General features: G+C 46.5%; 2 protein-coding genes across 5 annotated transcripts in view; both read left to right on the top strand.

Annotated features, from left to right (window-relative positions):
• The window catches only part of col5a3a (collagen, type V, alpha 3a), a 75,864-nt gene extending 54,410 nt beyond the window's left edge, over positions 1-21,454 (top strand). For all 3 annotated transcript variants that reach the window (XM_035397546.1, XM_035397548.1, XM_035397547.1), the window contains 24 exons: positions 1-3; positions 95-148; positions 1,059-1,166; positions 1,621-1,674; positions 3,353-3,406; positions 4,508-4,561; positions 6,363-6,416; positions 6,513-6,620; positions 7,532-7,585; positions 8,101-8,154; positions 8,249-8,302; positions 10,157-10,210; positions 10,543-10,650; positions 10,806-10,859; positions 11,310-11,363; positions 11,515-11,622; positions 12,990-13,043; positions 13,644-13,679; positions 14,150-14,203; positions 14,473-14,785; positions 15,840-15,952; positions 16,345-16,413; positions 18,379-18,612; positions 19,332-21,454. The exon at positions 1-3 is cut by the window's left edge and continues 51 nt beyond it. In XM_035397546.1, the coding sequence (XP_035253437.1) occupies positions 1-3; positions 95-148; positions 1,059-1,166; positions 1,621-1,674; positions 3,353-3,406; positions 4,508-4,561; positions 6,363-6,416; positions 6,513-6,620; positions 7,532-7,585; positions 8,101-8,154; positions 8,249-8,302; positions 10,157-10,210; positions 10,543-10,650; positions 10,806-10,859; positions 11,310-11,363; positions 11,515-11,622; positions 12,990-13,043; positions 13,644-13,679; positions 14,150-14,203; positions 14,473-14,785; positions 15,840-15,952; positions 16,345-16,413; positions 18,379-18,612; positions 19,332-19,478 (2,049 nt within the window). In that variant the 3' untranslated portion in view covers positions 19,479-21,454. The remainder of the gene's footprint in view (positions 4-94; positions 149-1,058; positions 1,167-1,620; positions 1,675-3,352; positions 3,407-4,507; positions 4,562-6,362; positions 6,417-6,512; positions 6,621-7,531; positions 7,586-8,100; positions 8,155-8,248; positions 8,303-10,156; positions 10,211-10,542; positions 10,651-10,805; positions 10,860-11,309; positions 11,364-11,514; positions 11,623-12,989; positions 13,044-13,643; positions 13,680-14,149; positions 14,204-14,472; positions 14,786-15,839; positions 15,953-16,344; positions 16,414-18,378; positions 18,613-19,331) is intronic.
• Positions 21,455-27,369: 5,915 nt separating this feature from the next.
• olfm2a (olfactomedin 2a) lies at positions 27,370-63,478 on the top strand. Of its 2 annotated transcripts, none has more exons than XM_035397588.1 (6): positions 27,370-28,003; positions 52,228-52,377; positions 54,581-54,736; positions 57,313-57,532; positions 57,978-58,084; positions 60,790-61,464. In XM_035397588.1, the coding sequence occupies exons 1-6, from the start codon at positions 27,947-27,949 to the stop codon at positions 61,462-61,464; spliced, it is 1,365 nt and encodes a 454-aa protein (XP_035253479.1). In that variant the 5' UTR covers positions 27,370-27,946. The 2 variants fall into 2 exon arrangements, with proteins under 2 accessions (XP_035253479.1, XP_035253478.1); XM_035397587.1 differs by lacking the exon at positions 27,370-28,003 and adding an exon at positions 41,757-41,900 and having other exon boundaries at positions 60,790-63,478.
• The last annotated feature ends 7,290 nt before the right edge of the window (positions 63,479-70,768 follow it).

Genomic DNA, 70,768 nt, shown 5'->3' with positions numbered 1-70,768 from the left:
CTTGTGAGTTACGCTCATGTTTAACATCTGTACTGTTTCGGGGCGGTGAGACCCAGTTTAGATCTAACTCTCCCCCCTTCTGCGTCTGTTCCAGGGACCCCCAGGACCACATGGGAGTCAGGGACCTGTTGGCCAGCCCGGAATACCTGTATGTTTCTCTTCTCACCTTGTTTCTCTCTCTATTGTTTGTGTGCTCTGAGAAGGGGGCATGTTCAGCTCTTCGTTCATTGATAACGGAAATGACCTTTGTGTGTTTCTGGGTATATTAATGGTGTGTGTGTGTGACTTTGTGGGTGTGTGTGTTTCAGGGTGTGTTAATGGTATGTGGGTTCCAGGGTGTGTTATAGGTATGTTTGTGTGAGTTTCAGGGTGTGTTAATGACGTGTGTGTGTGTGTTTCAGGATGTGTAAATGGTGTGTGTGTGTGTTTCAGGATGTGTTAATGATGTGTGTGTATGTGTTTCAGGATGTGTTAATGATGTGTGTGTTCCAGGATGTGTTAATGGTTTGTGTTTCAGGATGTGTTAATAGTGTGTGTTTCAGGATGTGTTAATAGTGTGTGTGTTTCAGGATGTGTTAAAGGTGTGTGTGTTTCAGGATGTGTTAATGGTTTGTGTTTCAGGATGTGTTAATAGTGTGTGTTTCAGGATGTGTTAATAGTGTGTGTGTTTCAGGATGTGTTAAAGGTGTGTGTGTTTCAGGATGTGTTAATGGTGTGTGTTTCAGGATGTGTTAATGGTGTGTTTGTTTCAGGATGTGTTAATAGTGTGTGTGTGCTTCAGGATGTGTTAATGGTTTGTGTTTCAGGGTGTGTTAATGGTGTGTGGTGTGTGTTTCAGGATGTGTTAATGGTGTGTTTGTTTCAGGATGTGTTAATGGTGTGTGTGTTTCAGGATGTGTTAATAGTGTGTGTGTTTCAGGATGTGTTAATAGTGTGTGTGTGCTTCAGGATGTGTTAATGGTGTGTGTGTGCTTCAGGATGTGTTAATAGTGTGTGTGTTTCAGGATGTGTTAATGGTGTGTGTGTGCTTCAGGATGTGTTAATGGTTTGTGTTTCAGGGTGTGGACGGGGAACCTGGGCCACGGGGGCAGCAGGGGATGTACGGTCAGAAGGGGGATGAAGGACTGCGTGGCTTTAAAGGAGCGACTGGCCCCATAGGGCTGCAGGTACAGCAACACTGACAGCGGCCTGAAATTAAACTCCTGTAACCCCAGCACCTCCATACCTAATGCCGTCCTGTGCCTGTATTTAATGCATGCAGTACAGTATCTGTTGAGTGGATTTGCTGTGACTGCTTCCTATGCGTATCTGCTTCCCATGTGCGACTACTTCCTGTGTACGACTACTTCCTGTGCTTGACTGCTTCCTGTGTATCACTACTTCCTGTGTGTAACTGCTTCCTGTATGTAGCTACTTCCTGTGTGTGACTGCTTCTTGTTTGTGAGCGCTTCTTGTGTGTGACTGCTTCCTGTATGTAACTACTTCCTGTGTGTAACTGCTGCCTGTGTGTGACTGCTTCCTGTATGTAACTGCTTCCTATGTGTGACTGCTTCCCGTGTATGACTGTATTCTGCGTATGACTCATTCCTGTATATGACTGCTTCCTGTGTGTGGTTGCAGGGCATGCCAGGACCACCAGGAGAGAAGGGAGAGAGCGGACATGTCGGCCTTATGGTGAGCCTCATGTCGGATGGTCAACTCCACATTGCAATTACAATTTAAAGTTTGGCACTTTGCAAAATAGTACAGCATGAGGAAGAAACGTTCTGCACCGGCAGAGTCAATGATTAAGCTCATGAAGTGCCATGAAAACAGTAAGTGCATTGGCATTCAGACACTGTCAGTGACATTCTTGAGGGAGCAATTGAAAGAATGGAAAAATTGTATTTTCTATATCGTCACATGATAATACAAACTCCCAGAGTATGATACAGGCTGTCACCCCGATGAGATGGTTCAGGAGGAGAATGAGAGACAAATTACCCTGATTATGTAGTTTAGAACCAGGGTGTCCAATCTCGCCTGAAAAGGGCCAATGTGGATGCAGATTTTTTGTTTTAGACAACTGATTCAACTATTCATGGTCTTCAGGCAAGCCCTTGATAAAGTGAAAGAGGCGTCTTAGGGCTGGGCTACAACAGAAACCTACACCCACCCCCGCCCTTTTCAGATAAGATGGAGAGAGAGTTTAGAGAAAGTCTGCTCCACTTTAATGTGAAGAGTATACAACGTGCACGGGCATCATGCTCTTGGTGACTTGCCGTTATCTTTTTGCGGTTTCAAAATCAATCTGAAATGCATGTTCAGGGACCTCTTCAATCAAGGAAGTCAGCAAGTCTACGTGACATTTCTGTCTTTTTATCTTTAAAGTGAGTGTATACAGCCATTTCCAGTGTTTTCTATCCATTACTACCACACTAAATATAAGGAAAACATATACATTAAACAAAATTGGGTGCATTTTTTTCCATCAGCTGAGAAAATTCAGTTACCCTGCTGTTGTCATAGAAACATTGCAAAAAATTAAGCCTCATGAAAATGAATTTAGTGATTAAGTAGGGCACCGTTTCTACGGATGACTGGAAGCAGTGGAAACTCTGATTATTATTATTAACCGGAACGTCCATTAATTAAGGGAAAGAGGGCCAAAGGAAAGCAGGAGGGGATGATGTCTGATTAGTCCATAATGATATCTGTGTTACTATCTATCAGGGTTTTTTTCCCCCGCCCTCTAATCTGGCCTGGCTGTGCGTGTGTGGAATGTTAATGTGGAGGTCCAGGGAAGGTCAATAGATGCTCACAAATTCAGTTGCGAAAAATCAGAAAACCTGGCCAAAGGCAGAAGAAAGCAAAATGGTGGTGTACAGACCCCCTCACTGTGCCCCCATTATGCACTGGAGTGTAGATCGTAGATCGGTGTTGCCTGGGGGGGGGTGGGGGGGGCACATGGGGTGTTCGGTGTTAATCAGACTGTGACTGGATTGAGCCCATTGAAAATGCTGTCAGCCAAGAACCAAATCCAGACAAGACTTTTCCTCTCTTCAGCCATTGGTGGAAAGATTAGATAAAGCGCGATCCTCTGGGGTGTGTGAGTGGCTCGGCTTTCATTACAACTCAGAGACAAACAAACAAAAATATGCAGGGCAACTGTCTCCATGGCAATCAGACAGATGGCTTGAATAATAATAATTTCATAGGTGCAGGCGTGTGTGTGTGTGTGTGTGCATGCGCGCGCGCACGTGCGTGTGTTCATGCGTGCGTGCATGCGTGTGTGTGTTGGTCTATGTGTCTGTGTGTGCATGCGTACATATGTGTCAAGATAACAGCAGTAAACTCCTGTTTTTCTTCACAGGGTCCTCCAGGTCAGCATGGCCCCAGGGGTCCCCAGGGACCCATCGGTGGAGAGGTGGGTCCCCGTGTCTGTCTGTCGCTCCCCGTCCATGCGTCCGTCCGACCCTCAGTGTTATTTTACCCATACTCGGGGCTGTGTTTGAAGACCTTGGCTTGAAAACACATCTGTTGCTGCCAAAAAGCATATCATATATCACAAGTAATTAATAATTACACGCATGCATTGCCGCTAATCAACGATGGAGTTAATAGGTCTGCGTGTGCAACGTGCAGAGGACTAGCGTTATCTGGTCGGGTTTGTTATTTCATTAAAGAGCAGTCACAGAGGCCTGTGCTCTAATCAAGCGGGATTTATAAAATGAAGCACATGCAGTACAATAAGTGAGTGCCTTCACAGAGGCTACAAGGAGCAGTACTACAGAGAAAAATAAGAGACATGGTTTGCTAACAGTGTGATAACTAGTGTGGTGATAACAGTGTGATAACTAGTGTGATATCTGGCTAGTTAGGGTTTTGATGTCCCGCCAGTTAAACAAACTATCCTCTCCAACAGCCTTGAAGGCCACTCAAATTTCACCATTGCTAGGCAATTGCTTATTCAACCAAGCTACGGTTGATTGAGTACACAGCCAGCATCTTTTACCGCTCATGCATTGACACATAGACACATTGACACATAGAAACTTTGTCAGCTGGTACCACACAAGGCCAAAAATAATACCTTTTTTGTTATTTGTGTAATCAGCGGTGCAAATCTGACTGGGATCACTTCCAGTTCAGTGCGGTTAGACAGTTAAGGCCCCCCCCCCCCCCCCACACACACACACACACGGAAACAGTGCAGTTATCTGTCTTCCAGTGTTTATTCAGCAAGAAGTAGATTACCCGATAATGCCGCTGACAATATATATGCTGTTAAGTGCAGAGTAGTGATAAGCAATCTCTAAATTACCGATGGTTTGTGGCAGCATGCCATTTCTAGGCTAAACAATACTAAGACAATCGGCGCCGGTAGACATTGAAATTGCCTAAACTGGCTAAGGCTCGACTGTGGATAGCATTACTGCAGTGTAGTAACCCACAGGTGTTACACGGCCTCCAGTGTTCCTCCACACAGAGCAGAAAATAACGTCTGTCTCTGGTTCTGGGTCTGCAGGGACCACAAGGATTGCCTGGCGGAGTGGGTCAGCCTGGACCCGTAGGGGAGAAGGTAGGTCCACTCTGACGTGCTGGAAGCCCAGCCGCGATCAACCTGGGCCTCTGCCGGGTTCTGGTGCTCAGTTTGTGGTGGTTTGTATGGAGATTACTGGGTGGTGTGTGTGTGTGTGTGTGTGTGTGTGGAGGTTGCTCTGCAGAGTCAATGGTCGGGTGGAGGTTACTGGACAGAGTGGAGTTGTGGGTGGAGGTTACTGGGTGGTGTGAGTGAATGTCATTGGGTGGTGTGGGTGGAGGTTACTCAGTAGTGTGGAGTTATGGGTGGAGGTTACTGGGTGGTGTAGATAGAAGTTGCTGGGTTGTGTGTGTAGAGGTACTGGATGCAGGGGGTGGATGTTGCTGAGTGCTGTGGGTGGATGTTGCTGAGTGCTGTGGGTATAGGTTGCTGGGGGCTGTAGGTGGATGTTGCTGAGTGCTGTGGGTGGATGTTGCTGGGGGCTGTAGGTGGATGTTGCTGGGTGTGTGGGTGGATGTTGCTGGGTGCTGTGGGTTGAGGTTGCTGAGTGTTGTGGGTGGAGGTTGCTGGGTGTGTGGGTGGAGGTTGCTGGGTGCTGTGGGTGGATGTTGCTGGGTGCTGTGGCTGGATGTTGCTGAGTGCTGTGAGAGGATGTTGCTGGGTGCTGTGGGTGGATGTTGCTGGGGACTGTGGGTGGAGGTTACTGGGGGCTGTGGGTATAGGTTGCTGGGGGCTGTGGGTGGAGGTTGCTGAGTGATGTGGGTGGATGTTGCTGGGTGCTGTGGGTGGATGTTGCTGGGTGCTGTGGGTAGATGTTGCTGAGTGCTGTGGGTGGATGTTGCTGAGTGCTGTGGGTGGATGTTGCTGGGTGCTGTGGGTGGATGTTGCTGAGTGTGTGGGTGGAGGTTGCTGGGTGCTGTGGGTGGATGTTGCTGAGTGTGTGGGTGGAGGTTGCTGGGTGCTGTGGGTGGATGTTGCTGGGTGCTGTGGGTGGATGTTGCTGGGTGCTGTGGGTGGATGTTGCTGGGTGCTGTGGGTGGATGTTGCTGAGTGTGTGGGTGGAGGTTGCTGGGTGCTGTGGGTGGATGTTGCTGGGTGCTGTGGGTGGATGTTGCTGAGTGCTGTGGGTGGATGTTGCTGGGTGCTGTGGGTGGATGTTGCTGAGTGTGTGGGTGGAGGTTGCTGGGTGCTGTGGGTGGATGTTGCTGGGTGCTGTGGGTGGATGTTGCTGAGTGCTGTGGGTGGATGTTGCTGGGTGCTGTGGGTGGATGTTGCTGAGTGTGTGGGTGGAGGTTGCTGGGTGCTGTGGGTGGATGTTGCTGGGTGCTGTGGCTGGATGTTGCTGGGTGCTGTGGGTGGATGTTGCTGGGTGCTGTGGGTGGATGTTGCTGGGTGCTGTGGGTGGATGTTGCTGAGTGTGTGGGTGGAGGTTGCTGGGTGCTGTGGGTGGATGTTGCTGGGTGCTGTGGCTGGATGTTGCTGGGTGCTGTGGGTGGATGTTGCTGGGTGTTGTGGGTGGATGTTGCTGGGTGCTGTGGGTGGAGGTTGCTGGGTGCTGTGGGTGGATGTTGCTGGGTGTGTGGCTGGATGTTGCTGGGTGTGTGGGTTGAGGTTGCCGGGTGTGTGGGTGGAGGTTGCTGGGTGTTGTGGGTGGATGTTGCTGGGTGCTGTGGGTGGAGGTTGCTGGGTGCTGTGGGTGGATGTTGCTGGGTGTGTGGCTGGATGTTGCTGGGTGTGTGGGTTGAGGTTGCTGGGTGCTGTGGGTGGATGTTGCTGGGTGCTGTGGGCGGAGGTTGCTGGGTGCTGGCGTGATTGACCCTGTGCGGTTCTTCTCTCCTAGGGGGAGGACGGAGAGGCAGGGAGCCCAGGACAGGTCGGAGAGGCCGGCCCTCCGGTGAGCCGTCGTCTCTCTCTCCTCATCCTCAGTCTTCGTCGCGGGGTCCACTCCGTCGGGCGCCTGAATCTCACCGCCGGTCTCCTGTGTTTTTAGGGTGAGAAAGGAGAGCTGGGTGAGAAGGGTGACTCGGGACTCCCAGGAGCAGCGGGGCCCCCAGGTGCTAAGGGACCCGCTGGGGAGGACGGTGCCAAAGGCAACCCTGTGAGTGACAGCTGGAGATCCGCTTCCTCTGCTTCTTTCTCTCTCCCTCCTATTCCATTCAGTTCTATTTTCTCTTTCCCTCCCTCCCTCCCTCTTGTTCAGTTCAGTTCTATTTTCTCTCTCCATCTCTCCCTCCCATTCAGTTCAGTTATATTTTCTCTCTCTCTCCCTTTTCTCTCTTCTCTCCTTTATACTCCTCCCCTTCTTTTATCCATTTCTGTCCTTTTCTCCTTCTCTCCTTCTCTCTTACCCCCTGTTCTCTCACCGTGTACGTGACTCTGACACACAGTGCAGTTCCCAGAGAATAAGCAAACATTGAGCTTTCCATGCATAAATTATGGAGCATGAGGACTTGTGTGTGTGTGTGTGTACTTATGCTTGCAGGATGTCTATGTGTACATCTCCCATCTAGACCTCAAAAACTTGTCTGGTAGGATCAGCTGCAAATTCTCAAAGTCACCTTCAGCTTCAAGTCCCTTTATGCACGATGAATACAAACAGTTAAATTGAGCAGCAGAGCTACAGCAGCAGAATAATAATGCTAATTTAGTTTTTATTCATATTCCAGATGACGGGGACATTAAACACACTGAAATGTACTGTAATCAATAAACCACAATGCAATAAAAAGCGCATATAATCAACAATCAACATTTCTGGCAACAGAAGGAACATAACAAGACAAGAAATACGGAGTGCTGTTTGCAGTAAAGCTGAAAAGACTGAGATCTATCACCAAGTGATTTAAACTTAATAAAGATAATAAGTTAATCTTCCACAAACATGCATACACTCACACTTACACATGCATTTCTCTCCCTCTCTCACTTTGTTTTTTGTCAATCTCTCTCTCTCTCTCCCCCTCTCTCTCTCTCTCTCTCTCTCTCCCCCTCTCCACCACTTCGTCTCAGGGACCTATTGGGTTTCCAGGAGATCCTGGACCCCCCGGAGAGGCAGGAATAAATGTGAGTATGTTTTACACTGTGCATCTCTACACTGCACTGTTTTACACTGTGCATCTCTACACTGCACTGGTTTACACTGTGCATCTCTACACTGCACTGTTTTACACTGCACATCTCTACACTGCCCTGTTTTACACTGCACATCTCTACACTGCACTGTTTTACACTGCGCACATCTCTACACTGCACTGTTTTACACTGTGCATCTCTACACTGCACTGTTTCACACTGCATATCTCTACACTGCACTGTTTTACACTGTGCATCTCTACACTGCCCTGTTTTACACTGTGCATCTCTACACTGCACTGTTTTACACTGCGCATCTCTACACTGCACTGTTTTACACTGTGCATCTCTACACTGCACTGTTTTACACTGTATATCTCTACACTGCATGGTTTTACTCTGCACATCTCTACACTGCACTATTTTACACTGTATATCTCTACACTGCATGGTTTGACCCTGGACTTTTCTACAATGCACTGTTTTATACTTTCTGGTTCTTATAGGGAGTAGATGGAGGAGCAGGAGAGAAAGGAGATGCTGGTGATCCTGGAAAATCGGTAAGTGTGTTTCTATGGTGATGTGCAACACTGCAGGAAGTGCTGTGTCAGTTACCGTGGAGATGATTAATGTCGTATCTGCTGTTCTTGGCAGGGGCCACCAGGAGCCTCAGGCGAGCCGGGCCCCCCAGGGGCCCCCGGAAGGAGGGTGAGTGTGGCCAAAGCATTAACTGCATATTTACTCCCTCACTGAACTGTAACGCAACATATCCACACTAGCAATACATAATTAGTCTCCTAGGAAAACATGCCAAGGCTTGTTATCTTTAAATAAATAAAAATTACTTATTGTGGGTTTGGATTCCAACCGCAGAACACTTCATCGCCGTCTTCCACTTTGGAGGTATTGGGGGCACCATACTTTGTCGTAGTGTTGCGTATAACTCGAGCTGCGTCGTATCAGTTTGCCGGAAAAACTAGAACCTTTAGTGTGTTTAAAAAGATTTTCCCCATTAACTAACATGCAAACCGCTCAGAATTCCAGCTGAATCCTAAATACACTGCTAGTTTATTCAGAAAAAAGAGGTCAGTCTTCTCCGTAACCTTCCGTTATCAGCTTGGATAATTTATCAAGCTAGGTAACTATTTGGGTGGTAAAATTAAACAATAGTTAGCGAACATCACTTGCTAGCTACTGTACATGCAGTGAGGAATGCTACTGCTAGCAAATGTTGTCAAGCATCTTGTTCTGATCTCTGTTTTTGTCACACGTACAAGCTAATGGTACATTATATGCTTTCCATGCTTAGTTTTCAAAAAAGGAAAAGCTAAAATTTCTACGTATCTTAGTCAGCTAGCAGTTTAGCGCTAGCTCAGTGCTTATAGGTTCTCAAATGAAATTGCTTCCTTGTTGTAATAGCTCCCTATCTAGCTACTTAGCTAGCCAACAGTATACAGATGGTGTACTTACCGTGGTTTTCTAAAATAAAAAATTTCACATGCAAAATAACGAAAAATAAGTTCACTTTCAGTTGGAAAATGTGAAGTTTTTGCACATTATCCATATGGTATTGTGGAAATATGTTCTTTTTTTTTTTTTTTAGAGATTATTTAGCATTTTTTAAAAATGAAAATGGGGGTTTTAATAGTTATGAGAACTGGTGTCAGACTTCAGTCCCGAAGGCCCGCGGTGTAGGCTGCCCTTCGCTGTGCTTTAGCCTAATGGCCTTATTGAGAGGAACCATGCAGACACTGTTGCCCTGCAGGCCTCCAGGTTGACGCCCCCTGGTGGAGGTTTGTAGAATGGTAAATGGTAAATGGACTGCATTTATATAGCGCTTTTATCCAAAGCGCTTTACAATTGATGCCTCTCATTCGCCAGAGCAGTTAGGGGTTAGGTGTCTTGCTCAAGGACACTTCGACACGCCCAGGGCGGGGTTTGAACCGGCAACCCTCCAACTGCCAGACAATCGGTCTTACCTCCTGAGCTATGTCGCCCCAGAAGATGCTGGACTGACGAGCTCCATTCATTTCCAGTGGCTCAGTCAGGGGCAATATAATATCGGTTTGAACTGTGCGATAAGTGTGAGCGAGGGGTGGCTCTTGTGATGAATCTATTGTCTCTGCCCCCCCCCCCTTGTCCCCCATCCCCCAGCTCATTTTTTTTATGTCACCAACCCTCTTGCGTTTAAATATGGTTTCTGTCCGATCTTGTCCAAGTTTTTTTTATTTGCACAAAAGTAACTAGCTGTCAAGACTACCTTGCCTGTGCTGTGTATTTACGGAAATCAGGTATTGGATGGATCAATTCATAAGTATCATGTTTTTGGTGTCATTTCATGCAACTGCTCACAAGCAGACTATTATTGACAACACCCGATTTACGTCTACACGCAGTCTGGATTCTGACAAATGTCTGCACTGGTGATTTATCATGTATAGCTATACGTAGATTTGATCATTAAATTCTGACAGAACCCATCTACCATTTGCGATAAGCTGGAGGGGACATAATAAATATATCTAATAAATCTTTCTCTCCCTGTCCCCCCCACCCCCCCAGGGTCATCTAGGGGCTGCTGGAAAAGAAGGGAAGGCAGGTGCAAAGGGAGCAAAGGTGAGTTGGTGTAGAGGGTGGAGGTTTATGGTGAAGTTGGGGTGGGGGCGGAGGGGGCGGGGGTGAGGATGGACAGAATGTGGGGGGGGGGGGCGGGGGTGAGGATGGAGAGGGAGTTGGGGTGTGGGGGCAGGGCTGTGGATGGAGAAGGAGTTGGGGTGGGGGGGACGGAGGTGAGGATAGAGAGGGAGTTGGGGTGGGGGGACGGAGGTGGGGATAGAGAGGGAGTTGGGGGGGGGGGGGGGGCGGGGGTGAGGATGCAGAGGGAGTTGTGAGGATCCATGAGGTAGGGTCCTGCCGCTCATCCTGTCCTTCCCCCTCCCCGGCTGCAGGGGGCGTCGGGCACAGAGGGGCTGATGGGGAAGACCGGGCCAGTGGGACCCCAGGGGCAGCCCGGCAAGGCCGGTCCCCAGGGACTGCGTGGAATTCCTGGACCTGCGGTGAGTCTCTCTCTCTCACTCTCTTGCATACACACACACACACACACACACACACACACTTCGCTTAATTGCAAGTTGAGGAGTAATGTTGATTGAATACAGGCGTGTGTTACTCTCAGACCACCTGAGTTCCTCTGTCTCTGTGTCATTCTCAGGGGGAACAAGGCTTGAACGGCCCCCCTGGGCAGACTGGACCTCCGGGACCCATGGTGAGCCCCCCCCCCACCCCATCCCCCCCCCCAGCCCCCATCTCTCCCTCCACATCTCTCAAAACTAGTGATGGAAGAGTAGAACCCCACAGTGCGTGTAGCCGCTACAATGAGCTGCCAATCACTGACTTGCCTGAACAAATCAAAAGGCCAGCCTCACTGTAGCGACACACAACGATTGGCTCAAACCAGTGAGTCATCGATATCATATTGTAACTCCACCCATTTTTTGTCTGCATGTCATCATCACGAAAAAAACACACAGGCGCACATTATCCTGACTAACTGCTCCTAGCCTCCTCCCAGACACGGGCTCTCGGGGCGCATGGACATAGTCAGACCACACAGAACCTGCAGGGAGGACTTTTAACTGGTTTGGGACCGGCGATTGGTCAGCGGGAGCATGTGACCCTCCGGTCGTCCTGTTTGACCTCTGTGTGACCCTTGCAGGGACCTCCGGGTCTGCCGGGACTGAAAGGGGACCCCGGGCGAAAGGGAGACAAGGTCAGTCTCACCTTTACCTCAGACCCCTTTAACCACCGCTACCTTTACCTTCACACTAAACGCATGCCTTAGAAATGTGTAACATCTCTCTCTCTCTCTCTCTCTCTCTCTCCCTCCCTCCCTCCCTCCCTCCCTCTCTCTCTCTCTCCAGGGTCATGGTGGTTTGATTGGTCTGATCGGCCCCCCGGGGGAGATGGGTGAGAAGGGTGACAGGGGCCTGCCAGGGAACCAGGGCCTGCAGGGGCCCAAGGGCGATGAGGTAGGAGCACTTTCACACTGTACTGAACGCATTGCACGCATTACAATACACTGCATTACACTACATTACACTAGACATTACACTCCACACATACACTCCATTACACTGCATTATACTGGACATCATGCATTACATTACACTAGACATTACACTGCACACATACCTTACATTACACTAGACATTACACTGCACACATACACTACATTACACTAGACATTACACTCCACACATACACTACATTACACTAGACATTACACTCCACACATACACTGCATTACACTACATTACACTAGACATTACACTCCACACATACACTCCATTATACTGGACATCATGCATTACATTACACTAGACATTACACTCCACACATACATTACATTACACTAGACATTACACTCCACACATACATTACATTACACTAGACATTACACTGCACACATACCTTACATTACACTAGACATTACACTGCACACATACACTACATTACACTAGACATTACACTCCACACATACACTACATTACACTAGACATTACACTCCACACATACATTACATTACACTAGACATTACACTCCACACATACATTACGTTACACTGGACATTACACTGCACACATACCTTACATTACACTAGACATTACACTGCACACATACACTACATTACACTAGACATTACACTCCACACATACACTGGACATTACACTGCACACATACCTTACATTACACTAGACATTACACTGCACACATACACTACATTACACTAGACATTACACTCCACACATACACTACATTACACTAGACATTACACTGCACACATACACTAAGTTACACTAGACATTACACTCCACACATACACTACATTACACTAGACATTACACTCCACACGCTACAGTGTACACTAGAGACTCAGTACCCTCTATGCCAGCGCTACTGAACTCAACAAGGTCCTGCAAGCTGTAGTGTCTGCAGGTATTTGGCACACCCATGTAGCACACCACCTAACTTCATTAATGAGCTTACTTCCTGAACCAAGGAGGTAAAATAATGGAGTAGCTCTGCTCTATATGCTATACTCTCGTTCACATACTGTATATGCACACACTTTCTCTTATACACACACACACACACACACACACACAGATGTGTAGGTGGCAGTGTAGTATAATGGGTAAGGAACTGGTCTTGTAACCCGATTCCCAGGTAGGACACTGCTGTTGTACCCTTGAGCAAAGTACTTAACCTGCACTGCTTCAGTGCAAATCCAGCTGTATAAATGGATGCTATGTAAAAGTTGTGTAAGTCGCTCTGGATAAGAGCGTCTGATAAATGCCTGTATTGTAATGTATGTCTCTTGTCTCTTGTGTTTCAGGGTTTAACTGGTCTTGCTGGTCCCAATGGCCCTCCTGGACCTCCAGGTCTATCTGTGAGTGTTCGGAGTGTTACCCTCTCCACATCCAACCCCTGCCCTCTCCATCCAAACCTCCACCTTCCCCCACCTGTCTACATTCATCCCCATTTCCACCCACCGCCCTCATCCACACTCATCCACATCTCCACCTCAAATCATCCCCACCTCCACCCTACCCTCCCCCAGCTCCACCCAAACCTCTCCACCTCCCCCCATCTCCAATCATCCCCAACTCCACCCTACCCCCTCATCTACACTCATCCACATCTCCACCTCCAATCATCCCCACCTCCACCCTACCCTCCCCCAGCTCCACCAAACCTTCTACACCTCCCCCTCATCTCCACTCATCCACATCTCCACCTCCAATCACCCCCACCTCCACCCTACTCTACTCACCTTTCCCATATATACTCATCCTCTACCCTACCCTCCCCCCACTTCCAGCCAGCCCTCTCCCCCTTCCCCAGTTTGTGCCAGCTGTTTCAGATTTCTGTATTAGTTACACCATTAAAAGTGTGAAAATGTGAATATAGTCCTAAATGATGAGAAGACAAGTGCCTTTTTTAATTGCCCTCTTCCCCTCTCTCCCTCCTTCTCTTCTTTCTGTCTCAGGGTATGGTTGGCCAGAAAGGATCAAAAGGGAATCAGGTGGGTGGAGTCTGCTTTCTGTATGCACTGGGTGTGCACAGTGGGGTTTGAGTAGATGTGCATGACTGAGTGAAGTTTGTGTGGATGTGCTTGACTGCTGTTTGTGTAGATGTGGGTGACTGAGTGATGTTTGTGTAGATGTGTGTGCCTGAGTGAGATTTGTGTAGATGTGAGATAGATGTGGATGATTAGGTGAGATTTGTATCGACGTGGGTGATTAGGTGAGGTCTGTGTAGATGTGGGTTACAGATGTTTGTGTAGATGTGCGTAACTGAGTGATGTTCGTCTAAATGTGGGTTACCGAGTGAGGTTTGTGTGGATGTGAGTACCTGAGTGAGGTTGTAGATGTGAGTACCTGAGTGAGGTTTGTGTGGATGTGAGTACCTGAGTGAGGTTTGTGTGGATGTGAGTACCTAAGTGAGGTTGTAGATGTGAGTACCTGATTGACAGCATTTTGCTCTTTTCTGAAGGGGCCCATTGGTCCCCGAGGAGATACAGGACCTGCTGGCCACCCAGGACCTCCGGTGAGTCTCCCAATGCCACTGCTGTTTCTCTCTCTCTCTCTCTCTATCCCTGTCTCTCTCTCTCCCTCTCTCTCTCTCTCCCTCTCTCTCCCTCTCTCTCCCTCTCTCTCTCTCTCCCTCTCTTTCACTCTCTCTCTCCCTCTCTCTCCCTCTCTCTCTCTCTCTCTCTCTCTCTCTCTCTCTCTCTCTCTCTCCCCCTCCCTCTCTCTCTCTCTCTCTCTGTTTTGCATTCCCTCATGTCTCTTTTCTTCCCTCTCTCCGGGCCGCAGGGTCCCCCCGCCTCGGGGATCGAGCCGCTCTCCCTGCCGCAGGGACGGAGGAAGAGGCGGAGGCACTCCCAGGTGGACGGGGCCGGCATGGAGGAGGACCAGGAGGAGGAGGAGGGGGAGGAGGAGGAGGAGGGGGAGGAATACGTGCAGGGAGACCAGGCTCTGGAAGACCCCGAGGGGATGGAGGAGGTGTTCGCCTCCCTCACCTCCATGAAGACGGAGGTTGAGATCATGAGGAAGCCCGTGGGCACCTACGAGAGCCCCGCCCGCACCTGCAAGGAGCTCTTCATGTGCCATCCGGACTACAGAGACGGTCAGGAAGAGAGCAGTCGATCTCACCATAGAGTACAGAATGACACACAGATTCACTGTCCCTCAAATTGAAATCATGCTGCAAGTCTCCTTCAATCGTTCAATTTTGTGCTTTCTTTGACAGGACAGATTTGTTTTACTGCACAGATTCAGCGACCAGGCAGTGAAAGTATAGCAACAGGAGACACCTGTGAATGTTTTTTTGTTTTTTTCTAGCGGGAAGCATACGCATTTTTAAACATTACTTACGTTATGGTAAATGACCTCACCTTGCTCAAGGGTACCATGACAACGCCCCAGATGGGAGTTGACCCAATCCCCTTTAAGTTGTAAGCCCGGTAGCCAAGCCATTATGCCGCAGGACCTAGCTAGCAAGTTCCTGTCAATCTAAAGGCGTTTCATTGACAGTTTTGGCTGTCACTCTTTTCTTCTTTCTTCTTTTCGCATTGCTTGGCAATGGCCGCATCAAGCTAATGTTGCCAAGCAACATATAATACGATTCTTGCTAAAAGTGTAAGGGATTGATCCACCTTACCTTATGTGGGTTGTGATGGAAGTGGCCATAAAAGGTGAATGGGAAATATTTTAAAAATTGCAGTCATGTTTAATTTATGTCTTTGATGTTTCCCTCAACGTAATGCCATATATATCACCATAGACCACTGCATGACTATCAGATGCCAAAGATATTTACATACTACCATAGATATCCCCATACCTACATGCACCCCCAACATTATAATAAACATACTGTAGAAGCAAACAACACTTTACCCAGATATTCTTTATTATGACTTCAGTTCATATCCTCTCTCAGACACTGAATAATCACCAAAACTGCTGAACACTGGACAGTCCTTATCTCCTTGACAACCTCAGCATCAGCATACGCTCGCTCAAAACTGTCTTTGATATGCATTACAGTGTCACTATATAAATTACATGTACACCCACAGACATTCTATACAACTGTAGAATGTCCTCTTAGATATTTGCATATCGTCATTGATGTGAGAGTGAGAGTGTCATCGTGTTCGTGATGTGTCATCATGCAGGCGAGTACTGGATCGACCCAAACCAGGGCTGCCACAGGGACTCTTTCAAGGTGTTCTGCAACTTCACAGCTGAAGGCGATACCTGCCTCTTCCCTGACAAAAAGATAGAATCAGTGAGTCATCACTTACACACCTGGACACAGCAGCCCCACTGATCACCTCTTACACACCTGGACACAGCACCCCCACTGATCACCTCTTACACACCTGAACACGTCTGTCCCACTGATCACCTGTTACACACCTGACCACATCAGTCCCACTGATCACCTATTACACACCTGAACACATCAGTCCCACTGATCACCTGTTATACACCTGAACGCATCAGTCCCACTGTTCACCTCTTACACACCTGAACACATCAGTCCCACAGATCACCTGTTACACACCTGAACACATCAGTCCCATTGATCACCTATTGCACACCTGAAAACCTCACCTGGGCACTTCCTCCTGATAGTGCGTGCAGAGGTAACAAACGTTTTCTCTCTCTACAATGCAGGTGAAGCTGGCTGCCTGGAACCGGGAGAAGCCAGGCACCTGGTTCAGCAAGTTCCGCAAAGGCAAACAGGTAGAATATATCAGCGCACACTGCAAATGTACACAAGCATAACAGAAACCCTTTTCCCTGTACTGCACTTGTGCATCCGTCAGTAGAGGGTCTGGGTTTTCAACAGGGATCCCTGGGGGAATGGAATGATTTGGGGAAATGCTTCAAAAATATAATGATTTTGAACTTATGATGGGGGTGCATTGGATGCGGTAGAGCCTGGGTGGGGGTCCCTGGATCTGAAAAGATTGATAACCCCCTGGTATAAGGTTATGTAAATTAGGTCAGGGTTTCATTGTGATAAAAATGTTCATTAGGTCAGGGTTGCATTAGGCTAGAAGTGTGCATTAGGGTCAGGGTTGCATTGTGGTGGAAGTGTGCATTAGGGTCAGGGTTGCATTGTGGTGAAAGGGTGCATTAGGGTCAGGGTTGCATTGTGGTGGAAGTGTGCATTAGGGTCGGGGTTGCATTGTGGTCAAAGTGTGCATTAGGGTCAGGGTTGCATTGTGGTAAAAGTGTGCATTAGGGGCAGGGTTGCATTGTGGTGGAAGTGTGCATTAGGGTCAGGGTTGCATTGTGGTAAAAGTGTGCATTAGGGTCAGGGTTGCATTGTGCTAGAAATGTGTATTAGGGTCAGGGTTGCATTGTGGTGAAAGTGTGCATTAGGGTCAGGGTTGCATTGTGGTGAAAGTGTGCATTAGGGTCAGGGTTGCATTGTGGTCAAAGTGTGCATTAGGGTCAGGGTTGCATTGTGGTAAAAGTGTGCATTAGGGGCAGGGTTGCATTGTGGTGGAAGTGTGCATTAGGGTCAGGGTTGCATTGTGGTGAAAGGGTGCATTAGGGTCAGGGTTGCATTGTGGTGAAAGGGTGCATTAGGGTCAGGGTTGCATTGTGGTGAAAGTGTGCATTAGGGTCAGGGTTGCATTGTGGTAGAAGTGTGCATTAGGGTCAGGGTTGCATTGTGGTGAAAGGGTGCATTAGGGTCAGGGTTGCATTGTGGTGGAAGTGTGCATTAGGGTCAGGGTTGCATTGTGGTAAAAGGGTGCATTGGGGTCAGGGTTGCATTGTGGTGAAAGTGTGCATTAGGGTCAGGGTTGCATTGTGGTGAAAGGGTGCATTAGGGTCAGGGTTGCATTGTGGTGAAAGTGTGCATTAGGGTCAGGGTTGCATTGTGGTGAAAGGGTGCATTAGGGTCGGGGTTGCATTGTGGTCAAAGTGTGCATTAGGGTCAGGGTTGCATTGTGGTGAAAGTGTGCATTAGGGTCAGGGTTGCATTGTGGTCAAAGGGTGCATTAGGGTCAGGGTTGCATTGTGGTCAAAGTGTGCATTAGGGTCGGGGTTGCATTGTGGTGGAAGTGTGCATTAGGGTCAGGGTTGCATTGTGGTGAAAGTGTGCATTAGGGTCGGGGTTGCATTGTGGTGAAAGTGTGCATTAGGGTCAGGGTTGCATTGTGGTGAAAGTGTGCATTAGGGTCAGGGTTGCATTGTGGTCAAAGGGTGCATTAGGGTCAGGGTTGCATTGTGGTAAAAGGGTGCATTAGGGTCAGGGTTGCATTGTGGTAAAAGTGTGCATTAGGTTCAGGGTTGCATTGTGGTGGAAGTGTGCATTAGGGTCAGGGTTGCATTGTGGTAAAAGTGTGCATTAGGGTCAGGGTTGCATTGTGGTCAAAGTGTGCATTAGGGTCAGGGTTGCATTGTGGTGGAAGTGTGCATTAGGGTCAGGGTTGCATTGTGGTGAAAGGGTGCATTAGGGTCAGGGTTGCATTGTGGTGGAAGTGTGCATTAGGGTCAGGGTTGCATTGTGGTAGAAGTGTGCATTAGGGTCAGGGTTGCATTGTGGTAAAAGTGTGCATTAGGGGCAGGGTTGCATTGTGGTGAAAGGGTGCATTAGGGTCAGGGTTGCATTGTGGTGGAAGTGTGCATTAGGGTCAGGGTTGCCGTGTAGTGAGGCTCTAAGCTGAGTCTCTCTCCCTCCGCCTGGCGCAGTTCTCCTACGTCGACGCGGACGGGAAGCCCGTGCCGGTGGTGCAGCTGACCTTCCTCAAGCTCCTGAGCGCCATGGGGAAGCAGACCTTCGCCTACTCCTGCCAGAACTCCGCGGGCTGGTACGACAGCGCCACCCGCAGCCACCAGCGCGCCCTGCGCCTGCGGGGCAGCAACGACGAGGAGCTGTCGCAGGCCAAGACCCCCTTTTTACAGGCGCTGTACGACGGCTGCCAGGTGAGTCCCCCCCCCCCCCGTGTGTCCCTCCGTCCCCCCCCACAACCCGAAACACAGGTCCTCTGTAATGCAGGGTTTAAAATCTTACAATGTGATACAGGGTCTAAAATCTTTCAATGAGCGTATCTGACCTGGGTCAAATACGTATCTGTTTTGGATTCAGATGCCTTTCTTACGCTTTACTGATCTTGTCTGGTGTATTGGAACCAGTGAAGTACTCTCAAAAAGTGCAAACCCCGCCTTCTGGTCATATTGGCAGGCTCAGTTCCACCAGGCAAGATCAATAGAGCGCAGAAAAGCATTTGAATCCAAAACAAATACGTATTTGACTCAGGTCTGGTGTGTATTTCCCCATCACTTTAAGTTAAAAAATCAAAACAAGTTATGAACAACCTCTATAAGAACTACAATATTAGAAGTCACCGATAAACCTGTTGTCCCCTCCCCCCCCGAAATTGTGGTAGTCAGGTGTAGTTGGACGGAAAATCTAGTGGATAGGCAGACTGGCACAGGTAGATAGGCAATCGCGTAGACTGGTGGGCAGGGCAGGGAGATGGTTCAACTGGCGCTGACTGGAATGTGTGACCCAGTTCTGACCCAGTTCTGACCCGGTTCTGACCCGGTTCTGACCCGGTTCTGACCCAGTTCTGACCCGGTTCTGACCCAGTTCTGACCCGGTTCTGACCCGGTTCTGACCCGGGTTTTGCGCGTCTCCGCAGTCTCGGAAGGGCCAGGAGCGGACGGTGCTGGAGGTGGACTCCCCCAGGGCAGACGTGCTCCCGATCGTGGACGTGGCCGTCGCAGACTTCGGAAGCAGCAACCAGAAATTTGGCTTCCAGGTCGGCCCCGTCTGTTTCAACGGTTAACGTCCAGCAGGGAAACATCTGCACCAAACAAAAGCAAAAGAAAAATGACTCATCATTTTGCCACAAGAAATATTTATATGTATTTTTTGAATCTGTGGTGGGTTTGTGGTATTTTTATTGACTTTTTGAACATCCAATGGGAGGCAAGGTCCCATGACAAATTGAACTGCGGTCATTGGAGGATGCCAGCCAGAAAGAAGAGGAACATGTTGCAAAAGGGAAATATTCAGACGGACACATTTCACTTCTGTTTAGCGCCATGTTTTAATTACTTCCACTCTTCCTGTTCACACACAGTTTACTGTGTAAAATACATTAGAATAAACACGGACAAATCCAATCAGACGCTGGTTGCCACTCCCAGCTGTGGGAGGAGTCAGTGTGTCACCAGTGGGAGGAGCCAATGTGCCATCAGTGGGAGGAGTCACAGTCACCAGTGGGTGGAGTCAGAGTGTCAACTGTGGGAGGAGTCAGTACCAGTTACGGGAAGCATCTCTCACCTGTAGGAGAAGGATTGTTTGCTATTGTGGGAGATGACTAGAGTGCCTTTTCACGCTTTGACCGTAACTTCACAAAAACCGGACAGAGCAGGAAGGGTTCGGTCAGGAACCCACAAACTCCTTTAGGTGCTTTACATGTTGCTGCTGCAAGTTCCCTCGTGCAACCTACCCTTTTCGGAATACATTTTCTCATACCTTAAATCATGCCAAGTTCGGAAATTGGTAGTTTTTTTGTGGAACATTTAAAACAAATTAATTTTACAGAATAGGAGTTTGTTCTTAGAGTTATTCTACTTTATCAAGTGTACCAAAATACTAAGAGGGAAGAGCATTGATTTTTTTTTACCAAATATGGGCCCCAGTATTTTATGAAAATATAACAATTTTGTTTGCAGAGTGCATTAAATATATTTATTCTGTTACCTCATAATATTGGTCCTCTTGAACATTATCTTTAAGTGTGTTTTCTTTAACAGAAACATAAGGCAATGCATTGCACAGTAATTAAGAATATTGTGGCATACAGTTTGTGATTGCTCTGTGGTCCTTTTAGCATTCCATGTCATGTGATCTGCTCTTGAGAGTAATTAGGCCCTTTTAACCCCACCCCGTCAGCTCGTTGTGGGGTGTGGCCAGTCAGTTGCCTGCGTCGTCATGGTGACGCCATACGGGCCAAAGGTGGGGGCCTCCTCTAGAGTCCCCTTTTTCATCTCTGGCTCCCGTTTTCAAAAAGAGTAACCTGTTCTCCGGAGTGCCAGATCTTTTTTCCAGGATCAAGTTGTACTGTACTCTAACCTTGTGCGTGTTTTTGTCGTCATTTTTTTGTTTTGTACTTTTGCGTGCGTCTTTACTCAGTGATGGTGCTAAGAAAAACATTCTCAAATTTTTTGTTTCATTTACATTTTTTTTTTTTTTTTTTGTATCTGTTTGGGGGAGACAAGATGGGGCAGGAGGGGCAGTGCTGTGGAAATGGTGCATACCACCCCAGGTAATGCTGGGAAGCAAACTATCAGATTTTAAAAGAGTAGGTTTTTTTTTTTTTTTTTACACTACATACACACTAAGATAACTACCATTTAATACATGACTGTACAATCACTATGTGACAGGCTATAACCACTATTATGCGCAGGATAGGCTATAACCACTATTAAACTTGTGATAGGCTCTAATCGCTATTGCAGAAAGGCTATAATACATTTTGCACATATGACAGGTTATAATCACTATTGCACATATGACAGGTTATAATTAGAAATGACGGTTTTGGATGATTCTTTCCACCCTTCCCTCCCACCTGCCACTGTCCTCTCCACCCAAGTGTACAGAGTAAGTTTTACTAATTTTATATACTGTACAGTTATTCTTTAAGAACAAGTAAACATATTTCTTGCCTGAATGGAAAAAAAATGTATTTGTGAAAAGTGAAGATTGAATGAAATAAAATATTCTTGAATAAAGTACACATCTACTCAAGTCTTATTCTTGGGAGTTTTCCTTAAGTTGGAAGAGGAGGCAGCCCTCAGTCTTAATCTCCCAGAAGTCCATGTAGACAAACCTCATTGACCTCGTTCTTACAAAGCCCACGTGTTGCTGCTGTAGTCATCTTCAACACGCTCACCCTGTTCCTGGCTGAATCTCAGTCTCCGTCTCTCCTGTCGTATTGACTGTCTGTGCCTTTATTTTTTGGCAGCCATGGCTTTTTGTCCCTCTCCCTCTCTTGCTCCCCCTTTCTCTCTCCCTCCTCTCTCTCTCTCTCTCTCTCTCTCTCTCTCTCGCTCCCCCTCCCTCTCTCTCCCTCTATGCTCTTCCTCCTCTTCCTGTGCAATAGGTAGAGGATTACTTCAAAAGAAGCTTTTTTGATGCAATATCACACACTGCTTGCTGAGGAGCTTGCCTGTCGCTTACAGTACCTGCTTGCCTACGTCTTGATGTGTGTGTGTGTGTGTGTGTGTGTGTGTGTGTGTGTGTGTGTGTGTGTGTGTGTGTGTGTGTGTGTGTGTGTGTGTGTGTGTGTGTGTGTGTGTGTGTGTGTGTGTGTGAGAGAGTGAGAGATGTGTGTGTGTGTGTGTGTGAGAGAGAGAGTGAGAGATGTGTGTGTGTGTGTGTGTGTGTGTGTGTGTGTGAGAGAGAGAGAGAGTGAGAGATGTGTGTGTGTGTGTGTGTGTGTGTGTGTGAGAGAGAGAGAGAGTGAGAGATGTGTGTGTGTGTGTGTGTGTGAGACAGTATGTGTGAGAGTGTGTTGTTATTACACTAGCAGGGTATATACCTGTAAGCTGTGCCCAATGTTGAATGGAACTTTAAGACAGGCATTATATTTTCCACCCAGACATAACATATACACCTGTAGATTGGCAATGTAGCTTTGAGCCTGGTATAATATTTACACCTGCCGTACCACCTGCACATACTTCCCTTTTCTGTTATGCCTTGAGTGGGTGATGACAAGGTTCTGACATGAAGTTAACCTGTTAATTTAACACTCCAGAGCACAGCTGCTTTTTGAACAGCACAGACAATTCAACAGGAATGTAACTGAATATGTATCATTTAACATAATGAAAACCACAACTTGGTGATAAACTTTGCAATTTGTGGAAAAGCTTTTATAATAAGAACTATAATAGCTGTGTGTGTGTGTGCACACCACTCTTCACATCCCCACATCAGTTGTTTGTGAATGAGGAAAATCCATTTTTAAATACCAAATCATGTATAACGTTTTTTCAGCAAACCATTAGAAGCTATTTTTGATGTAGTGCTTTGATTTGACTTGAAGTACAGCATCTGCAAGTGAAAATCTTTAGAGGATAATTTTCAGTGGTTGGAAACCACATCACAAATAACAGTAAGAATGTTTTGCATACCAGCTGGTAAATAAATTAAACGGGCATACTCAAAAATGTTGAAAATTAACCCACGATGGCCTTTTTCTGCGCTGTGCGTATCTCTTTGCACGTTTGTCGGTACATGTCTACACACGAGTGGTATGCATGTGTACGGTACATGCGTGTATGTGAGCTTGTACTGTATGTAAGAGTATATTCACTTTAATAATTCCAAAAAACTTTGAAAGGTACCTCTCAGTTGGCACACACAAAGCTCCCCAGTACTTTTACTTACAGATGTACGCACACACACACACTCTCACACACACACACACGCGCACACACTTGCATACATACACATATATACTGTACATAGCCGTGTAAGAGCACACAATCGAAATGCAAACGCACTCGGTCAGGCACACTGCAGACAGTTGCACTCGCGCATACGTGCACACATGCACACGTGCACAGGCGCACACGTGCACAGGCACACACTGGGGCCACGCATGCTTCATCCGTCATTTGGACATCAAAAGGCTTTTTCTGGGAAAGTCCCAGGGTGCACCTCGAGAGATGAAAGCTCAGTGATCGTGGCAGTTATGAGATGAGCAGAGCTTCAGTATTATTCAGCTTTACAGTGCTTATAACTGAGCAGAGCTTCAGTACTATTCAGCTTTACAGTATTAATAACTGAGCAGAGCTTCAGTATTATTCAGCTTTACAGTATTAATAACTGAGCAGAGCTTCAGTATTATTCAGCTTTACAGTGCTTATAACTGAGCAGAGCTTCAGTACTATTCAGCTTTACAGTATTAATAACTGAGCAGAGCTTCAGTATTATTCAGCTTTACAGTATTAATAACTGAGCAGAGCTTCAGTACTATTCAGCTTTACAGTATTAATAACTGAGCAGAGCTTCAGTATTATTCAGCTTTACAGTGCTTATAACTGAGCAGAGCTTCAGTATTATTGAGCTTTACAGTGCTTATAACTGAGCAGAGCTTCAGTACTATTCAGCTTTACAGTATTAATAACTGAGCAGAGCTTCAGTATTATTCAGCTTTACAGTGCTTATAACTGAGCAGAGCTTCAGTATTATTGAGCTTTACAGTGCTTATAACTGAGCAGAGCTTCAGTACTATTCAGCTTTACAGTATTAATAACTGAGCAGAGCTTCAGTATTATTCAGCTTTACAGTATTAATAACTGAGCAGGGCTTCAGTACTATTCAGCTTTACAGTATTAATAACTGAGCAGGGCTTTGGAGTAATTCAGCTTTACAGTATTAATAACTGAGCAGGGCTTTGGAGTTATAGAGTTTGTGCTGTTTAAAAAAACCCAGCAGGGCTTTAGTTTTATTACATTTTTCAGGGTTTTTAATGCTGAACTCTTGAATTTCAGCATTACAGCGTGTCTGTGTAATTGTCGTGGGATCTTGTGTGTTTGTGGAATGGAGGGGTTCTTTTAAACATTTTTTTTCAACAGCTGCTCATTAACACAAACCAACAGAGGTGAGGGAAGGAGACAGAGAAGGAGAGAGAGAGAGAACGAAATAGAGAGAAAGGGAAAGGTGGGTGGTTTCGTGCGGCTTTTTTGATTTATGAGATGTTTGTCTGCACTCAGGGGTTTGTCTAGTCACAAGGTTAGACTGTTTCAATAATGCCAGCAGAGCCAAAAAATCAGACAATAACTCCTCAGAAATGCTGAGTCTGTCCTGAACCTCATACTGACCCACCCTCGTGCACACACACACACACACTCTCTCTCTCTCTCTCTCTCTCTCTCTCTCTCTCTCCAGCAGGCACACACACACACACACACCACACTCTCTCTCTCTCTCACAGGCGCACTCTCTCTCTCACTTTCTCCAACAGGCACTCTCTCTCTCTCTCTCTCTCTTTCTCTCTCTCTCCAGCAGGCACACACACTCTCTCTCTCTCTCACACACACACACATAGGCACTCTTTCTTTCTCTCAAACAGGCACACACACACACACACACATAGGCACTCTTTCTCTCTATCAAACAGGCACACACACACACCACATTATGCTACCACAGTGTCTCTTTTCTGCTGGTAGTCAGCAGTGTGGAGTATGCAGCGGAAATGGAGTAAAGGACAGTGTGGAGAATTTAAATTGAGTTGAGTAGAGGACTGTGTGAAATATTTAAATCTGCATTGACTAGGCTCGACCTGCTATTAATTGAGCAATGCATTTTTATTTTATTTTATTACTGATCATTATTACCTGTGGCTGAAGTCCAATAAAGCAGAGAATAATTGGTCATTGAGTCAAAGAGCTGTAGTCGTTACCCATTATGAGCCAACAATAGACGTTCCTATTAAATTTTCTGTAAGGTGATCATTCTCGTGTCCTTATCCCACCAAGTCATTCTGAGCTCAACTCGTAAAACTCGCCTGAGAGAATTCTCTGACAGAAAGATCCTTATAGCCTGTCTGCACATTTTCCTCCGACCTCCAGCAAAAAAAAAAAACTCCTCCTCTGTCAGCGATACTCCCGCGCATGTTAATGAGCTCCTGCGCGTGTTAATGAGCTCCCGCGCGTGTTAATGAGCTCCCGTGCAAGCTAATGAGAATCAGTGCGTGTTAACGACCTGCTAAACTCGCTCTCTCAGAAAAAAAAATAGGCCCACCTCCACGTGCCTTGCACACGAGCGAACAGCTTCTTTTATTTGCGTTCTTTTTTTTCCGGTGCATTCTCCGAATCAAACAGCCAGGCAGACCACTGAAAGCGGTGGCGTTCCGTTCATTTGCTTCTGATATCTCAAGGCCTGCGGGGGCCTGTTTATTATTTCATGAGCAGCAGAAAGCTTTTTCCCGTATTATAGATATTTAGAGGTTTTCTGGGGAGGCCTGTGGTCCTGGAAATGCCACCCTTCACCAATCCCCAGCGAAAAGAAATACTGCTGCAATGAGCTCCTCTGTTCAGACCCAGCCCACCCCCCCCCCCCCCCCCCCCAAAATAAATAAATAAATAAATAAAAGAACCCCTTAAAACATCCCCACATCTCTCTCTCTCTCTCTTTTTATCCCCCTCCCTGGCATTTCACACCAACCATTTCATTCCTTCCATTATTCAATACTGTTCAAACAAGACCATAAAAAGCGTATATATAAAGCTCAGTATATTACCTAGCAGTGTAGAGAAATCCTTGGCTTTGTTCACTGTATTATTTTTCGAGGAACCGTTTCGGTGAGCGGGAGAGAGTGAAAGAAATATCATGAGGATATATTTACAGTCCTTTGGAAAAAGTGTTCTCCCCCTTCCCGATTTCCTCCATTATTGCATATTTGTCGTTACACTGAATGGTTTCAGATCTTTACACAAAATGTAATATTAGACCAAGGCAACCTGAGTAAATAAGAAGCACATTTTTTTAAATTTATATTTCATTTTTAATGAAGAAAATTATCAAAACACCCATGTCATCCAAGTGAAAAGGCAATTGCCCTCTTAGTTACTCAATCAACCAATTAACAAAATTTTATTGACAATTAGATTCAGCTGATTGAACACAGCCAGCTCGGTTGAATCTAAAGCACACTCATATTGAACCTTACCATCAAAGTGAACCTTACGCTTCATCCTACAGCAGTGGTCTCAAACTCGTTGCCACAGAGAGCCATGTGTATGCAGGTTTTCATTCCAACCAATTAATGCTGCCTTAATTGAGTCCAATTACTCATTCAGCCATATGCATTTAACTGCATTGAAGCACAGAATATAAGCAAGTTTTTATTTAGACAATGCGGGTCACCATAGATGTCGGGTCACCATTGTGTCCAAACCTGCATCCCTAATTCAGCAAATAATTGAACTAATATATATATAATCAAGATCTGAGGCTGGAATAAAAACCAGCATACACACGGCCCTCCATGGCACTGAGTTTGAGACCACTGTCCTACAGCAAGACAATGATCCCAGACATACTGCTAAAGCAACAAATGCGTTTTTCAAAGCCAGAAACAACTAGCACCAGAAACAAGCAGGAGCTGAAGCTGGTTGCAGTACAGAACCCTAGGGTTGCAGTGCATCACCAGAGAAGATACTCATACTTCAAGCAGTCCTTGCGTGCAAAGGATATGCAACAAAGTACTAAGCATGAGTACCTTCATTTACGTCACATTAACATATCCCAAACATTACGGTGCTCTGAAAGGGGGACTATGTATACAAAGTGCAATAATTTCTACATGGTGAAACCGAAGTGTATAAAAAATACCAGTAAATAAGAAGAACGCACTCGTAGGAATAATTCACATTATTGCCCATCTCTGGATTCGTGTTTTCCGGTTCTGTCCCCTGCTAGATGTGGGAGCACTGACGGGGCAGGGGGTCGCTTCTCACCTGCTCATTTGGTTGCTGAATTAATACTTTAAAATAAGCGTGACAGATTATGTCGGCTTTATCCATCTCTATGAATCAACGAACTGCCGTTTAGTTGAGACATTAATATCCGGAACCTCCGTTGTCTCCGCGGTTCCAACTCAGGGAACGGATGACAAGGCAAGCGCTTATGGCCCGTTCCGTCACCCGTCGCTCGGAGTGTTATCTGTCATTCCAAGCGAAATCGTTTACTTACAGGGCAGGGAGCAGCCTTGCCATTGTCGTTTAATACACAGCCGTGCTACCCGTACCCACAAGCTGAGAAAGCCGTTTCCCCATGTGCTGCGCCTAGCGTCGGAACATTGCAATTGCAGCGATCTGATCACCTTCCCACCTCTGCGATTCTCTCTCTTTCTCTCTGAAATTCCACCTCCGAATTAACTATTGTGATTTTTTTTTAATACAGCTTACACTGGACAGCTTTTTAAGAAATGCACATTTTCGTTGGAACAGCTGCTCATCGTTATAACTCTTTCCCGTAGATCGGACCAGCCGTTTGTCTAAGAAGGGGAAATAATTAAGTCTGATCATTGCTCGGATTCACGGTCGAACAGCGGGCATCGCAGTGTTCGAGTAAACGCCAGCCAGATTTACTAGGGATGCCGCTCATAGTGCACATTCGACAAAGAACGGACGTCTCAGATCGCAAGGACTGGGCTTAAGAAATCGCCCCTGCATACGCCGCGGAGCCGGGGCGCACTGGAGCCGTGTAATACCGGACAGGATGCATCTTTTTAGTGCCATATTCCTGCTGCTGATGTTATCGCTCCTGTTCTGCGAGGTAAGACAAGCAAAGGTATTCATCCCGTTCGATTAATCAGTGTGTGGTGTCGATCCGCCTACGAACGCTGCACAGTTAACCTTAAAATTAAATGTTTGTATTTGCAGCGATATTGTCAATCTGGCGTTAGTGTTATTAGAAGTATGCAAAAAATAAAACGCTCGTTCTCGCCATTTCTTTGTCACACACTCTCTCGTTTTTTGCCACACACACAAATAAGGTATATGCGCTTGCATGAAAGTCATCGCTTGTAAAAATGCTTTCTAACCTTATTTTTATTTTAACGGTTCTTGCACAAGCCAGTCTGTAGCCAGCGTTTGTGAAATTGATTTGTGCGGGAAAAGAAGGCGTTCCCAGATACGCCGAGTCTTTGATGTTGTCTGGGGGAAAGTTAAGGGAGAAGGGCGTCCAACGCCTGTCTTAATAAAAAACGCACCAGCGCGTGCTGTAGGACTTTGGCAAGACTCGGTTATTACTCCGCGCACACAGCCTTAGTAATAATTTACTGCAAAACGAACATATTCGTGTTCGCGTTATTACTGGGTACGATGAATCAGTTCGGTGAGAGTGAACTCGCGAATGACAGGGTTGGTTCAGCCTGGAAGCTGTGTTGGGAGCCAGTCAGTCAGAACAGCTTTTTCGGGATGGGTGATGGACATGAAGTGACACTTGGCAATTGGCGTGAAGGAGTGTCGTTTACACATCTTCCGTTGTGCAAGTTGAATGGCTTCAGTGTGTTAGTATTCGTTTGTACGTAAGGTCTAATGCTGTGGAGAAACTGAAATATTTGCCAAGATTAAATATTATGAAATTGTAGCGTTGTGTGAAACACCATTCATTAACCAGTTAAACAGCCGCTATGCTTGCAAATGAATCAGATCACACTGGAATGGAAAGAGATTTTAAAACGATCAAATACGATGTGAGTACCGTGGACGGTGAACAGTGGACCGGTCTGATTCTTTGTTTGAATCTGTTCTTCTCTGCAGCTCGTTTGATCCTAATGCGGCTCTTGCCGTTGTTGCTGTTGTGTTGTCATGTTTTAAGTCAGTCTAATCCGGGCCTGTATGTGGGACATCATTTCCCGCACTAGCCTAAAGTTTACCTTTTTGCAGGGCTAACTGTTAAAGTTTAAAATTTTTTTTAAAAAAATCAGATTGTTCTGAACACACATCTGTAGTGTATCTTTCGAGACTGCCATCTTCCTCCGTTAGAGCCTCCACCTAATCTCCAGAAGGCCGTTAGATGAACCTCTTGCCGTGGTAACTAACCAGGACATTCTTAAAATTCCGACCAGTTTATAGCTATGCTATCAGAAAACCACATAAAATGGTTTTTGTTGGGGGGTAACAATCCCACTGATGTCTTTTCTGAAAATATTCCACTGGGAGTTTAAATTACTGCTGCGAATTCAGACCCCGTAACCCCCCCCCCCCCCCCCCCCCCCGAAAGGTATCCACTTTACCCCATGGTGCCAGAGGGCGATTCCAGGATTTTTAAAAATGAGGTGGCTTAGAAAACATTGGGCACGACTTTCAGGCTCTTGTTTAAGTGCCCTGCGCCCTAATACAGGTGGCATTACATGAAAAGTGGCGCTGCACAAGAGCCTGAAAATCGTTCTGTCTTGAATAACTGTTTTGACCTTACTCTAGCCCAATGGGGGGGCACCAGGGGGGGCCAATCATATTTCGGGGGGGGGGGGGGGGGGGGCGGTGCTACCCCGTGCCACCCCGTGCCACCCCATTAAACATGCCCCTGCATGGTTCTACCCCACGCCGCTTTGGCCAAATGCCCATGCAGCCAGGTCTGAACCAAATGTCCGTACCTTATGTGAAACGCATATCTGTACGACCGTGTCCTCACCAAATGTCTGGCCGAACGTATCGTCATTAGATATCCACATGAACGCATTGCCAAATATGCATAGGATTGTATTCCAAATAATGGTCTGCAACCATTATTTAAGCAACTGTCCACGTGATCGTATTCTGTCCTGCTTTATGCATAAAATGAATGTATTTGTTCTTTACTGAATATCCTTTGGACCATATCCTAACCAAAGTTCTGGGCAACTGTATTTTAATCAAATGTTCACGTGATTATTTCCCAGTCGAATATCCATATGACCATATGCTAACCCAGTATTCACAGGACCAGATCTTAACGAGATTATCCGGGGGACCTGGTCCTAGCCAAATTCTTCTTGACAGAATGAGCACTTAGTGTGGCCTGCAGTTCGAGCCCTGGGACAGAAGGTGGCGCTGCAGCTTATTAAGGATGGTCGTTCTCTCAGTTACTGGCATTCACGGTGAGGTAAAACAGCATCACTGTCAGTGGTGTTTCCCGCTCAACAAGTAGCCCGTAATTGGCCACGGGGGACCAGAGGTAGGAAGTGTACATTTTAAAGCTTTACGTAGACCGGTCCACCCGTCTCCCAGTGAAACAGGGCCCGTATAAAGAAATGATGAATTCCACTTGTACCTTCTCTCGTGTCATGAGGTCTGCTGCAACAAAGCTGAAATATTTATCAATTTCCCTCTTGCACCTGTGTGGAAATGCATGGAGTGTTCATCAAGCTTTAATGAGACCGATAGCTACACTATCTTGCCCATTGACCACGTTTGTTAAATTGCCCATAATTCCCTGCGGTCTGCCAAGGCAGCGATGCAAATGCATGTTAACTGACTCCTGGGTGGCGCACCTGTGCTACTGTACATTTGCCGTGTTGTAAAGACCGTGTGTGGACTGGCATTCATCCATCCATCCATTAGCTACACCCGCTTATCCTGAGCAGGGTCGCGGGGGGTGCTGGAGCCTGTCCCAGCGTGCATTGGGCGAGAGGCAGGAATACACCCTGGACAGGCCGCCAGTCTCTTGCAGGGTGCGGATTGGCACACGAGGTGCAAAACTCACTTCGTAAAAATGGATGAAGGCGTTGTTTAGAATGGCGTACGAATTGGCTTATCGTACCTTCAGCATCATAGCATGCTTGTCAGTTCGCTGTTGCTGCATTCATACATTTTCCTGTCATGTTCTCTATGAACTTTCACCAGCCGTGTTAAAGATTATTATATAGAAAAAGTACAGTGTAATGTTATTTCTTTCCATGTATGGTATTTTTTTTTGTTCAATGTGTGAGTAAGCACTAGTGGTCTGAGTTGTAGGTGTCTACGAAAGGAGGTGTGACTTACTTGTGAATTTTAAAGCTGGGTTGCTGGGCGGCTCGCCCTGCTGGCAGTGTTCCAGTGATTGGCTGGGGAGACGCTTGGCATCTGGGGGGGGAGGGGTTTCGGTTGGTGTGGCGTCCGTGTATGACCCGTCGATGACCAGTGACCCCCTCTGGTTTAGACGGCCTCCTCCTTCCCAGTGTGCAAGCTGAACTGGCTGAGTGAAAAGTAACAGTGGCGAACATCGCGCTTTTGTTTTTTTGTTTTTTGACGAGGGCGCGCTCACGTATGGACAGCGGGGGCGATGCAGCGTTGAGCACGACGACTCAAAAATGATCGGTTGGGGTATCCCCAACTGGGAGAAAATAGCGGTCAAATTTTAAAAAGAAAGTCACAACTGTGCCCTGTTACACTGTTGTGTGTGTGTGTGTGCGCGCGTGTGAGTACGAGTATGTGTGCCTTCCCTAGCACAGCCATCACAAAATCTCGCCCCCATCTCGCCCTCTCTTGCTCTCTTCCTCTCCCTTTCCCTTTTCCCCATCTCTCTCTCCGTCTCTTCCTTTCTCCTCTCGCCGCCCCCCCCCCCCCCCCCCCCCCCCCCCCCGCGCTCTGTTTTGTGTGCTAGCTGGATGTTTTAAGGCTGATGCAGTGGGTGAACACGGCCCTGCGTGTCTCTTTCCCTGCTGTGCAGTGCAGTGCACACTCCAGGCCTGGCTCCTGCGTGACCTTGCCATCCTTCCCTGCTGTGCAGTGCACACTCTGGGCCTGGCTCCTGCGTGACCTTGCCATCCTTCCCTGCTGTGAATCTTTAATGAGCTCAGCCAGGCGGACTGGAATATAAATATGTCCGGAGCCCGGCGTCCTTCTACACAAAAGCCTTCTGGCACGGCGACCAATCAGATTGTGTCACATGGTCCTCGCCCTGCTGCGCTGCTGCAGCAGCTCATGCTACTGTATGCATCACAACACTTCAGAAACCTGGCTTTGAACATGAAATACCCCATCCTACGCCTTAAATACCCCACTCTGAGCAGTAAATACCCCACTCTACGCCTTAAATACCCCACTCTGAGCAGTAAATACCCCACTCTGAGCACATTAAATACCCCACACTAAGAACCAAGTTTTCAAGAGTGACAGGGAGACGTAAATCCTTATGTTGGGTCTTTAAAATGGCCAGCTCTATGTGTCATTTTTAAGAATTATTCTGATGAAGGCTATGAAAATGCTGCCTATTCAGGGACTGGATGGAATTCTTACTGATGAACAAAGTCCTCCAGGCTCTTAAGCAGAGATGTCAGGCTCACCCTGGAGGGTCCCAGTGTCTGCAGGTTTTTTTGTGTGGTTTCCTTTCCATCGACAGCGAATTAACACCTGGGAAACAAGGTGTGCAGATTTTCTGTGACTATATAGGCCTGTAAATGCCAAAATATGACAAAAATCCACTGGCACTGCAGCCATCTTGTGCTGATGAAGTGATGACAGTTTTGAATCCTTTCAAGAGTTCTGTAGGTTTTTTTTTTGGATTTTTTTCTCAAAATGATGAATTATCAAGTCATTATTCTAGAATTCCATTGCTTTTAATTACCATTAGTGGTTGTTACATTGGCCTTAGAACGTTCAGAATGTTCAGAACATTCTAATCACATGTTTGTGGTCTTATACCTGAAGGGGTTAAAAATCAGCATTTTTGTTGTGTAGAAAGAGGTGCAGTGAAGTCAGCACTGCAGAACGGCAACTCGCTGCAGGAGAATAAAAGAACTACAACTCAATGTAGAGTTGCTTTGATTTACTGAACAGGAGAAAGAAAAGGGGGGGGGGGGTGAAATCTTTTATTTATGTGCATGTGGTTTAATGTGGTTCTGTGGCTTTTTTCCCCCTGTGTTATTTTATGATAGTCCTGTCAGAAACAGCACTGTGGCTGAGAGAGTCTTTCTTGCCTGTATGCCTCTGCAAGTACCTCCCCCCCCCCCTCACTCCCCCCTCCCTCACTCCCTCCCTCCCCCTCCCTCTCAGCAGGCGCACACATAATACACGTGTACGTGCTTCTCTGACTAAAATTCAGCAGCTCACCTCAGTCATTAGTCTTGATAACAACATTAGTGCCATTACCCCTGCAGCTGTTTTCTCATTTTAGCGCTGCCCAGAGTGAGAGATTTTGCATGTACGAATGCACGCCAGTGTGTATTTCTCAGTACGTACGATTGTTTGTGTGCGCATCTGTCTGCGAGAGTACGTACGCGTACATTAGCGGTGGTCAGTAGGGCACTTCCCGCCCAAAACAAGTGCAAAGCCACATCTGATAGAGGAAGAGAGATAAGCAGACAGCCATCTTGGCTCTTATCTCACTTCAGTTTAAAATAATCTAATTACTTGTCTATCTCACACTCCGTGTGACTATACTGAGAATGGTCAGGACAAGTCCCGCTTGATTAAGCCTTCAGATTGTGTTTAATTTCAGCCAACTGCAGTGCATCAGTACAGGTAAGGCAGCAGCCAATCACAGCACCACTCACACAACGCCAAACTCCAAAAAGACAGGGATAGAGATAGAGAAAAGGGGGGGAGATGGTGAGAAAGGTGAACATGGTTGTGTCTCTACACAGGTGTGTGGTCCAGTATGTACCTTAAAACCAAGCTTTAAATGTAAAGGAAGTAAAGAAAAGGTATGAAGATTGTGTGTATCTATGTGTTATGTGTATTTTTTTGTTATTGCTGTGTTTGGTCATTGCGTGTGCATTGAGTGTGTAGTTATTTGCTGTGTTTAGTCACTGCTGGTGCATTGAGTGTGTAGTTATTATTGTGTGTAGTTGTTGTGTTTGATCTCTGCTGGTGCATTAGGTGTGTAGTTATTGCTGTGTTTGGTCTCTGCTGGTGCATTAGGCGTGTAGTTATTGCTGTGTTTGGTCTCTGCTGGTGCATTAGGCGTGTAGTTATTGCTGTGTTTGGTCTCTGCTGGTGCAATAAGTGTGCGGTTATTGCTGTGTTTGGTCTCTGCTGGTGCATTAAGTGTGTTCCGGCTGTAATGTTTAATTAACGCCGGGGTGTTGGAGGGTGTTTTAAAGGCTCAGGCAGGTGTATATGTGTCCATCCAGAGCTGTGCTGGATACGAAGCGGAGCGGTTCTTGGCCTGGCGCCGCTCCCTCTCTCAGACGTGTTTCCCCAGCCCATTTGCCTGCGGTTGATCGTGGCCACAGAGTTGATATCTGTGTTGACAGCGATGGCTGCAGACACAGCGCAGCACAGGGTATTGTGGGAATGACTCCCAGGGCATTGGGGGAATGACTGCGGACACAGGATGTAGCCCAGGGCATTGTGGGAATGACTGCAGACACAGGTTGCAGTCTAGGGTATTGTGGGGATGACTGCGGACACAGGATGTAGCCCAGGGCATTGTGGGAATGACTGCAGACACAGGTTGCAGTCTAGGGTATTGTGGGAATGACTGGGGTGTTTCAAGCTTCTCTGTGCACAACAGAGTGTGTTTACTGCAGAAGCCATTACCACCAAGTAATATATCTCGTAATATATTTTAAAAATATTTATTTATTTATTACAAGTAATATATGCACATATTTATGCCTGTAAAAAATGATGAATGTTGTTTTATTTTATGTATGTGAATAAATGACTAACGACCCACCTCTTCAGACCATATAATGGATCCCCAACCCTTTAGCTTACCTTGTTTCTTTTTTTGGGATTTCCTTTGGGATGTTGCTGGTATGGCTGTGTAAAGTTTGGTTAGCTACATAGCGGTATCTACGTTTGTTTGCTACTTTTGATTATATTGTTTGTAATTTTGATTATAAATGGTCCTCCACTTTTGAATGTCCCTCTGAATAAAAGCATATATATATATATATATATATATATATATATATATATATATATATGTATATATATATATATAGGTTGTATTTGGTGATGTGGTTTAGGAGCAGTGTCAGGATATGCAGTAAATAAATATTTATGATTAAAAACGAGTACCGTAGAGATGGGGTTTAATACTTTACACACATATCATGTACACGTCAAATATTCATACGATTTGATAGAATGTAATTCATCTCTGGGGAAGGGGAAGATGACTTGAAATACATTCATCACCATGGTAACCAACAACAGTGACACACAAACCAGCAACGTTACACGCACACACACACACACACACACACACACACACACACCCTAAAAAGACACAAAAGGCATGAGCTCATATAAGTGCAATGTTTTATTCATAACACAGAAGATGGGGGGGGGGGGGGGGGGTAAGAAGGAAGCTTGCCTAAATTGCAGAACAAGCATTTCTGATATTAATCAAAACCCTCACTGTTCAGGAGTACTGCATGTGATTAAACTGCACCCTAATTAATGAGGAACAACGTGTGATTTAAACTACACATTTATTAATGGGAGACACTGTCTTATTAACCCACGCTGTAATTAAACCCCAATTAATGGGGGACTCTGTGTGATTAATTAACACCTTTATCAATGGGGAACACTGTGTGATTACACTATACCTTTATTAACGGATTACACTATGTGATTAAATTGCACTCTTATCATTGTGTAACACTGAGTGATCGAACCACTGCGTAATTAAACTCTAATTAATGAGGAACTATGTGTGATTAAAAGACATCTTTATTAATGGGGGACGCGGATTGATTAAACTGCACTCTAATTTATGAGGAACACTGTGTGATGAAACCACTGTGTAACTGAACCCTAATTAGTGGGGAATACTGTGTGATTAAACTGCACATTTATTAACGGGGGCGCCATGTGATTAAATTGCACCCTAATTATTTTGGAACACTGTGTGATCAAATTACACCTTTATTAATGAGGGACACTGTGTGTGTGTGTGTGTATGCACTCACACACACACGCACACACACACACAGGTGCGCATGCAGTGATACTGACTGCAGTACTAAATTATTGCTAAAGTCAGCTGTTTTACTGCTGACAAATTCACAGAACAAAACTAAACCAAAATGGTACAAAATAAGTAACAGTAACAGTGTGTGTGTGTGTGTGTGCGCGTGTACGCGTGCGCATATGTGCTTGTGTGTGTGCACGTGTGGATGCATGTGTGTGTGTGTGTGCCTGCATGCCTGCATGTGTTTTTTGTGTTTATTGTAATCCTTTATTTTCCAGATGATCTCATCCAGAGCAATTAAAATGAGGTGAATAGAATAAGATTGGCCAGGATGCATAGGCTCACAATAGTAAATAATACAGTAATGTACCAAAGGGTGGTAATAAATATGCATGCAGTAATTGCACACAAGCTCATACAACAGCATCCACAATTGCTTATTCTATTAGGAGTAACCATGGGAACTATTAGCATCCATCACACAAAGGGCATTGATTATACGATTATATGACACAACACTGGGACAGTGTGTGTGTGTGTGTGCATGTGTGTGTGTTTATGCATGTACCCATGTGTCCGTATGTGTAAGTGTGTAATTGTGTGTGTGTGTGTGTGCATGTACACACATACGTGTGTGCGTGTGTGTGTGTGTGCGTGTACGCATGTGTGTGTGCGTGTACGTGCACGCGTGCGTGTATGTTTGTGTGTATGTGTGTGCGTGTATGTATGTGCATGTACGCTTGTGTGTGTGTGTGTATGCTTGTGTGTGTGCATGTACAGTACATGTACGTGCGCATGTACTTGTGTGTGTGTGCGTGTGTGTGTATGTGTGTGCTCGTACACAAATATCTGTGTGCATTGAATGCTGCATAAATTGGGCTCGTGTATACTGCTGAGATGGTTGCTACAGAGACTACATCATGCATTTTGATGGTGATTTTGTCGGAAGGGAGCCAAACTCAGATTAATGAATTATGACTGAAGAATGCTGAACGTTCTGAAAATAGAAAAATAAAGAACACTCACGCTTTGCTAACAAAATAACAAATACCCCTCACTGTGCTGAGCTACGCTGGACAAGAGAGTTGTTTTTTTTTTTCTCTGATCCAAAGTTTTCTGCACAGTGCACACGGTATATGTGTGTATATGCAACACTGCTTTACTCACCCTGGAAACGCCATGGTCCTATGTCTCTGACTTTTGGAGCGAAGATGATGAGCACTTCCACACAGCTGGAAAGAGCATTGTCGAATTAAGAATCTGTGAGTAAATTGCGAAAGTGCTCTACTGCCCCCCTGTGGGGTGCAGAGAGCTACTGCACTCTGTTTTTGCTGGTTGCTGCTCAGTTTTTTTCAACAGTGTGTTCTTTTCGATTGCCATTCCTTGATTGTCCCTTTCATTGGGAAGTCGTCTGAGCAAACAGCCTGGTGCAGTGTTTCAGAAGCACTGCCTGGTGCAGTGTTTCAGACGTGCTGCCTGGTGCAGTGTTTCAGAAGTGCAGCCTGGTGCAGTGTTTCAGAAGCACTTCCTGGTGCAGTGTTTCAGAAGTGTTGCCTGGTGCAGTGTTTCAGAAGCACTTCCTGGTGCAGTGTTTCAGAAGTGCAGCCTGGTGCAGTGTTTCAGAAGTGCAGCCTGGTGCAGTGTTTCAGAAGTGTTGCCTGGTGCAGTGTTTCAGAAGCGCAGCCTGGTGCAGTGTTTCAGAAGCACTTCCTGGTGCAGTGTTTCAGAAGCACTTCCTGGTGCAGTGTTTCAGAAGTGTTGCCTGGTGCAGTGTTTCAGAAGCACTTCCTGGTGCAGTGTTTCAGAAGCACTTCCTGGTGCAGTGTTTCAGACGTGCTGCCTGGTGCAGTGTTTCAGAAGTGTTGCCTGGTGCAGTGTTTCAGAAGCACTACCTGGTGCAGTGTTTCAGAAGTACTTCCTGGTGCAGTGTTTCAGAAGTGTTGCCTGGTGCAGTGTTTCAGAAGCACTTCCTGGTGCAGTGTTTCAGAAGCACTTCCTGGTGCAGTGTTTCAGAAGTGTTGCCTGGTGCAGTGTTTCAGAAGCACTTCCTGGTGCAGTGTTTCAGAAGCACTTCCTGGTGCAGTGTTTCAGAAGTGTTGCCTGGTGCAGTGTTTCAGAAGCGCAGCCTGGTGCAGTGTTTCAGAAGTGCAGCCTGGTGCAGTGTTTCAGAAGTGCTGCCTGGTGCAGTGTTTCAGAAGTGCAGCCTGGTGCAGTGTTTCAGAAGTGTTGCCTGGTGCAGTGTTTCAGAAGCGCAGCCTGGTGCAGTGTTTCAGAAGTGCAGCCTGGTGCAGTGTTTCAGAAGTGCTGCCTGGTGCAGTGTTTCAGAAGTGCAGCCTGGTGCAGTGTTTCAGAAGCGCAGCCTGGTGCAGTGTTTCAGAAGTGCAGCCTGGTGCAGTGTTTCAGAAGTGCTGCCTGGTGCTTCTCATTGCATTCCTGCCCTTTACATCAAAGGCTGTGGGCCCTGCGGCGAGCATCCTGCCTGCTGTTAAATGCTGGAGTACTGGAGTATCCCACAGCCTGTCAATGCACGCTGACACACACACACACACACACACACACACACATATACACACACATACACACACACACACATATACACACACACACACACACACATACACGCTCACACACATCTATGTCATCTCACAGGATTACTTATGGCTATGCTTATGGTAATGGTTACATTTAACAGACCAAGTGTAATGAGTGCTGTGGAGCCATAGCAATGAGCGGAACCCGAAATGGCTGGACTAAGATAAATTCAAAGGGAACGCAAAGGCAGCCGGACTGGCTGGTGAAATAGTGCGTGGAAACAGACCCGGGTTCGATCCTGCAGCTGTGCTTTGTCTCTGCGGTGTGCAGGTGGAAACAGACCCGGGTTCGACCCTGCAGCTGTGCTTTGTCTCTGCGGTGTGCAGGTGGAAACAGACCCGGGTTCGATCCTGCAGCTGTGCTTTGTCTCTGCGGTGTGCAGGTGGAAACAGACCCGGGTTCGATCCTGCAGCTGTGCTTTGTCTCTGCGGTGTGCAGGTGGAAACAGACCCGGGTTCGATCCTGCAGCTGTGCTTTGTCTCTGCGGTGTGCAGGTGGAAACAGACCCGGGTTCGATCCTGCAGCTGTGCTTTGTCTCTGCGGTGTGCAGGTGGAAACAGACCCAGTTTCGATCCTGCAGCTATGCTTTGACTCTGCGGTGTGCAGGCCCTGTTCACAAAGGGGTGTCACTGCCTCTGAATCTTCCATTTTGGAAATGCAGTAACAATAAGGCCTTCAAGTTATGCGCGAGTACCTGTAAGCATCGCTCTACAAGCAGGAAGTATTCGTTGTAAAATAGCTGAAATTACCTGTGCTTTTTTTCCGTACTTACAGTTCTGGATTCTGCTTCTTCTTTGTGATTGGTTGTTGTTTTTTTTTTTTGTTTTTTTTTTTTTTGACTTCTCAAGTCAAATCCTCTGAAGCTAACCGAACCAAACTCCCTGTGTGTCAGGCTGCGTTGGTTTATAAAGGACCTGCCATGCATGTGATTCTGTTATGCCCGTGTAACAGACATGTTCTGGCAATTATTTTGGTGTGATGATGATGTTCTTCTCCGGGTTTGCTTTGCTCAGTGTTGGTCAGAAAGCAGGTGTTGCTTTGCTCAGTGATGGTCAGAAGGCAGTTGATGCTTTGCTCAGTGCTTGTGAGAAAGCAGGCGATGTTTTGCTCAGAATTGGTGTCTCTGGGTTGAGCGCTTTGCTCTCCTGTGGCGGGAAGGAGAGTTATAATCGGAGGCTGTCTCCAGGTGGGGTGTACAGACGTCCTGTGGGCCGCGCACCGGGTCCTCCCTGGCCAGACATAATGGGATAAATGAGGAAAAATGACAAACCGCTTTTTTTAGATTAAACTTAGTTAGGTGGGGAGGGAGCGGTGTCAGGATGAATTTTCATCAGCCCGAACACTCATACATGCTGCTGGATTGTGTGTGTGTGTGTGTGCATGTGTGTGTGTGTGTGTGCGCATGTGCGTCTGTGTGCATGTGTGTGCGTGCACGTGTGCGAATGCACGTTTATGTGTCTGCCAGTCTGTCTGTCTGTGTTTGTGTCCCTCTCTGTGTGAAAGTCATATTCATCATAATTAAAGATGTGTTTTCCCTCTGCAGTGATCCTGGGGGTTATTAATGTACAGTTTAATACATCTCTGTGATGGTTCTTATAAGCAATGCCTCACTATGTCTGTGCACATGCAAGCCAGTTTGCTTATTAATGGTAAACGTGTAAAGACAGAGATGCTTAAAAGAAATGTTATTGTATTTATTAATGGTAACTTAGTACTTATTACTGATTATTATAGCATATCTGTATGTGCAAAAATGTTATTCTTTACTTAAATGATGTTGATTTCTATTTTAATAGCTAAGAGTATATTTCAGGGTTAATCTGCATTTATCCAGTATTTCAGGGTTTATCTGTGTTTATCAGGGTATTTCAGGGTTTATCAGTGGTTATCAGGGTATTTCAGGGTTTATCAGTGTATTTCAAGGTTTTCAGTGTTTATCAGGGTATTTTAGGGTTTATCGGTGGTTATCTGTGTATGCCCCCCCCCCCCCCCCCCCGTGAGTTCCGCACCCCCTTTTATAAAAACGGATCCATCCTCATGCTTGTAATTATTTTTGTCATGCTGCGATTTAAAAGATGGAAAGGAGGTAGAAGGTTTGCTGATGAGAGGAAGGGTGACCTCCTGCTGCGTGTTGCTGTTTCGTACCTCTGCTGTAGTACACCCTCTCCGCCACATGAGGGCGGCAGCGTACAAGCCATTGTCAGTGCAGGTGACGGTAGACCCTGGACTGGATGAGCTGTCAGCAAGCATGATCTTTTAACATAACATCTACCAGCTGCTTATAGATAATGCAGTACCAGCCTCTCTTTAGTTACTTTCTACAGTCAGCCTCTGTGAGCCACAGTATGAATGTGAATACAAATTCCTGCATGGATCACAACGAACGCTTTGAGACTGATAGGTTGTCGGGAGTTTTGGTGACTCACCAGTTGCCAGGATACATGATGATTGATGAGCTGTCACAGAGAGCAGAATGCAGGTGCTTCATCTTCATCACCATTGTCTTCTTCCTCACACCCATTTCCCATTACACGAGCTGTGTGTGTGTGTGCGTGCGTGTGAGTGTGTGTATGTGTGTGTATATGAGTGAGTAAAAGGTGAATAAGCTGAAATGTTAGAGCCCCCTCCCACCCCCCCGGCTTTCAGCCAACCACGGATTCAGAAAAGAGAGAGAGTGCATGAATGTAAGGGAGAGAGCAAGAGCGTGAGAGAGAGTGAGTGTGGGAGAGAGAGAGGGAGGGAGAGGGAGAGGGAGAGAGGGAGAGAGGGAGGGAGCGAGGTACTTGCAGAGTCACACAGACTGATGAGTACAGTGCAGTGTGACTGGACTAGAGCTCTGTGCCTTCATACAATCCTCTCTCTCTCTCTCTCTCTCTCTCTCTCTCTCTCTCTCTCTCTCTCTCTCTCGCTCTCTCTCATTCACTCTGTCTTTCTCACTCTCTCTGTCATTCACTGGTTCTGTGTGCCTGGTCCATTCTGTTCCTTTGCCCGAGCACTGGTGGGGTTGTGCGTTAGGTGAAGTGTGCTGGGCTGGGTTTGGGGCAGGCTGGTGTTTGTGGGTGTGGGTGTGGGTGTGGGAGTGGGAGCGGGGCGGGGGGTGGAGATGAGTGTCCCGCTGTTGAAAATTGGGGCGGTGCTCAGCACCATGGCGATGGTCACCAACTGGATGTCCCAGACCCTGCCTTCCCTCGTGGGGCTCAACGGGACCACTGTCTCCAGAGGGGGAACTTCCGAAAAGATCACCAGCGTGCGTAGCCTTCTTCTCCTCTTACTGTGTGTGTGTGTGTGTGTGTGTGCGTGTGCGTGTGCGTGTGCGTGTGCGTGTGCGTGTGTGTGTGTGTGTGTGTGTGTGTGTGTGTGTGTGTGTGTGTGTGCGTGTGCCCATCTGTCTATACATGTGTGTGTGTGTGTTTGTGTGTGTGCATGTGTGTTTGCGCACACATTTGTCTGAGTGTGTGTGTGTGTGTCTGTGTGTGTGTGAGAGAGAGATATGTGTCTGTGTGTGTTTTTATGACATGTAACTGTGTTTGAGACAGTGTAAATCTTTTGTAAATCAGTTTGTGTGTCTGTACTGTATGTGTATCTGTGTGTGCTTGTGTGTGAGAGTATGTGTGTCTGCATGTTTCTATGTGTGTACTCTGTGAATATGTGAATGTGTACTTGTGTGCCGCTTGTTTATGTGGGCATGTGTTTCTGTGTGTGTGATGTGTATGTGACGTGTGTGTGTGTGTGTGTGTGTGTGTGTGAGAGAGAGAATGCGTGTGTCTGTATGTTTGCGTGAATGCGTGCATGTGAGAGAGAGAGTGTGTGAGCTTGTGTGTGTGTGTGTGTGTGTCCTGAATATGATCAGTTACTCTGTGCTTATACCTCTGTAGACCTAGGGCTTCAGAGTTTGTGTCTTAGGGTATCTGCACTGTCATTAATGTGCTGTAATTATGTGTTCCAGTGTATTTTGTACTGTTTATGTACACAAATTAATTTATTACGGATTTTGTATAGTAGCTATTGCATTTTGATTTATGTTAAGATTAATGCATGTTAGGGCTAATGCATTAAGGTTTATGTGTAGCAGTGTATCCAGTAAGCATTCATTATGGTTTATATGTTTTCTACTACAGTGAAACGGTCAACACAGAACAGTACAATCACATTAATATTTATAGGCATTGCATTCACAGAGGTAAAAAAAAATATTTCTTGTAAAAACAAATTTGAACTTATTAACCCTTTCAAGAGTAGGTTTTTTGAAATGTTTTTTCAAAATTCTAATTCTGTGTTAAAGAACTCCATTGCTTTCTATTGCCAGCAGTCATTGTTTCATCAACTTTAGAATGTTTTGTTAAGGATATTCAAATCACGTATTTGTGATCTCACACCTGAAAGGGTTAATAACATAATTGTTTTCTAATCACTGTTGTTTTGGGGGATTATTTGCCTCAATAAAAATGCACTCTATTCCAAGTAATGGCTTCAAAGGGTGTCTGTTTCAGTTTAGATAGATCTTTTTACTTCTTGTCGGTCAGATCACTGATTTGTCAAGGCCTTGACTTAAGTCTTTTATTAAATCTATTATGAATGGTAGGAAATGCAGTATTGTGCACCTTGTGGATATTTGAGTCAAATTGTTCTATGTCAGGAGAAGAACCTGAGTTTAAAAAAATTAGTAAAAAATAATAAATTATTAATTCCCTGTTATAAACCTTCATTCAGCTATTCATGACAATCAGCACCATATGTCGGGGGTTATGAAATATGGCTGTACTTACTTATACGATATTTCATGTTGTTTTCTATAAAGTTAGTAGAATTATGGCTTAGCCGCCATGTTGTTCTGCTAATTTCCAGTTACCAAACTTTCAAAAAGGATAGTGCATTGCAAGTTTCCTGCTGGCTGGTGCGACGATGTTGGTTGTATTTGGAATTATTTTCCTTAAAATAAACACCAGCATCCCAAACGGGGGGGAAATTCCTTCCCTTTGTGGCAGTCATATTTTTTATGTATTCAGCATTCAGATCGTACAATCGCAGTAATAGGGTATGGGTTCACTGCGCCTGTACATACTATTATTAAGAGTGTTAGTGGCTGCTCCAGTGCTGAATGCGATTTTCTCCGAATGGCTGTGGTTTGACCTTGGGTCCGGGACACTGACCTGAGATTAGCATGTCAGTGGTGGAAAACTGGGGCTCTCGGCTTTGGCATTGGCTTGAAGTTCTGTCGATCACACAATAGCTCGCCTATAAACAGAAGGAGTCGTCTCAGTTTGTTTATTGAGCTTGATTGACAGTCTGGTTTGTGTTGATGACCCTAAAGGCTTACGTTTTGTGCAGCAAAAGGGTACATGTGGGCCTCACATATTAAGAGCCAATGTCGGCTTCTGAAGCGTAATCCATATAACTAAAGTCTACTGTGCATCAGGGTTATACAGTGCTCCCATTATATGAACACTTGCTCCTGAAAATTGATGACAGTGCTAACTGGAAAAATAATTTAGCACGTCTACTAATTGGGATACTAATTTAGTCTACTCCTAAATTTTTAAACTTAGGAACACATGTGCGTAGAACCCTGTGTAGGCAGTTCTGTGGCTTTGATGTCATATTTGGTTTCTCTCTCCCTCTCCCTCCCTCCCTCCCACTCTCTCTCTCTCTTTCTCTCTTTCTGTCTCACTCTGTCTCTCTCTATCTCTCTGTTGTGTATACATGAGGAATTGCTTAGTAACTCACCTAGTTTTGTTCCCTACTATTTATTATTTATAGATCTTCTTGTAAACTGTAGTGACAAAAATTGAACTCAGTATTCAAACAGTACCTAAAGCAGTGTATATGATATTATACAGGAGTGATATATATCTCAACTTTACCGGCTGGTTGTATTTCTTCGCATCCCCAAAGAGTGCTTTGCTGAGTTTCAGTGTTCATATGCCCACAGTAAGAAGGCTGTCCTAATTGTACCAGGGTGCTTATAATTGTGTCTTTTCTGCTAAGCCAGAAAATAAATCATTCACAAGTAATTAGCAAATAATTAACATATGTCGTTTTTCTCCGCTAACCCACTGATTCTTTTAGCAGAGGCAGCATTGGGAGAAACATACAGTATGAAGCCCTGTTGTGATAAGGATGAACTACAAAAGCGTACATGTAGTCCTTCGCAAAACTAAACCTTCCTGTCTGCCAAATGGGTGACATACACTATATGATCAAAATTATCTGGACACCCCTTAGTCTGGGCTTGTTTGTAATGGGCTAGGCTCCATAGTTCCAGTGATGGAAAATCTTAATGCTACAACATACAACCACATTCTAGATGATTCTGTGCTTCCCCAACAGTTTGGGGAAGGCCCTTTCCTGTTTCAACATGACAGTGCCCCCGGGCACACAACGAGGTCCATATAGAAATAGTTTTGTCGAGAATGGTGTGGACGAACCTGACTGGTCTGCACAGAGCCCTGACCTCAACCCCATCCAAAACCTTTGGGATCAACTAGAAAGCCAACTGTGAGCCTATCCCAGCATGCATTGGGCAAGAGGCAGGAATACACCCTGGACAGGCCGCCAATCTACCTCAGGCCTGTTTGTACATTTTTTACATTTTTTTTTGCCCATTGACCTCTAATAACTTGTAGCTTGTGAGACTGAAGGCTTGTAGGCTTGGAAGGCTTATTTGAACGGCTGAACTCTTGGATCCTGTAAAACGGAGCTGGGCAGCGAGGGCCGTGTCCATTTCTGGTTTCAACGCCGGCTTCTGGCCTCAGTGACTTAATCACAGCCCTAACATTTACGCCACCTGACGTTTCGGCTTCATTTCTTCTAGACTGTTCTTGTGTTCCCTACATGAAACGTGTCACTGTGATCTAAAGCAGTGTTTGGCGTATGCAGCTTATTCGCACATTTAGCCTGAGGAATTGGTGGAAACCAAAACCTCCGTACAGACTGGAGTTCCAGGACCATTAAAATATGGTGCAGACTGGACAGCTGGTGTTGCTGTAGTGCACATGATTGGACGGAGTGTAGCACAGTGGGTAAGGAACTGGGCTTGTAACCGAAAGGTCGCAGGTTCGATTCCCGGGTAAGGACACTGCCGTTGTACCCTTGAGCAAGGTACTTAACCAGAATTGCTTCAGTCTATATCCAGCTGTATAAATGGATACAATGTAAAATGCTATGTAAAAGTTGTGTAAGTCGCTCTGGATAAGGGCGTCTGCTAAATGCCTGTAATGTAATGTAATGTAATGATGGACATTTGGGGCACGGATACAGGCCTGTGTGATAAATTTATTAAGTAAGTTGATCACTGCAGCAGGTTTGAATTCCCTTGAAATGTCCAATTTGTTCAAGCCTCAATTTGAGCGTACTGTATGTAGAGTTGCTGCATGCCATCATACATTTGTGTTGGAAAATTGTTGCTTTTGGTGTTTGGACCCCAGGAATCACTGCTTGCAGTCATCTGTAATTATACTTAATTAGTATTGTTGAGCAGGCAATGTACTAAATAGCAGCTTTTCTATGAAAGCAAATTCAGCAAAGACACCAAAGATTTCATCATCCAGTAGCGCACGTGTCCAAATGCTTGCATCTATCATGACAGAAGAGCTATTCACTTTAATAAAGAAAACAGAATTAAGAACCCAGTGTGATGATTTTACAAATTTTTGCAGAAAAGGTATAAGATGTGAGCTGGCACTGGCCCCACTTCCTCCTCATTCTTTCAGCCTGATTGAAATCTCGCGGATCTTGGCAGAGAAAGGATTTTTATCTCCACTGTGTGGCTGACCTTCCGTCTGTGTTTATGACCTAGAAATAATGTTATTTGGCCAATCTTAATATTGAATTTCTTTGTTAGCAGTTTTTCTGTCTCCTTGCCAGGAGGAGGATCGGTACAGTCATCGCAAAGGAAGGTTGCGTGTTTGTACTGAAGCAGTGAGAAGCAGAACAAAGGAGAAATCCGGTGGGTGAATTAGCTGTCTAAAAAACAACAGCTAATCATATTAACAGCAGGTTTCACAGGCAAATAAGAAGTGGAATTTGTCCGAGGTTGGCAGCGATGACTGAAATTAAACTGCAATTTACACGTACAAAAACACAGTCTGGATGTCACACATATGTACCACCACACCGTAACAGATTAGTTACAACACTAAAATGCACAGGTTACATTAGTAGCATACACACTGACTCACTGTAACATTCACACTCAGTTGCTGGCTCTCTAACATACAGCGCCTTCGAAAAGTATTCAGACCCCTTCACTTTTTCCACATTTTGGTACGTTCCAGCCTTTTTCTAAAATTGATTAAATTCGTTTTTATTATCACCAATGTACACACAATACCCCATAATGACAAAGCGAATACAGGTTTTTAGAAATTTTAGTAAATTTATTAAAAATAAAAAACTGAAATGTCACATTTATGTAAGTATTCAGACCCTTTACTCAGTATTGTACATGCTGAGTCCCTGTAAGACTTTTAAATACAAACCGACAGACCATGGAATTTTAGAGGACAATGACCAGCAGCCGTATAGTTAAACATGAACCCCCCTTCCTCTGCTCCTTGCTTCTTATGACAATCCCAATAGTCTTTCTGCCAGACATAAATAAAGAGTAACAGATTTATGACCTCATTTATTTAAGCTTCATGGCGTCAGGCAACAGAGTCCAGGTGATAAACTCTCATAAACTCATCCCAGGAGACAAACTACAGCAACCCAACCGAGCTCCAAGAGTCTCTTTTCCACCAGGACCGCCCCATAAGCAGCGATTGGCCGGTCACCTGACTGACAGGTCACCTGATTCTCGCACGCCGGCTCCCATTGGTGCCTGCTCTCAGTCCAGGCACTGGTCACGTCCCGTCTGGGCCACTGCTGCTCCATTATTGCTAGCCTCCCTGCCTCAGCCATCAGACCTCTGCAGCTCATCCGGTCCACTGCTGCTCATCTGATCTACAGCCTCCCGAAGGCTCAGCCCTGTCACTCCCTCTTCTCATCTCCCTCTTCCTGCCTGTATCAGCTCGCGTCAAGTTCAAAACCTTTGTGCTAACCTTCCCGGGCAGCTAAAAGGACAGCGCCGTTGTGTCTTTAAAATACGGTCAGCCCCTACACACGAACCAGACCTCTCTGTTCTTCTACCTCTGAGCGCCTGGGTGCCTGCACTTCCACGACGTGTCTCTCCTGTTTGTTCTGGCCCACTGGTGGTGGAATGAGCTTCCCACGGCAGTCCGAACAGCTGAAACCCTGCCCATCTTCTGACACAGACTGGAGACTCTCCTATTCAGACTGCACCATGACTCCCCTGACCCTCTTTCCATATCCATTTTTCTCTTTCTTTTGGGATAATATTATTGCATTACAGTACATTACAGGCATTTAGCAGACGATCTTATCCAGAGCGACTTACACAACTTTTTAAAATTTATTTATTTATTAATTTTTTTACATAACATAGCATCCATTTATACAGCTAGATTTGTACTGAAGCAATGCATGTTAAGTACTTTGCTCGAGGGTACAACGACAGTGTCAAACCTGGGAATCGAACCTGCACCCTTTTAGGTCACAAGACCAGCTCCTCCTTACCCATTACACCACACCGCCGCCCCTTATTGGCATCGCTGTGCGAAGACGGCGCATTAATCTAGCGGCACTTTCTTTTTCTTACGACACACGCTGTTGTTTACTAGTTCGGTGTTAGCACACCTCAGCCTCCTGAGCCTTCGTGGAGATGTTGCGCTTCGGATTCCTGGGACTGGCACTGACGTTCTCTCCTTCCTGTGCGTCGTACGCCGGGTGAGAGCCTCTGCTAAGTGATCGTAACGCAGCGCGCCGTCTCCATGACAGCAGCCGGGCTTTTACCGCCGGCGTTCGGCCCGCCGTAATGAGGCCGTTAAGATTTTGCGATGTGCGTTAACGGATGTTAAATAATCTGAGGAGGTCCACAGCCTGCCTTGCAGCCAAACGCGCAGTACTGCGCTTGCAACGGAGAGGTGGTCTCGTCGGTCTGCCGTGATCTCCAATTGGGGTTTTTTGGGGGTCATTCTTATTTGAGTATCCGGTGGTCAGAAGAGCTGATTGGCAGATTGAAAGTGGGAGGGGGTTAGATCACACGTCCTGCTCCCTGTTGAGGGAGAAATGTGACATCTGTGCATAAATGTCATTCGCAGTACTGTCTCGGCCTACTGTAGGTTTTGTCTGTTTAGTGAGTTTAGCAGGTTTAGTAAATTCAGCCAGTTGCTTTACACTGGAAGCTCTGACCCCCATGCACAGAAAGGTCCACCCCTCGTTGAAACCGAAGTGCTTTGGTGAAAACAGATGTTCATGAATAATAATTGGCAGATGGACAGCTGACGTGGGTTATAATTTTTTTTTTTTTTTATCACCACCAATATGTGTAGAACATTTTTTTGCAAACATATCTTGACCAAAGTAGTCCTGGTCTGCTGGCCCTTAATATTCACCCTACAAGCACAGACAGGAAGCGAAGCGGAGCAGAAGAATCTCAATGGAGATGGACCATTTCTGCTTACAGAGTCAAATGCAAATGAAACTGGTCTGTTGGTGAACAGAGGCTCGCTGTGGACACGAGATGCACAGCACCCTCTACTGGCGTGTACTATGCACACAGAACGGATTTATTTATACTTCCTTTTATTTAGGTAGTAAGGTATTGTCCTTGGTCCTGAATTCTGCTGTGGTGCAGAACTGTCCCTGAAATCACCGAAATCTGTCCTGGTTTAGCTCTGTCCCTGGTGCTGAAACCTGTTCTGGTTTTGGCACTGTCCCTGGTGCTGAAATCTGTTCTGGTTTAGCTCTGTCCCTGGTGCTGAAATCTGTCCTGGTTTGGCACTGTCCCTGGTGCTGAAATCTGTTCTGGTTTAGCTCTGTCCCTGGTGCTAAAATCTGTCCTGTTTTGGCACTGTCCCTGGTGCTAAAATCTGTCCTGTTTTGGCACTGTCCCTGGTGCTGAAATCTGTTCTGGTGTTGGGCTGTCAAGACTTGAAATGGCTAATTTGATGCCTATGCCCCTGGGTATTCAACAGGGATCTGTGGACCACCAGGGATCCTTGAAGGCACTGTAGGGGGTCCCTGGCCAGCCGTGATATGCAATGACTATAATAGATTTTAAACATAACCCTTTTTGTGTTGGGGGGGGGGGGGGGGGTCCTCTGGGTGCCTTTGAGCCCAGGTGGGGGTCCCTGGGGCAGAACATTTTGACACTCCCTGCCTTGTGCAGCTGGGTGTTAAAATTGGCCTGATGATTAACACCCCTGGGTGTTAATAGGATGTTCTTTTACTGTCACTCCCCACCTCTTTTTCTGTGTTCTGTGATGGGCACATGAGGAAGGATAGCAGTGTTTGTGTTTTTAATGAAGAAATAAGTGCGGATGGTTCAGTTGAAAGGGTTTCTTAGACGTCCATGGCAACAGAGCGTTTGGTGACAAAGCTGTATTGATCTCGCTCCCCCACCCCCATCCATGTTTATTTTAGTGCTTCTGTCATCTGTTTAATGGGCCTGTACAGTATCCCTACCATAAACCCATTCTTTCAAATGCTCTGCCTTGTCCCTAACACCAAAATTAGCCTTTACTTAACAACAAAACTAAGCTGTACCTAACACTAGAGTTAATATGTCCCTAACACATAAACAAATCTGTAGCTTACAGCAAAACTATCTTTGCCAAAGTAATTGGAGCTCTTGCTCCAATAATAGTAATTTGTAAAAATAACAGTAATTGCTGTCTTTTTGGTCATTAATAACACTAGCATGTTCAAAACACCGCACTGATGCCACTTCCAGAAATTCATAGATTTTGCTGTCTATTAGCCTATAATTTTATCTGTTTTTTTTTTATTTTTTATCTGTATTTAGTTCCAGTGCATATTTATATGAAGGAATCAGACCAAACTCCCATTCAGCCAAACAGACAGGTCACACACTTTTCCTGACGGTCTTGTTATGTGTTTGGAACTGTGGAAACAAAACCGAAGATCATATTTCCACTGAAGGGGAGAGCCTTCTGTCCCCTGCTCTGCTGTGTAATTATGAAGAGAGACGTTTTGAAAATGACTGCAGAATTAATAGGAGGCTGGTAATGAAATAGCGGAGAAATTTAATGAGATCTCTCGGATTAAGACTGAGGGGAACTGCACATGCCGCTGAGCCGCTCCAACATTTATGAAAAATTAATTGTCTCCACAGTCTACACACTGTGACGCCCTTCTACCGTAATGCCCAGCACCCTAAGTGTGAGTAATGAAGTTAGCTTTTGTGCACCCCGTTTGTCTGTGTGTGTGTGTGTGCGTGCGTGTGTGTGCGCGCGCACGCAAGTGTATGTGTGTGTGCTCTCAGGTGTGATAACCACAAAAACCCCATTGTAACTACACATCACACTCCTGGCGACAGAATCAAGCTTAACACACTTACACAGTGTCTCCTGGCACAGAAAAACACACACGCACGCACACACACACGTACACAAACACACACGCGCGCATACACACACACACACACACACACACACACACAGTGAGAGTGCATCGCTGACTTTGATTAGATTAGTGAACTTAAGGGTACTTCCCATCTCTCTCTCTCTCTCTCTCTCTCTCTCTCTCTCTCTCTCTCTCTCTCTCTCTCGCTCCTGCAGAGAAAAGCTGCATCGATCTCTCAGGAACAGCTCCATTTCCTTTTCCTGCCTAAACCAATTAGAGAGGCCCGCCTCACATCAGCCACCCCCTCCCTCTCACCCTCCCCTCACCGCCCCCCTCCCCTCACCCCCCCCCCCCCCCTCCCCTCCCACTCTCCCCTGCACTGCCAGATCATTTTATATGGAACTCTCTGCGCTGGATTAATATGAGCACTTCATCAACACCGTGTTTCTGCGTCCCTGTTTACAGCCGAAAGTGTTGTTTTATTTTACCCTGGGGGGCCTGCCTGTGTCAAATAAAACAGAACTGGTCTGGCATCCCCCCCCCCCACCCCCACCCCCCGCCCCCCAGGAGTTAGACTTTTTTTTTTTTTTGTCCCTGAATTACTCTGATCCTCGCCTCGCTGCGTTTGAAATCTCAGGTGCGCGTCTGAGCTGTGTTCTGTGTCTCACAGAGACCCTTTTATTCCACTGAGAGATTTATGTTTGCTTCTGTTTTCTCTCTCTTTCTTATGTAATGTCTCCGCATGGCGTCTGTGCGCCTCAGCGTGCAGATGTGGCGGTTACACGTCTCTTCCTCCTGGCGGGGTTTTATTGTTCTCTCTCTCTCTGCCTTTGCTCGCCCGGGCAGGTTTTTCCCTCAGCCCCGTGCCACCTCTGTCTGGCTGCGCAGGTGTTTACGGGCCTGTTTCTCTCTCTCTCTCTCCCTCTCCCTTCCTCCCTCTGTCTCTTTCCCTCCCTTCGTCCCTCTATCCCTCTCTCTCTTTTTCCTTCCCTCCCTCCCTCTCTCTCTCTCCCCCTCTGTCTTTCCCTCCCTCTCTCCCTCCCTCTCTCTCTCCTTTTCTCCCTCCCTCCCTCTTTCTCTCTCTCCCTTCCTCCCCCCTCTCTCCCCCTCTCTCTCTCTCCCTGTCTCTCTCTCTCTCTCTCTCGCTGCAGGCGCTGTACCCGAGCCCGGAGGAGGGCTGGCAGATCTACAGCTCCTCTCAGGACGTGGAGGGGAAGTGCTTGTGCACGGTCGTGGCTCCCGCGCAGAACATGTGCAACCGCGACCCGCGCAGCAAGCAGCTGCGTCAGCTCATGGAAAAGGTGAGCGATGGCTGCCAGTCATTAAGATGTGTGTGCACACTTCCTGCCTGTGGCACACTTCCTGTCTGTCACCCACTGATGTTGACTCCTCTCTGATAATACTGACTCAGGCTGTGCCTTAATACTGACTCAAACTGTGCTCTAATACTGACTCAGACTGTGCCCTGACACTGACTTGGACTGCTGTAATATCGATTCAGACTGTGCTATAGAACTGACTCTGCTGTGATGCAGTTACGTGTTGTGGAAAGCTTTGGAGAGGGAGGTGTACTTAAATTTAATTAGATAAAAGAGAGGAAGTCAGAGGGAGAGAAGGGTGGGGTGGAAGCAGAGGAGATAGAGAGATAGAAAGATGAAGACAGAGGGGGGAGAGAGGGAGGGAGCAGGGCAGAGAGAAAAGGGCAGGCTGTATTTTTGGGTGGGAAGCAGGCTGGTGTTTACTGCTCTGTAAACAGCAGGAGCAGGTCTATCGATCAGGTCTTTAACCGTCCGGCTCTGTCGCTTCACATCCCTCGCTCTCTCCCTCCTCCGTCACCTTCCCTCCATCTCCTCTAACGGACAGAATGGTCACAGGGGTAGAAACGGGTCTGAAGCCCGCAGGGACCCAGAGAGCAAACGCTTTCAGAAACTGCCAGTCGGCATTAACCTGTGGATCTCTGACACCTTCCAGAGGGAGCGAGACAAAATGGAGGAGAGGAGGGGAAGGGAGGGGGCGTGGGAGGAGGACAGAAATCTGTGTTTTTCAGAATTTTATTCGGAAGAGAGATTGAATGTTTCTGAATGAAGTGTGAACTGATGACCGCAGTCCCTATCCGTGTATGGGAGTTTCAGCATGTGTGCATGTGTTTGTGTGTGTGTGTGCGTGTGCGTGTTTGTGTGAGTGTGCGTGTGGTGTGTGTGAGTGTGCATGTGTTTGTGTAGTGTGTGTGCGTGTGTGTGTGTGTCTGTGTGTGTGTGTGCGTGTGGGAGTGTCTGTGTGTATGAGTGTGTGTGTGTGTGTGTGTCTCTCTCTGTGTGTGTGTCTGTGTCTGTGTGTTTGTGTGTGTGTGTGTCTGTGTGTGTGTGCCTGTGTGTGGTGTGTGTTTGTGGTGTGTGTGTGTGTGTCTCTGTGTGTGTCTGTGTGTGTGTGTGGTGTGTGTGTGTGTGTGTTTGTGGTGTGTGTGTGTGCCTGTGTGTGTGTGTGTTTGTGTGTGTTTGTGGTGTGTGTGTGTGTGTGTGTGTGTGTGTGTGGTGTGTGTGTGCCTGTGTGTGTGTGTGTTTGTGTGTGTTTGTGGTGTGTGTGTGTGTGTGTGTGTGTGTGTGTGTGTGTGTGTGTGTGTGTGTGTGTTTGTGTGTGTTTGTGGTGTGTGTGTGTGTGTGTGTGGTGTGTGTGTGTGTGTGTGTGTGTTTGTGTGTGTTTGTGGTGTGTGTGTGTGTGTGTGTGTGTGTGTTTTTGTGTGTTTGTGGTGTGTGTGTGTGGTGTGTGTGTGTGTGTGTGTCTCTGTGTGTGTGTGTGTGTGTGTGCCTGTGTGTGTGTGTGTGCCTGTGTGTTTGTGGTGTGTGTGTGTGTGTGTGTGTGTGTGTGTGGTGTGTGTGTGTGTGTGTGTGTGTGTGTGGTGTGTGTGTGCCTGTGTGTGTGTGTGTTTGTGGTGTGTGTGTGTGTGTGTGTGTGTGTGTGTGTGTGTGTGTTAATGCTCCCCAGCTGTGAGGGAAAATGAAACTGCCTGAAATAACACTGTATAATGAGGCAGCAGAGCAGGTGTCTCACCTTCCAACACAGACGCCAGCTGCCACCTTCCTCCCAACGCCCCAAAAAAAGCCCCGCCTCTCTCCCCCCCTCACTTCCAAAGGCCCTGCCCCCCACCCCTCCCCACTGCCAAGGGCCCCTCTCCTTCTCCCTCATTGCAAAAAGGCCCCGCCCACCTCTCCCTGACTGCAAAAGGCCACACCCTTCTCCTCCCTCACGGGAAAAGGCCCCTCCCCTTTCTCCTTCCCCCGAGCAGTCCTGCTCCGTGTAACCCTCTCCCGTATAATCGATGCCCTCTTACAACGAATGCCAAGTACCCTGCCCTGACATTGTCCCTGCAATTGACATTGGTGTCACGGTCTGTCAGTGAGTTTCCAATAAGTGTCTGGCAGGCGAGTGGACCTCACAGCGTGCGGCTGACGCTGGCGTGTGTGATTAGCGTTGGGGTTTCCGAACGGTGTGTCCGTGACCTGACAGGTGCAGAACATCACGCAGTCCATGGAGGTTCTCGACCTGAGGACCTACAGGGACCTTCAGTACGTGCACAACACTGAGTCACTGATGAAGACTGTGGACAGCAGGCTGAAGATTGCCTCTGACAACCCCAGAGCCCTCAACCCCAAGAGTTTCCAGGTATTCTGTCTCACCTGTGTGTGCGCTGAACCTAGAGATCTCCAGTACTTCAGCTGAGTCTACTCAGGACTGGTTATTTATCATCCATACTACATGCCACGTCAGTAATGGTCATTATGATACTGGTTAATGAAAATGGTTATGAAAAACAAGCTTGAGATGAGAATTGATACATAAGAACAACCAGTTGGTGGCAGGTATCCTTTTCATCAAGGTATGTTAGTTACCTGTGTGCACTTAACATAAAATAGCAGAGATTATAAAATTATGTTTTAACCAGGTGCTTTTCCCCCCATATTGCAACAAACTTCTTAATGTGAACTGTATGTGCATAGCTTTACATACAGGGCATACAATCTTTACCCTGTCCGATTAGGACAAGCAACCTTTACTTATGACTCAGTGAAACAATCAAAACCAGGTTTAAGATAGTCGTCTGTCGACGGTAAGGTCTGAACAGCCCCCTGCTGCGTTGAAGGCAGGCGTGTGTGTGTGCGTGTGCGTGAGCACATTCCTCTAAAAACAGCAGAAACGCCTTTATTCCGCCCCCCCCCCCCCCCCCGCGGAGTGATGGATGGAGATCTAACAGACTCCCCCATAGCAGGGGGGGGTGGGGGGGGTGGGCGGGGGGAGATTTACGAGTCCGAATTTCCGCGTCGCCCGAACGGAAAATGAGATTTATGGGGGGGGGGGGGGCACTCCTCGCTCAGCGCCACTACATCACAAGATTTACGACAGACCTCCCTCTGTCCCGCACCCAGGGCAGGAGAGAGGGACACACACGTACACACACACACACACACACACACACACAAATATGCACGCACGCACACATTTGCACACTCACACAAATTAAAATCCAATAATAAAAAAATGTAAAAAAATCTGAAAGAGGGGATTATATCCCCAATTCAGGGAAGGAGAGATGAATTGAACCCTTACACGCGTGGTGGAATTTGCCTCTGCATTGCTGGCTATATAGACCCTGCACGCCCCCAATAAATAAACATGTCCATTCAATTTTTTTGCATGCACCATTGATTTCAGAGTGTAATTTAAGTCTGTTCTCAGTGGTGCGGGTGGTGGAGTTTGTGATGTGGTTAAATCAATGCACTCAGGAGACACATGGCAGAGAGAGAGAGAGAGAGAGAGAGAGAGAGAGAGAGAGAGAGAGAGAGAGATAGAGGGGGGAGGGGGAGGGAGAGGGAGAGAGAGAGAGAGAGAGAGAGAGAGAGAGAGAGAGAGAGAGAGAGAGAGAGAGAGAGAGACAGAGAGAGAGAGAGAGAGAGAGAGAGAGAGAGAGAGAGAGAGAGAGAGAGCTCTATGTGCAGGAGCACAGAAGGGAGGCTGGGGTGTTATTCAGCAGGGGGGGGGGCTGGATTGTTCAGCCACTAGCTGCCAAGGCTGCTTGTAGCTGTAAGTGAACTATGCGGTTGCGTAGGGCCCCCTTGACCAATAGGAGCCCTCGCTGTTGTTTTTTTGTTTTGTCTTTTTTTACCCGCAAAATTTAAATGAACAGTCTTCTTGATCAGGACCTCCTCATCCTATATGACCCCCCCCACCCCCACCCCCCCTCCCCCATTCTGTGACCACAGTCACTTGCTTGTAGGGCCCTCAGACGGTCAGGGGTAGCCCTGCCTAGCATCATGCTACATGGATGTCAGATGCTTATTCTGTGCAGGTGGACCTGGTACCAGCTTCCTCTGACAGGACATACGGCAGATTTGGGTTTACAGCAGAACCTGGCTCTGCTGGAGCAGTGCTGTCAGAACTGGGCCTTGAGAGTAAACTTTTAAAAAAAGAGAAAAGTGATTCAATCATTCATCTTCCAAAAAGAAAAGAAAATCCAAGACATCAAAAAAACAGGATCCAGGTTTTTTTTTTTTAAAACTTGGCAACACTGACTTGGGGTGCTTTAGTCGTAAATGTTGTAAATGAAGACACTCACAGAGCCTCCATGCTATAAAAGATAAACTTCCTAACGTTAATACACAGTTATACAATTAATTAAAGCATTTCACTATTATATTATCATATAAAAAGACTTATATTAGCCCCTGGCTGAGTATCTATCTGAGATATTCACCCCTGGTTCAAATAGTGGCTGTGCAGGAAATGGTTTCTATGGAGCAACTGAAAAAGAGGCAGCAGGGGCACTTTCTTTTATTATTATATTATTTCTCTTTGTTGTATGAAATGAATATCTCACAGAGTGCACTAAAATTACTGCAGATATTGCAAATGGAAAACATACTTTAGGACCAAAATGATTTTTCATATTTATGTTTACATTATATATTCATTTGTCAGCAATAATTGATTTTAAGAAAAATGTTTTGTTTTACTTATTATTCTATATGATACACGCAGACTTTATAATATATCTGTATCAGCTAAAATCTCTGTCCCTCTTGCCTCTCTCCCTCTCTCTACCCCTTTCCTCTTTTTCCTCATTCCTCTTCTTCCTCTCTCTTCCTCTCCCCCCTGTGTCTGTGCTTCTGTTTTTGTTTCTCCTCTCCTCTCTGTCCCTATCCCCCCCTCTCCCCCCCTCTCCCTCTCCCGTTCCCTGTTCTCAGGAGCTAAAGGACAAGGTGACTCAGCTGCTCCCCCTGCTGCCCGTGCTGGAGCAGTACAGGTCGGACGCGCGCATGCTGGGCGAGCTGAAGGGGGAGGTGCAGAACCTGTCGCTGGTGCTGCTGGCCATCCAGGAGGAGATGGGGGCGTACGACTACGAGGAGCTGAGACAGAGAGTCCTGCTGCTGGAGACCAGGCTGCACTCCTGCATGCAGAAGCTGGGTATGTCGGGGGCAGTGGCAGTGTAGTATAATGGGTATACTGAGATGGAGATGGTGATGGGTATGAGTATAAGGAGATGGTCTTGTAACCTGAAGGTCACAGGTTCGATTCCCCAGCAGGACACTGCCATTGTACCCATTGGACACTGCCATTGTACCCTTGAGCAAGGTACTTAACCTGCATTGCTTCAGTATATGTCCAGCTGTATTATTGGATACAATGTAAAGCTCTGGATAAGAGCGTCTGCTAAATTCCTGTAATGTGATGGTATGTCGGGGTGAGGATCTCACCAGATGGGTTTTTATTGGGCTTCCATTTTGAGAAATGGCAGGGCCCCAGTTGAGATCCAGACACGTCAAAGCTACCCAAGTTGAAAAAGTTTTCATGACCTCCGTGTTTAACCCTCGAGAGCTCGGTGACTGAAGGTGGTGTGTCCGTGTCCCAGGCTGCGGGAAGCTGACCGGGGTCAGTAATCCAATCACAGTCCGGGCGTCCGGCTCGCGCTTTGGCTCCTGGATGACCGACACCATGACGCCCAGCTCGGACAACAGGGTAAGGGGACCGGTCCGAGGGGCCTCGCTTGAAAACCTAAAATGCTTTTTGCGTTTGTCGATAAAGCTTGGCTTTCAAAACGTCCCCGTTGCCGGGGTCAACCCGCTCACCTGTGCACACGTGAAAGACCGTGGCCAGGACCAGTCACGCGTTTTCAAAGCGAAGCTTCAGTGAGAAATGAAAAGCATTGTCGCTCTGCCGTCCTTGAGATTTAACATCCCTTCCCTACTGCTCCAAGCACATTACCCCCCCCCCCCCCCCAAATATCACCGCCATCCCCAGGCAAATTAACCACTTAGAACACATTTTGTTGAGACGGTTTCTCCAACCCGGCCTATGATTCGCTGCAGTGACGCTGCCCCTGGAGGCCCCGCCCTCCCTGGCCTTGACTGACAGGGAACGAATGCTAATGAGGAGGCGGAAGCCGCACACAAACCGCAGCATGGCGTTCCTGACGGAAAATGTCACTGTGGGGGGGATGGCATTAATGGCTGCATCAATCACGAGCGATTGCATTAACGGTCCTCTCCTTCGCCCTGATTGCATTTAGGGGCCCTTGCGCTCCTCGCTCCGTCAACATGGTCCTCCCAGGCCTTCCATCACGGCTCAAACGCGGCTTATCCGCAACTCAAACACAGCTCAAACACAGCTCAAAAACCACACAAACGCAGCTCAAGCACCGCTCAAACACAGCTCAAACACAGCTCAAAAACCACACAAACGCAGCTCAAGCACCGCTCAAACACAGCTCAAACACAGCTCAAAAACCACACAAACGCAGCTCAAGCACCGCTCAAACACAGCTCAAACACAGCTCAAAAACCACACAAACGCAGCTCAAACACAGCTCAAACACAGCTCAAAAACCACACAAACGCAGCTCAAGCACCGCTCAAACACAGCTCAAACACAGCTCAAAAACCACACAAACGCAGCTCAAGCACCGCTCAAACACAGCTCAAACACAGCTCAAAAACCACACAAACGCAGCTCAAGCACCGCTCAAACACAGCTCAAACACAGCTCAAAAACCACACAAACGCAGCTCAAACACAGCTCAAACACAGCTCAAAAACCACACAAACACAGCTCAAACACAGCTCAAAAACCACACAAACACAGCTCAAACACAGCTCAAAAACCACACAAACACAGCTCAAACACAGCTCAAAAACCACACAAACACAGCTCAAACACAGCTCAAAAACCACAGCTCAACCAAAGCTTGTCCGCAGCTCAAAACACAGCTCAAACACAGCTCAAAAACCACAGCTCAAAACACAGCTCAAACACAGCTTGTCCGCAGCTCAAGCACAGCTTGTCCGCAGCTCAGACACAGCTGGACTGCAGCTCAAACACAGCTGAAATACCTCAGCTCAGACACAGCTGAACCGCAGCTCAAACACAGCTCAAATACCTGAGCTCAGACACAGCTGGACTGCGGCTCAAACGCAGCTCAAATACCTGAGCTCAGACACAGCTGAACCGCAGCTCAAACGCAGATGGGCCACTCAGGGGATTCATTAAGGGGTGAAACAGCTCGATACTGCTGTTCCCCATCCATCAAAACCTCTCATTCGCTCCCTCCCTCCCTCCCTCCCTCCTTGATCTCTTGCTTTGTGTTCATCCCTTCTCTTCTCCCATCTTTCCTCTGAAAGACTGGAAGGACGAGAAAGCGCGTTGTTGAACATGGGGGTAAATAAAGAGGGAGAGCGGGAAGGGACAGAAAGCAAGGGAGGGAAAGAGAGGTAGAGAGAAGGACAGTAAGTGAGAGACAGGAGAGTGGAAGGTGAGAGACAGGAGGGAGGGGAGAGAGGGTGAACCAATTAAAACCTGCAATAAGGTTTTTCATTACTTCTGTTTTTAACTGTAGAGGAGTTGTCAGGTCTCTAATTATCTACAGTTTTAATGAAGTCTCCCAGGAACCAAGAGGATCGAGAGAGACGTGTAGCCTTCCTCTGTGGGTAGTGCATGACTTCCTGCAAAATCGTGCCCCCATCTTTTTACTGAGGAAGACATACTTACTGCCGTATTACACCCCATCTGCTTTATAGTAATGGAGGGGTGCTAAGTGTGTTGATTGGAAGCTGATACTGTGGCTCTGTACATATTCCAACTCGGTACACAAAAGCTTGGACAGAAAAAGCGTATGCTCGTAATGCTTCATACTTTCTCTGTGTCTGAGTGTCTCCTCTCTCTCTCTCTTTCTCTCTCTCTCTCTCTCTCTCTCAAATCCAAATTCAAAATTCTTTATTGGCATGACATATTTTGAGATACATATTGCCAAAGCGTACGAATCAATCAGAATAACAACAATAACGATGACAGGAATAGCAACAACAAAAAATATGAGGATAAAAATAACAGACATAAAATGTATATTAGTATATAATAATAAACAATAATTATAATACTCTCTCTCTCTCTATCTCGTTCTCTCCCCCCTTTCTCTCTCTCTCACACACGCTCTCTCTCTCTCGTTCTCTCCTCACTTTCTCTCTCTCTCACACACGCTCTCTCTCTCTCTCTCTCTCGTTCTCTCCCCACTTTCTCTCTCTCTCACACATGCTCTCTCTCTCTCTCTCTCGTTCTCTCCCCACTTTCTCTCTCTCTCACACATGCTCTCTCTCTCGCTCTATCTCGTTCTCTCCCCACTTTCTCTCTCTCTCTCTCTCTCTCTCTCTCTCTATCTCTAACTCACGCAGGTGTGGTCGATGGACGGGTACCTGAAGGGCCGACGGGTGCTGGAGTACCGCACGATGGGCGACTTCACGAAGGGCCAGAACTTCGTGCAGCACCTGCTGCCCCACCCGTGGGCGGGGACGGGCCACGTGGTCTACAACGGCTCGCTGTACTACAACAAGTACCAGAGCAACGTGGTGGTCAAGTACCACTTCCGCTCGCGCAGCGTCCTGCTGCAGCGGAGCCTGCCCTCGGCCGGCTACAACAACACCTTCCCGTACTCCTGGGGCGGCTCCTCCGACATCGACCTGATGGCCGACGAGACCGGCCTGTGGGCCGTCTACACCACCATCCCCAACGCCGGCAACATCGTCATCAGCCGGCTGGAGCCGGGGAGCCTGGAGGTGCTGCGCTCCTGGGACACGGGCTTCCCGAAACGCAGCGCCGGGGAGGCCTTCATGATCTGCGGCACGCTCTACGTCACCAACTCCCACCTGGCCGGCGCCAAGATCTACTTCGCCTACTACACAAACTCGTCCAGCTACGAGTACACGGACATCCCCTTCCACAACCAGTACTCGCACATCTCCATGCTGGACTACAACCCCCGCGAGAGGGTGCTGTACACCTGGAACAACGGGCACCAGGTGCTCTACAACGTCACCCTCTTCCAGGTCATCAGCAACGCGGAAGACTAGAACTTTCACGTCACGCGTTTAAAAAAAAAAAAACAGACAAGCGAAAGCTTTCGGTGACACGGGCGGCCACGGACTCCTCTCCTCCCTTCCTGTGATGAGTTGCGCATGGTTATTTTAATTTGTGACAGAAATAAATTTAAAATACACCAATTTGACATTTTCGTACCTCTCTGCTTGTGTTTCTGAGAAAAAATTTGAAATATCCCATCTATAATTATTCCAAGAAGAGAAGGGGGGAAAAAAACTTTTTTTGCTATTTATATCACCTTTCTATCACCTTAGAGGAGAGGTGAACAGTAAAAGAGAGGTTGACAGTAAGTAGAGAGGTGAATAGTAGAAAGAGAGGTTGACAGTAAGTAGAGAGGTGAATAGTAGAAAGAGAGGCTGACAGTAAGTAGAGAGGTGAATAGTAAAAACAGAGGTTGACCTTAAATACAGGAGCGGTGACTAGCGAAACAGAGGTTGATAGTAAGTACAGGAGAGGTGAACAGTAAAGGAGAGGCTCATAGTAAATAGAGGGGAGGTGACCAGTAAAGGAGAGGTTGATAGTAAGTCCTGGGGAGGGGAAAGGTAAAGGAGAGGTTGATAGTAAATAGAGGGGAGATGAACAGTAAAGGAGAGGATGACAGTAAGTAAAGGATTGTTGAACAGCACAATTATAAGAGAGAGGAACAGTAAAATAAATTAGAGGCAAACGGCACAGACATGGAGGGGTAAAGGGTAACAGACAGGGTGAACCGGGTCTGGTGTAAGAGGGCTGAGCAGTGCACACGGATGGCAGCACAATATAATTAAAATGTGAAAACTGACATTGATTGGTTCATTTTTAAACTGCCAATATAATTTAACTAATGTTTCGAAATAATATCAGTTAATATTATGCTCACGCTGTTTTTAAAGCAGAAGAGTTTGTAAAAGGAATTCATGAATTTTCATATTTATCAAAAATCATATGTATGTACTCCATACGCTGGGAATTATTTTAATATTATTGCCCTTATTGTTGCTACACAGCAAACTGTACGCAGGTGAGTAATGGGAGGAGAGCGAGGCTTCACGAAACCCAAAAGGGCTGACGCCTCCATGTTACCAGCCTGTGACAGCCTGAGCTGAACCCGTATTATTCTTGGTGATGATCAAAGTGTAATATTTTTTAATGGTTCTGACAAGCCGATGGTCGACAGCGTGCCATCGCTCCGCCCCCACTGCGAGAGTCACGAAGCCCCGCCCCCCCTGTCCCGTCGCTGCTCGCGGGGGAGCCGAATCTCCGTTCATCTTTAATTTATGGGACCCTTTGCGGGTGATTTACGAGAGCCGGGCGGGTAATTTGTGTCCGTTACTCCTGAACGCCATGGGAGCCGCGCAGGTCGTTTATATCTGTAGAACCGCAGCGTCTGATAACTTTGTTCAGGGGTTTGGCCAAGGTGAAAACATCTTCAAAACAAAGTGCTCCTGGCTGTGCTTGGGTTTTTCATATATATATATATATATGATATATGATATATATGAATATTAATTCAGATGAATAGATTTTCCATAGAACAGATATGTATTTGAAATGGGTCTTATTATGGTACATTGCACTTGCGACGCTGATGTTTTTGACACTGGACCGGGGATCCAGGGACAGGATAGCACCTGGTCGTGAAGACAAGGCTGTTTGTTGGCCATTTGGACATCAATGACAACGAGAGAAAGACCTAATTAAAACAGAGTGATGGGGGACGGTTGCTGGAAACAGCTGACTCAAGGGACTAGAGGTATGTGACAATTCATCATTTTTGGGAGGTTAGGGTGACAATGTATGGAGCTGTCTGAAAGTTTTGCTCCCAAATTTTTACTTAAAACCCCAACATTATGAGTGTGATAATGAGCTCCAAGGCCAGTTATACAGACCATGTTCTTTTATTTGTCAAGTAAGAAAAGATTTTTTTTTTTAAGTTAACTGCAGCTGCTTTGTAATTTGCAATTATGAGTCATCCCTAATAAAATGTCAGTGTTCCTGTGTAACCAAGAGCAACCAGAGTGAAAGTTTTTTTTCCTAAACCCTTGCATTTGTACACAATTATGCAAATGCAAACAATATCCATTTGCCACAAAGCAAACTAAGCACAGGCCACAGTACAGGAAATGAAACATGACACTAAGTACACCCCGTAAAACTGTACAGTAATAAAAGCTGAGAGAAAGACACTGATGTGGAGAGGTTCTGGGAGACGGTGTTAAACATGTTAACTCAAAGAGAACTAAGGATTAGAGCTGTGAGAATCGCCTTGTGTTATAAAGACTCAACATGCCGCCATTTATGGAGCAGTAATTATTCACCAAATGATTTGAATAAAAAGAGTAATTCATCTTCCCAAATGCACGCAGTGACACTCATGTGTATCTCTCTCTCTCTCTCTCCCACTTCCTTTCTCTCTCTCTCTCTCTCTCTCTCTCCCACTCCATTTTTCTCTCTCTCTTTCTCTCTCCCTCTCTCACTCTCTCTCTCACTCCCTCTCTCTCTCTCCCTCTCCCTCCCTCCCTCTCTCTCTCCCCCTCTCTCCTCCCTCTCTCTCTCTCTCTCTCTCACACACACACACACACACACACACACACACTTAACACAGCAGGTACTGCTGTCGTGTTGCCCACATTTACACTAAAGAGGTCCGTGAATACTGAGTGAGTTCCATGACTGTAATGAATTATCAATGAGTGAAAGAGCAATGGCGTGGCAGACCCAGGCTGGGGAAGGATCAGAAGAGGACAGAGAAAATGGGGACGGCATAGAGCTTAGAGACACGTGATGTTACTCAAGTATCCCGGGCTAATAGATTAGAGAAACACCATTATTCATTCCTAAATGTGCTGCAATTAGACTCCAATTTACCTAAAATATTCCTCACTGTACTGAGATCATACACTTTACACTTACTCAAATGTTGCACAGTCATATCTTGCTAACACAGTCTTGTTAATCAAAAATAATGTTCTAGAACTGTATTTCTTTCTTCTGTGTTCACGAAGGATCTGATAAAAAAATAAAAAAATAAAAAAACCTAATAAAATACCAGATACTAGTAATTCTCCTACCTGAACGGAGTGGGACTGAATGATGATCTCTCAGCAGTCAGTCTTGATTTACACTGAAAGAACCAATTTCACACAACGCTTCAGGGGGAAAGTAAGGCTAAATTATTTATACGTTCATACTGAGATGCCGAGGATTACAGTAATATGAAATTATTTCTAGTGCACATGCTTTGAGTGGTTCCATAGCCAGTTTCCAGACACATCTCTCATCGCTTTCATTATCCTGTCCAATTTGCAGTGGATCTCTGCACACAAAGTGTCATCCATGAAAATCATACTACTCCTAACTCCAGGCCCTTCCCCCTCTCTCAGCCCAGGTTCAGTTTGAAGGTTCTGCTGTCCCAAAATCCCATTCATTTAAATACATTTGAAGAACAAGCCAGACTAAAGCCAGTAGATACAGATATATCAATGCTCAAACATATAAATGGAGACAGATACAGGCTGTCTTTTCTTTTTTAATAGGGACCATTTTAGCATGAGCAACAGATTGAGCTTTCCAAACACAGTCACACACACAGTCACGCACACACACGCACAAACACACACGTACATGCACAAGCACACACACGCACACACTCACACACACACACACACACACATACACACACACACGCACGCATGCACACACACGCACACACATACACGCACACACACACACACACACGCACACACATGCACACACACCGACACACACACACACGCACGCACACACACACACGCACGTATGCACACTCACACACGCACACACACACGCACGCACACACACTCCTGAGAAGATTACTCCAGTATGTGACAGAGAGAGAGAGAGAGAGAGAGAGAGAGAGAGAGAGAGAGAGAGAGAGAGAGAGAGAGAGAGAGAGAGAGAGAGAGAGAGAGAGAGAGAGAGAGAGAGAGAGAGAGAGAGAGAGAGAGAGAGAGAGTGGTGCTGAAGCCGAACCGAGCGGAATACTAAGCAGACCCTTCTCAGACAGGGCGGTGCGTCTGTGTGTCCCACGCCGCCAGATTTAATAAAGCTTAGCGACAGTATAAAACGCTAACATCAGAAAGGCTCCTCCCGAGCTTTAATCTTCCCTTAATGGGGCTCTGACTGTGGTGGTGTCCGTGGGGACGTCATTAAAACAGTCGCCTGGACGGAGAAGAAGCGCGGCGGCAAGACGGAGCCAGAAGCTGCACAGCCCAGGGGGCCTGTGCCTCTGTGCCTGCGCCTCGGGGGCCTACGTCTCTGTGCCTGCGCCTCGGGGGCCTACGTCCCTGTGCCTGCGCTTCGGGGGCCTACGCCTCTGTGCCTGTCCCTCTGCGCCTGTGCTTCGGGGGTCCGTGCCTCGGTGCCTGTGCCCCACCCCGCTGCTAAAACACCTCCACACAGCACGGCGCGCCTCAAACGTGCGCCACAACCCAGACATTACGCTGGCTACGTGCACACAAAACTCCATTTCCCATGGGGACGCTGTGCCCGTCGTCTGCCCGCCCTGCTCCAGGACGAATTTGGATTTGGCGTGACTTGAGAAACTTCAGGACACGATCTGACATCCATCTCCCCCCCCCCCCACCCTCACCCTCCCCCTCCCCCCTTCCTCTTTCGTTCTCTATCTCTCCTCAGCCCCGTTCATGCTGCAGAAGAAAGCGCTGTTGGATCTGTGTGAGCCTGACGGCAGGGATTGGTGTCTGTCCGCACCGAGCCGTCTGTCTGCCGCGGCCCATCCGAGGGAACCAGCGAGATACAGATCCGTGCCGTTTTAAGAACAGCTTCCTGTCGTGCTTTGGGGGGGGTGGGGGGGTTTTCGTCTGTTTCTGCCGTTTTGCAGCACTGATAGCAAAACATCGTGTCACGAACACCAGAGAAAGTTTAAAAATCATAGCGCTAAAAAAAAAAAAAACTTCTCCGCAACTTCTGGCTGCCAGCGCTTGTTTGTTTGTGTGCGGGTACGAACTCTTCTTAGCAATGAATGACAGCGTAGATTTCGCCCATCCTGGTGAGGTGCGGAAATCCTGTTGGGTGCAAAAACATTCATAAAGGGCGAATAAGGAGCTGAGGCATTGAAACGGGGGTGAAGACGAGCGACAGCTCTCAGCGTATGCTACAGATCGCGGGTATCGGTCATCATTCTGTGGGTGGGAGTGTGAAGCTGGCTCTAAATTAACGCAGGACTTTTCTTTGGTCTGCCTCTTTGCCTGCAGATGGCCCACAATGCAACGCTCCATAATGAGGATTTACAGCCGAAACGCAGAAGAAGACAGCCACCAAATGAAGATGCCTGTCTCTGAGCGCAGCTCCACGCATGTATGCATCTCCTCAGAAACAGAGAGTATCGGCGGGGGGGGGGCGGGGAGTGGAGTGTGAGAGAGAGGGAGGGAGGGAAGGAGGGAGGGAGGGAGGGATGGAGGCAGACAGAGAGGGAGAGAGGAGTAAAAAAAAAAAAAAAGAAGGAAATGGAGGAAGAGTTTAACCAATTTAAATTAACGTTCAGTTGAACATTTTCTACAGTCCACACTGATTACATGGACATTTGTGTTATGTGATGCCAGGGGCCGGAAGGAGGACATTATTCATCACCAGCCCTTTTACTGCTGAGACTGCTGGGCCTGCAGAGTCCTCCCGGCCGTCTCATATATTTCATGGAAGCTATGTGTGAGGAGAACCCCCCCAATAGATATACTGTAGAGACCTTGTTTCCATATGAAATTATAAACCATATTAAGTGTGCAAAAAATAAATGTGTAACATTTTAACATATGAGGGGCGGTTATACAGTTTGCTCTTAAAATGAAATAAAATTCCCTAAAGCATAATACAGCGTGTGTGTGTGTGTGTGTGTGTGTGTGTGTGTGTTGTGTGTGTGCACTTTGAAAGAAAAGGCTTTTGGCACACACATTCATTTAGACGTCAGATATCAATTTGGAGATCAAATAAAAAATGCACCAGTATTGGAAATTCCATGTTCACATTCAACATTAAATTAATCATAAATTCTTCAGCGACCCACATCACACAAATCCATTTTAAGTGCGGACATTCCCCTGAAAGCAAAACCAGGTAATACCACAGTTTGAAAAACACAGTGCTGCTTTGAATTATTTATGCTTTATTTTCTTTTTAATTTTTTTCTTTCGTCAGTTGCCTTTTTATGTACTTGTTTTTGCAAACCCAAGTGATTTCATAAATATAATGTCAAACTGGCATGTGCTCGGGTAGACAAGTATATTTCCCCTGCCGTGAGACAGCAGAAGTGCCCCATTGGCTGCAGCAAATTTTATATGGTCCGGTTTACATCCTTAATGCCTTTAAGTGTTTACGTCTTTAAGTATTTACTTTTACTAGTATTTACTCAGTCTTAAATTCCTGTTCACTCCAAGTGTTCATATCTCATAATTGCAGCACTCACAATTGTAATCTCACTAAGATGTGGTTTTCAGTGGGCAATAAATGTGGAGTATTCTGGCAACAAGCAGGGTTTCTTTCCCTGCGTAAACTCAATACTACGAGGGAATGAGGATATTATGAAAATGCTGGGGTTGTTCTTGCCTGTCAGAGACCCACACCCCCTGTTCCAGAACGCTCGGCAGTGAAATAAAAGATTTAACGTTTCGCTCTGCTTCCGGCAAAAAAGTACAGCCACGTGACTTTCAGTTTCTTGTTATTCAATTTTTAATGTGAGCATATGGTTGCATTGAATCATTTCCTTTCCCTTTTCCCTTTGTCTCAAATTCATATTTAAATATGCTTTGCTGGGATGACCATGCATATTATTGCCAAAATTACTTATCTCCAATGTGAATAATCAACCTCAATGATATCAACTAAATAAAAGATGCTCATACTTGTTCAAGACCCTGTAAGGAATACTTATTTAATTTTAATGATTAAAAAACATTTTTCTCACTGTCTCTGTTTTCCACAAGGTGCTGGAAGCTCAGCCTCCATGAGGACACAAACAGTGTTAAGCTAGTGGCTTACTGCTTTTTACCAACTTAATAATTACACTGCTGATTTTTACTGTTGATTCTAGCATTCAAAAATATTATTTAATATGACATTAAGAAGTTTCCAGGTGGACATTTGAAACTAGATTACACTCTGTGCTGTAGTTGTCCAGTATGTTAACATAGATTCCTGTCTCAACAGGGCAAAATTGTGAACTTGTGTCAATCTAAATCTCAATCTAAAAGGCTGGGAGAACTTTGCAGAGTTTGCTTGGAGATATGTACTTTTAAGTTGACTGATTTCTTCACAGTCTTATAAATTCTTAATGGGGTGTTTACATTACTAATATTGCCTTACCTCTTTTCTAACAGAATATTAAAATTCTGAATGTTTGTGTTTCAGCCTATTCTGAATAAGGAGTTTATGTGTCAGTTGTCTGGATTGAATCAACTTCTGTCCTTAACTTTGTCACGTTTAAAGCAGGTTCTAGTTTTTTTATTTTTAAACTCACCTCAGCATATTCAGCAATCACCAAAATTAACTAGTCAAACTGTATGTGATGGAAAAACACAAAGCACTTCAGTTTATTTGTGTTCAATTTCTGCATATTAATTGATCGCCTGGACTGAATGTATGTATCTCATTCTGAATGATTAATTAATTATGTATTTTGGCTTATAATTAGCCATTTGGATTTACATAAATCCAGTCAGCTAACTTCACTCAAAAGCAACCGGTGATGGGCACATCACCATTTCAGATATGAGTTACACCCTTCCTGATGGACACACTATTTAACTGTACCCGTTCCCCTCAAACACACATCTATTACCATTCCCCACCCCTCCCTCCCCCCCCCGCCCCCACCCTCTCCCCCCCAGATCACACCACTACCGCACCGTCACCAGACCCCGCAGAAGGGCAGCAGTATCGGTGCTGTGATTAGTCTCCGACGGCAGTCGTTCGTCACCTGAGAGCCACTCATTAAGTAATTCTCTGAGTGTTTACTTCCACGGAAACAGAGTCTCGCTGGCAGCGCCATTGATTTATTCATTTGTACACCTTGCTTTTAAATTGTTCTGTTGTAAGGGAAAGATCGAATGCAGAGTTTTCACCTCTATTTGCACGGAAGGCGCAGGCTCCTCTGTGTGTGTGTGTGTGTGTGTGCGTGTTGTGCGTCTGTGTGTCTGCGCTTGGGTGCCTGCGCGTGCACTTGAGTGTGTGCATACAGTGTTTTTATGTGTCAATGTGTGTGCATGGGTACCTGTGTGTGCATGTGAGTGTGCGTATATAGCATTTTACGTGTCCATGTCTGTGTGAGTGCGTGTGCATGAGAGAGGGAGGGAGAGAGAGAGAGAGGGAGGGAAGGAGGGAGGGGGAAGAGGGAGAGAGAGAGAGAGGGAGGGAAGGAGGGAGGGGGAAGAAGGAGAGAGAGAGAGAGAGAGAGCAAGCGAGAGAAAGAGAGAGAGGGAGAGAGAGGGAGAGAGAGGGAGAGAGAGAGAGAGAGCGTGCATGCGTGTGGATTAATTGTCAGGCTCTGCCTCGGTGAAGTGCTGACGGGGGGGAAACCCTGCTGTTCATCCATCCCACTGCAGGGGGCAGGAGCCCCGCGCTGATTGAGCTGTTCTCTGAGTTTTTCAAAGCGATTTTTTTTTTTTACTCGACGGATTTTTGAAGTGCGGACATCCTGAGCGCGCGGCTCGGCAGAGCTCCAGATCGAGCCGGCGCTCCGTTTGTGCTGAATTAGGTTCTTCCCCCCGCGCCCTTGTGATTGCAGTCCACCCCGCCCCCCAATCCCCCCACCCCCCACCCCACCCCTATTGCACATGCTCTGTATGTAGGTTTCCACATAAAATTCAGCAAGCTTGCAAGATGTAAAAACAGCTACAACTGCCGACAAAAAAAAACAAAAAAACAATTGCAGTGAAAGCCAATTTTCTCCTGCAGAGTAGGGGGGGAAAAGAAAGGACATATCTTCTTTTTCATGGGTCTCACACCAACGCCTGGTCATAATGACTTGAATCAGCCCAGTTGTGATCTGACATTTTGCCTAAATCCCCAGATGAGCTCTTGAATGCCAGCTGAAGACCCTTCTTGTGTCACCATTTTATAGTGTGTTTATTATGATATCATCTAAAGGTGAACCAGTTAATTGGCTAATTGGCCAGGGTAATCGGTGGAAGTAAAAACCTCCATATACTGGCTCTTAAAGAATGGACACCTTCCATACACGTTTCTCAATGCTGGATGACACTGTGGTTTCTCTGTGTTGAAGCTGTGGACAGTGTCGTTGTGTTAATC

Source organism: Anguilla anguilla, chromosome 17 (genome assembly GCF_013347855.1).
Source record: "Anguilla anguilla isolate fAngAng1 chromosome 17, fAngAng1.pri, whole genome shotgun sequence".
Classification (NCBI taxonomy): Eukaryota; Metazoa; Chordata; class Actinopteri; order Anguilliformes; family Anguillidae; genus Anguilla; species Anguilla anguilla.
The sequence above is the reverse complement of the archived record's forward strand: the minus strand, read 5'-3'. Positions and strand labels throughout refer to the sequence as shown.

What these genes read in the sequence shown, in the direction of transcription:
- olfm2a (XM_035397587.1), top strand. Translation starts at nt 41,757, where the DNA reads ATGAGTGTCCCGCTGTTGAAAATTGGGGCGGTGCTCAGCACCATGGCG. An exon ending in CTTCCGAAAAGATCACCAGC is followed by an intron (nt 41,901 to 52,227) that starts GTGCGTAGCCTT and finishes CTCTCGCTGCAG; the next exon opens with GCGCTGTACCCGAGCCCGGA. An exon ending in CTCCTGCATGCAGAAGCTGG is followed by an intron (nt 57,533 to 57,977) that starts GTATGTCGGGGG and finishes TCCGTGTCCCAG; the next exon opens with GCTGCGGGAAGCTGACCGGG.